The sequence below is a fragment of the Rousettus aegyptiacus genome, unplaced genomic scaffold (genome assembly GCF_014176215.1).
Source record: "Rousettus aegyptiacus isolate mRouAeg1 unplaced genomic scaffold, mRouAeg1.p scaffold_m13_p_3, whole genome shotgun sequence".
In the NCBI taxonomy this organism is placed as follows: Eukaryota; Metazoa; Chordata; class Mammalia; order Chiroptera; family Pteropodidae; genus Rousettus; species Rousettus aegyptiacus.
Genome location: NW_023416306.1, coordinates 93,648,513 through 93,703,939, shown reverse-complemented (window position 1 = coordinate 93,703,939; position 55,427 = coordinate 93,648,513). Strand labels below are relative to the sequence as shown.

At 35.5% G+C, this 55,427-nt stretch overlaps 1 protein-coding gene and 1 pseudogene across 1 annotated transcript; both read right to left on the bottom strand.

Annotated features, from left to right (window-relative positions):
* Nucleotides 1–1,780: 1,780 nt before the first annotated feature.
* On the bottom strand, nt 1,781–2,492 carry LOC118615025 (annotated as a pseudogene).
* A 9,264-nt stretch (nt 2,493–11,756) lies between these two features.
* FBXO33 (F-box protein 33) lies at nt 11,757–35,228 on the bottom strand. The gene is made up of 4 exons (XM_016138584.2): nt 34,296–35,228; nt 16,505–16,615; nt 15,246–15,931; nt 11,757–13,860 (listed from the first exon to the last, which is right to left on the bottom strand). Exons 1-4 carry the CDS (start codon nt 34,892–34,894, stop codon nt 13,589–13,591), a joined length of 1,668 nt encoding a protein of 555 aa, XP_015994070.2. The 5' UTR covers nt 34,895–35,228; the 3' UTR covers nt 11,757–13,588.
* Between the last annotated feature and the right edge of the window lie 20,199 nt (nt 35,229–55,427).

The window sequence follows — 55,427 nt, the reverse complement described above, 5'->3', positions numbered from 1 at the left end:
TTTCAGAAAAAATGAACATATTTAGTTTTAAATATTTTTATTAAGGTAATGCAACCAAGTGGGAATATGTCAGATAATAGTATTTTAGGATGAATAGCAAATTTTCTTCATTTTCTCCTTAACCTCAGTTACACTTCCTAGTTAGTTTCTTTTTCTTTTTTTTAACTTTTTTCCCTATTGTGTGATTTTTGAATTTTGGAAGATATGCTATACCACTAATCTCTGATTTATCAACTTGCTTTATTAAATTTATCAGTTCATGTGTTGATTCCTTAAGATGAAAAATTAGGACTTAACATACTTATACTATTCCCATCCCCATTTCCTTTCCTCTTCATGTTTGATATTTATCCACATCAAAGTTTTCTAGTGTTACCTTTGTAAATTTAATATATAAACCTCTATTAGTACTCCTTCCTTTATTCCACTTCCCCTCTTGCCCTACCTTGGCCAAAATCCGATTTTCTTTTAGCTATACGTTTATATTTTCAAAGTTGTTAATGGTATTATGCCTATAGACGTAACCTATCTTCTATACTTGGTCCATAGTTGATCTAAAATTTGAGAATCAAATAGCATTTATAGCATTATCATTATTTGAATATTATTCATTATCAGACCAAATCATGTATTCTAGTTTATACCTTTATGTAAGAAGGACATTGTTCTTGTCAGATCTCTTTCCTGAGTGAGGATTCGGAAACTTTGTGTGCAAGGTGGGCGGGTGTGGGCGGAGACAGGGAATCTGTGACAGACAGGTTTTGGCTTAGGATGAGCAGATCCCAAATTGGCCGACAGGCTGTAAAGCCCTCTAGATACCAGAGGGAGAAGGGCTTCATCTAGGATACCACCATTCACAGTGGAAGTTTTTGGTTGTTCCAAACAGTTTAATTTCTTTAGAGAATATCTAATATTTTAGCTGGAGGCAAATTCTGGCTCACTGCTTTGTGCTTGAAGTTGTGGCAGGGGAATGGTGGTACCAGCTACTAGTCATTTTGTAATGCAGACCTTCAAGCAAGCTCCCTCTTTTCACCTCATACATCACTCCTGTACACAGTATACCAACTGGCCGTGAGCCCAGCTCTAGGTTCTATCGTGCAGGCTGATTCCCAGCCCCTAATAACAGTTTCTGGGCTGTAGCTTTTCCTGCCTATTTTATCCTCCAACCTAATCTCATCTGTTCCTTCTATCCCTTATAAACTTTTGAAACTTCACCTGTTGGTGACCTCTTTTATTCTTGTCAGTGTTACAGAGTCTATTCGTCTGGGCTTTTCTTTGTCTTTGTTTTAATGGGTCTTGGAGGGGCAGGTTGTAAATACATGTTTAGTCTATCTCGAAGCTTAAGTTTTCTATCGTCACTGTTACCATCATCTGAAGGGACAGGTCAAAGTTCAAGATATTGAACTGAGTGTTATTTTGGATTGATATGCAAGAGGCTTGAACATTTCAAGGAAGAATACTTTTTGGTCTTGTTTGGACAATTTCCCCTCAATTGATCTTATAATTTTTAAAACAGAAAAATAATATATGATCCTATAAGAAAAGTTAGAAAATGGCCAAAAGTAGGAGAAAAAATTCATCCAGAGTCATCTACCAAAATGAAATCACTTTTTCTGTTTTATGTTGTACTTCCTTCAAGCCTTTTATCCTTCGAATATCTTTTGTATTGTGATTATGTGTCTATAATTTTTTTCTTAATCTAATTTTCATGTGTCTTTGTAAACTTCATTTTTAATGGTTGTCTAACTTTCCATTTTGTGAATATGGTTTATGTGACTATTCTTGCTGAACACTTACTCTGTTTTCATTTATTTTGTAGAATTTATAAAGAATTACACATGATAGTATAATATCTCTGTGCATGTATACTTCCCTCCACCCCCCTGGATTTAGGATGATTTTTTAGGAGTATATTTCTAAAACAGTCTAGGGTCAGAATTTGAGGTTGTTAAGAGGAAAGATCACATTCTTTGGAACAAGGATGGTAGGAAAAAAATAGACTTTTTTTTTTTTTTTTTTTACTTTTATTAGCATTTATTTGATGCTGAATTTACTCTCAGGCCATAAGTTTTTGTTTCTTCAGTTTCTTCTGGGATATCCTTTTCTTCTGTGAAACCTCTTCTGATTTAGGAACAGCTTGCTCCTTTGCAGTAAGGATCACCTCACTGTGGCAGGGGCAGCTCAGGTAGGGTTAATCTACCCATGAGCTCTGTGAGTTCTGCTCCGTGTCTTGAGAACTTTGTTCACCTGAATGTGCTCAATGACCAGAGAATTTACATCTAAACCCTTAAGTTCAGCATTACTCTCTGCATTTTTAAGTGTGTGCAGCAAAAATTCAGCACTCTTTTTGGGCCACCAACCCTGCATTCAGCCCCACTGTTTGGCTTAAGCACACCTACCAACTTCCGATGGAATGGCACACATTGCTTCTGTAAAGTGACATCCTTTAGATATTTGGTGGCTTTCTGGATATGCATACCCTTGATGACCTGGGTAGTTTCATGGGTGTTCTTAAAGTAAGCATAAAGATTTAAACCTTGATTTGCAGGATTTTTTTTGGTGGTTTTCTGGGTCAAGTGAATAGCAAACCATTTTCAGAGGTCACCTCAGGCTGCTTATGGCAAGAGTGACTTTTTTTAAAAAAAAGCCAGTCAATTTGTAGACATGCTTAGATGCTATGAAATTATTTTGTGAGTACAGTTAGTGATTTTTAGTCTGCTTCTGTAAGTGTGATTCAGGTTTCACCATGAGTCTATTTAGAAAAACAGCTAGCCTTCTAACTTCTGCAAGCTAAACCTGTTTCTTTCAAAATAGCTACTTTGACAATTTGATATTAGTGCTATAAAAGAGATGGTGGGTTTTTTGATGCTACATAAGAACTCTGTGATAACTGTCTATAAAGAGCAGTTAAGCTTATTATCTTATAATAGGTTTCTTGCTTGTAAGACAGAAATGCAATTCAAACCAATTTGGAAAAATAAATGGAATAATATTGGTTTCTGTAACTAAGTATTTAAGGGTTTCACAGTTATATCTAATGGCTTAAATTATCAAAACATGGTCTTTTCTAATCTCTACTCTCTACTTTTCTTTCTAAGTTTCATTTTCAGGTATATTATCTCTCCTTGTAGTGGCAGCGTTTCCAGACTTACATGGTATTTAGTGTTTACAATCTCGAGAGGGGAGAGAAACCATTATTTAGAAAATTCCGGCAAAATTCCTGGGACGGCTCTTATTCCAAACCAGTCCCCTGTGGGACTGTTATCTTTTTCGGTTTCTTTTCATTGATTTTTTTTTTTTTAACTTTTACTTTTCAATTACAGCTAACATACAATATTAAATTAGTTTCAGGGATACAACATAGTGATTAGACAATTATATAACTTAAGAAGTGATCCCTCAATAAATCTAGTATGCATCTGACACCATACATAGTTATTACAATATTATTGACTGTATTCCCTATGCTGTACTTTACATCCCCATGATTATTTTATAACTACCAATTTGTACCTCTTAATTCCTCCTTTTTTTTTACCCAACCTCTCAATCTCCTTCCCGTCTGGCAACCATCAAAATATTCTCTGTACCTATGGGTTTGGTTTTATTCATTAATTTTTTTTTAAAATTCCACATATAAGGGAAATCATATGGTATTTGTCTTTCTCTGACATATTTGACTTGGCATAATACCCTCTACATCTATCTATCGTTGCAGATGGCAAGATTTCATTCTTTTTTTATAACTAATATTCCATTGTATATATATATATATATACGTACCACCTGTTCTTTATTCATTCATCTATTGATGGACTTCGGTTGCTGCTGTATCTTGGCTATTGTAAATGATGCTACAATGAACACATAGATGCATATGTCTTTTCAATCAATGTTTTGGGTTTCTTTGGATAAACACCTAAAGTTGGAATTATTGGATCCTTCTTTGTTTCTTGTCGTAGGATTTACTTTAAAGTCTATTTTGTCTTGTATCAGTGTTTCTGCCGCAGCTTTTTTTTGTTTGTTTTATTTGCATGGAATATCTTTTTTCCATCTCTTTCAGTCTGCGTATGTCTTTTGGTCTGAAGTGAGTCTCTTATAGGCAGCATATGTAAGGGTCTTATTTTCTTATCAGTTAAGCCACATTATGTCTTTTGATTGGAGCATTTAATGCATATACAGTTAAAGTAATTATTGATAGGTATGTAGTTTTTCATTTTCTTATTCATATTTTTGATCTTTTTTTCTTCTTAAGAAGTCTGTTTAACATTTATTGTAGTACTGATTTGTTGATGACGAACTCCTTTAGCTTTTTCTTGTTTGGGATTTCATTGATTTAACCTCCTTGGTTAAATTTATTTCTAAGTATTTTATTTTTGATGCTATTGTAAATGAGATTGCTTTCTTAATTTCTCTTTTGGATAGATTGTTGTTAGTGTTTAGAAATGCAACTGATTATTGTATATTAATTTTGTATCCTGAATTCTGCTGAATTTATTTCTTAGTTTTAACAGATTTTTTTTTTTTTTTTTTTTTTTGGTACAGTCAACGATAATATAGTCATGTGCCACATAACGATGTTTTGGTAAATGCTGGACCATGTATATGTTGGTTGTCCTATACGACTATAATGGAGCTGAAAACTTCCTATCACCTAGTGATTTCATCACTGCCCTAACATCTTAGTGATGCATTACTCATGTGTTCGTGGTGATGCTGGTATAAATAAACCAACTGCACTGCCAGTCGTATAAAAGTGCCATCTAAGTTTGTGTAACTTTACTCTGATACTGACACAATGACTAAATTGCCTAACTGCATTTTTCAGAATGTATTCCTGTTGTTAAGTGACACATGGCTGTATACATAGTCCCCAACTTATGAATTTTCGAATTTACAATAGTGCAAAAGCAATAAACATTTAGTAGACACTGTACTTCGAATTTTTATATTTTCCTGGGCAATGTGTGGTACCATACTCTCTGTGCCAGTGACCACAGCTCCCAGCCAGCCACATGATCACAAGGGTAAACAAGCAATACTCTACCGTGTACAGTGTTGCCGGTGGTTTTTGGATATGTTTTTTGTTTGCATCCTATCATGTCTGCAAAATGCCTGACTGTGTCTCTTACTTCTGGTTAGAGGAAGAGGAAAGCAATTACTCTTGAGGTGAAACTCAAAATGATTGTCCAACTGTAGGTTAAATAACGTTGGTGTTCTGAGCATGTTTAAGGTAGGGTAGGCTTAGATATGACGCTTGGTGTAGGATAGGTGTATTACATGTGTTTTTGGCTCAAAATATTTTCAACTTAGGATGGGGGTTATCAGGATATAATCTATCATAAGTTGAGGAACGTCTGTATGTCATGTCATATGCAAACACAGTATTCTTCCTTACTGATTTGGATGCCTTTTGTTGATTGATTGATTGATTGATTGACTAATTCCCCTGGCTAGGCCTTCAAATATGATGTTGAATAGAAATCGTTAGAGTGGGCATCATTGTCATGTTCCTGATCCTAGAGGAAAAGCTTTCAGTTTTCCCACCATTGAGTATGATGTTAGCTGTGGGCTTGTCATATATGGTCTTTATTATATTAAGATAAATTCCCTCTGTTTTCACTTTATTCCAATTATTGGGATGTTATTTTATTAAACCATAATTATGGTGACTCTCCTTTATAAAGGAGAGTGATATAGATAGTACTTTAAAATTATTATTACCATTTCTATTTTGGAACTTATCATTTTGAATTATGTTTATTTTAGCCACAGATAATTAATTTTCTGTGAACTTATGTTCAAGTCCTTTTTGAAATTAGTAAATGTTTATGTTAACTATATTTTGAAAGATTGCCTTCAGAGTATCTGTTTTATTTTATCTTTAAATCTATGTAAAGAAATCTTAGTCTTATCTACTTGATATTTTAATGAAATTATACTTATTTGTGTAATAGGAAGTATTATCAAAGAATCCACTATGATCAAAAGAGAATTTAATTTCCTTATATTGGTGAATGAAGTCAGATAACTACCTAGGTCTGGAAAATTTAGATTTGTTAATTTGATGGCCTCTTGTATCATAAAATGCCAGACTAGTCTATTGATTTTATTAATTTAGTGGAAAATGTGATCAGGTCAGTCAACTAAAAATAGGTTAACAGAACTGCATCTTGATCAACTAGCCTTTTAAAGCTTTTTGTGAGGTCTATTAGCATAGTTAAGGTAATGTTTATAAAGGACAAAAATTATATATATTCCAGTCACTTGAAAATCTCTAACAGCATACCATCCTGGGTAAGTAGAGTTCTTAGCTTTCAGAAATAATTATAATGACAAGGTAGTGACTATTCTGATTTTACAATTATTTTGCCTGTCTCTTGCCATTAAGTAGGTTAACCATATACCAACTATTTAATTGTTTTATTAAAAATTAGAATGAAATTATACATACATTAGATTATATAGCACATTTATATTTTCAATGTTTCCACATACACAGTTTTATGTATTACACAAATTCATATACCTATACGATCATTCTGTTGCTTTGTGATTCAATAAAATTAGTCACATACACACACACACATGCACACACTGAATTATATCAAGGGCAGTTAACACAATTCAAGAAATACAGCAAGAATACTGGTACATAGAAATTATGGGACTTTAAATTTTAATATATATTTGAAAAACTAAGTTGAAAAATGGTATTGTCTGCTTAATACTACAACTGTATAGTTATAGTATTTAAGAGTGGCAGGATAAAGGGTTGTTTATATAGGGGTTCATTTCTATCTGGGTTTAAATTTTGCTCTACTACTTACTAATTTTATGACCTTGGACAAGATTCTTAATCTTTCATGTCTCACTTTCCTCATATATAAAATACAGATAGATATGTCCTGAAGAGTTGCTGTGAGAATTAAATAACTATTGCAAAGTAGTTAAAATTGTGCTCGGCACACAGTAAATATTCAGTGTGTGTCGGTCATGTTTCTTAGCTGATTTTTCCAGTGTGACTATTCCCTGATTAACTAAAGTCTATTCTTTTAAACACCAACTTTTCTTTTAACCATCTTGTGTGAAAATATTTCTAAAATGTATTAAATGTTCCATTAACTTATTACACAGGTATACTAAAGATAATGTATTTTCCCACTGATACAGGGTCATTACAAATATTTATCATTTCCATATATTTCAGTCTTGTTATAGGGGTGTTTAAAAGTCTGTTTCAAGTTACAACACAAATGGTTTAAGATTAGGCAAGTTCTCTTTTCAGGTGTGTAAACTTCTAGGCCTTTCACAGTCACTCCTTCCCTCTACTGCCCATCTACTATAGACTGAGAAATCAGACAAACGGGCTTATTGGTATTATACTGAAAATAAGAAGAGTAAGTGAGCTAAAAGGAAGTGGTTGGCTCTTCTGAATGTGACAACTTTAAGTATTAACTGCAGGGAATAATCTGGCCCCACAAGTCTTATATACTTACTTCTGGATCCTTGGCTACACTCCAGATAGCTGAGGTGGTTTTATATGATGTTCATATTAAATTATTACTCTAATGACAATAATGCCTTAAATTGAAATAATAGCGTCAACTGCAATGATATATTAAAAACTAGAACTTTCGTATCTACAATTGAACTAGTCTTCAAACTCTCAGTAGATGTTCGAGCCTTTTTTAGTTTACTATGATGCATTCCTCCGTGACTGGGTGAAAGGCACTATTCTGTCCTAGTTTGGTCACATTTTAGACTCTGCCAGGTTATGAACCAAGTCAATCCATAAACATGCATTTATTGGTCACTTGGATCATACTGACATTTTAAATTCCAAATATTTAAAAACATAAGAAAGAACCAAATATTGTGAATTCCTTTTTACTTACTTCCTAGATAGAGCAAATTTAATATTTGTCTGTTTTTTCCAAGGAAAAATGTTACAGAGTTGCCCTCCTGCTCATACCAATTCTTGCTCTCATGCACAAGAGATAAGCACACTTGTGAAGATGTGAATGTTTTTTGTTTTTCTAGTTAAATGTTTATGTACAATATGTAGGTTTATTTTATCAGCCTTTAAAAAGTATACATCAATAGTATCATTCTATTTATCCTTTAAAAGTTGACTTTTTTTATTCAACATTGTTTGAGATTCATCCATGTTAATAAATGCAGGTCTAGTTAGTCCTTTTTGACTGCTGTATAGTATTCCACTATATGGATATTCCACAATAATTCATTTTGCTGTTAATGGACATTAGGTTGCTGCTACTTTTTCATTATAATGTGGAAATAAGCATCTTAGTATTTGTCTGTCACATAAACAATAGTTCTCTGGAGCTATACTTAGAAACTGAGGTACATCCCTTGTGAGTATGCAAAGAATTTCCAAGTAGTATGCAGGTATGCGTTTGGGGAAATTCACAGAATTTCATCTTCCATGTGTACTTTTCCACAGCTGTTCTGCCTAAGGATGAACCTAAGGTGGTGCAAATTCTCCTTTCCTACCCTCTTTTTGCAGTTACCCTTTCTCATGTTACAAAATGAACACATACCTTTCACCCAGTCCTGATTTTACTATACTACATCGTATTAAGGTGTACTACCCTCTGAACCCTCAAACACACAATTTGAGATACTGATGTCTTTGTGTTGAGAAAGTGAATAACTCTGATTGCTTTCAGCCAAATTACTTATCTAAAATGATTTTTGATGATAAACCAACGTGTGTTTTTTTAGTCCTATAAGCTCAAGATTTCCAAGAACAAGTGACATCGTTATAATATCAAAACCCTTTCTCTGCTCTTCTACTTTTGTGAAAAAGATTTTTTTTTAGCACTTATGTTTATAGAAGCAAAAATTAGGAATAGAATTGATGTTGGAAAAGACTCACTTCAGGTAGGGAACAGGCTAACAGCAACCAGTGGCATGGGTGTACAGTGGGAATCCAGGTGCTGGAGATGCAGAGGCCTTCAGAGCCAGGCGGTGGCAAGCCCGATGTGTGACCTTTGGGAACACAAGGGCAGCCCACAGCTGCTCAGAGAGGCAGTGAAGTCCACATGCCAGTGCAGACAGGGGCCCTTCAAAGCATATAGGCCATGCAGCAGCTCGTTTCCATGTCAGGAGGGCTGAAGGAAGGTCAGGCCGAGGTTGCAAGGCCATGGACAGACAGTGTCTGGGCCCATGGCTGGGGCAGGCTCCACTGCAAGTCCTCATACCTAGGCTGCCTACCTTGGGAACTACAGGAGAGCCTCTTCCTTCTACCATGTCCTCCATGCTCCTTAATGTTGAGAAAAAACATTGTGCTAACTTTAAAGGTGCACTACTTAAAGGATATCTATTATTGGGGAGCATATATTGAAGGGTGCATTCAGAGGTGAGGCAATAAATTGACAACTGACACTAACTATATGAATTTAAGGAGGAAAATGGTGTAAAATTTCCAAATGATCAAAAGCTTATTGCATATTTTAAGTGGATGATGGCAGTAAGACCTACTTACTATGTCATTTAGATCCCGTTGTATTTTTAAAAGTGATGTATACAGGTTATTTTAAACGTTGTTTATTATATATGTTAAGATTATGACCAGTGTTACATGTCTAACTTAAAACAGCAAAAAAGTACATGGCTTTCCAAAATTCCTTTCGGATTTTGAGAGACTACAAGAATAAAAAGATCGAAGACATAATTTTAAGAGAATATTTCCTAATGCGAAACTGCTGGGTCACAGGGCAAAGGCAACTTCAACTTTACAAGATATTGTAAATTTGCTCTCTAAAGTGGTTATACCAATTCAAATTGCAACTCAGGTTTCCCTGTATCTTGCCAAAGTGTGGTATTATCTTGCCCTCATTTATTTATCTTTCAGAAAGGATGATTCAAGTGTTTTGAAAATTTATTCACAATGTACCTTCCATTTTCTTTCCACAACCAGCAAGCTAAGTTAGGAGATTGTACCAGAGAGATGACTCTCCAGGCTACCTGATTTCTGGGGTGGCAGGGTGCTGGTGGTGGTGGTCTATGAAGCTGTGGGAGAAATATGTTCCAGGTGTCCAAAGAAAAGATATGAAAGTCCAGGTGTGAAGCCTCAGATGTACCTGGTTGGGAGCTGGAGGTGGGAGGAGGGGTCCCTGCAGACCTAATTGCTTTCATGTAAATCAGATACTGCTGTTGGTGGCTGACCTGTGCTCTTGGTGGTGGCTATTCTAGGGTTACATATGGAAGACTACAAATTAGAGCTGCATAATTAGTTTGAAATGCTTGTAATGCAAAAATTACTTGAATTTGAAATTAATTCACATTATAAGAAATCTACATTTACATGTAGAGCAGTTAGATTTCTTAATTATAATTTCAGCTGCATGTTTTTGAATGGTTGTGGGGAAAAAAGTTAAAAATCATCTCTTATTTGTGAGATGTTTCTCACTGGTGGCAATATTAGATTTTAAGAGGTTATCATTTGAAACATTTGACAAGATTTTATTTGAAAGTTCTATGCAAATTTAATATTTTCCCCAATCTGCATTTTTCTCAATTATGAGATTTTTTTTGGCTCCACTTCCTTCCAGTTTATACCAGTTTGCTGTACAATATTTTCTATTTGTGTCAGGATATGAAAAATGTTGGGATGTTAGGAAGCAGCGATATAGACAATGTGGTATGTTCACTGGGTTTTCATTAGCACCATTGTACTGACTTCATAATCAAGTCTGATTCATGCTATAAGCCCCAAGCAATTTAGTTTGATTCTGCATGTTCAACCATAACCATATTGTCCTTCCCGCCCCCTGCTCCACCAAATACCTAACTTTTTAATTCCTAGACTGGTAGGAGAAATGGGAAAGTAATTTTTAGATATATATATATTTCATATAGTTTAGTAACCTATGTTTTAAAAATATTTAATACATTTGTTTAACGATGATCTTGTACATATCTATAAGCTGTTAGGCTAACAAAGGTTAAAATTTTCAATGAAGAATCAGTTTTAGATAATCAAGTCCAATCTCTCATTTCGCAGGACACTGAAGCTCAAGGAAGAGTGTGATCATGTAGCATTAGAGTCAGAGTGTATAGTAGAAAACAGATGTCGAGACTCTCAGTTTAGTGCCTTACTATACCAACCTTCCCTGGAATGCTTCTCATATATATAAATGGATTTCTTTTTCATACAATTTTGGTATTTTAAATGCATAAACATGTTTATTTTTTCAAAATTAGATGTGTCTAATGAGGAAGCAGTAGGTAGGATGACAGTTCTTTGTGAACACCAGATTATTCCAAGATGAGGCAGTGCCTAGAAGAGTCAGTGTCTAGAATGATTAAGGGAAGATGAAAGAAGGAAAAGAAGCCATTTTTCTTTCTCATAAATGAGAGTTATTTGTCTCAACAACCGAGAATGGAGACGGCAAAGCCAAACTAAAGCAATGTAGGGGTTTATGAACTATTTAGTACTGGCACACTTCAGTATTTTTGTATCCATCATAGGAATTTTAAACAATAATAAGTTCTTAGAGTCTATAAATTAAGTTTTACTTTATCAATAAAGTATTCTAAATGATTAATACACTTGGATTTTGTGCTAACCAGTCTATTGTTTGCTTTTAAGCTTGTATTTTGCCAAAGCGAGTTAAAAAAAATTAAAGCTCTTCAAACTATTTAGCCTGACTTTTTATGATACATTCTCAAATTTAAGCTTTGCTGCCTAGATGACAATAAGAGCTAACATATGATTATACACAACATAAGGATTATTGCAGTTTATTTAACACTAAAAGTTTTCATGCTTCATATACAATAAAATATATTTCAATGATCACTTTTTAATGCTTTATTCATTGATTAAAAGAATATACATTTAACATAAACCATATAACATCAGTCATCAGGTCAAACATTCAGCTGGTTTCCTTACAGTTTCTGTCAGGAGTTATTTTATCTGATCACATCTATAAGATAAAATCTCACCACATCTGGCATTTACACACACTGTGCCAGTGGATTCACACTACTGATGTACATATAAAATCCGCATGGTATGTGCTCACTGGAGACAAAACAGTGCACACCTGTCAAAAGGTCATTTTAATATAAGATGGTAAAACCATTTGTAAAACACATATAAACTTTTTCCATAAATAGAATCATATCTGGACATCTGTTGCATAAATTGTGTTTCCAAAGCTTACAATAGAGCAGCCAGGTCTCAGCACTGCTGGGCACCCACGTTGGCTACTTACTTTATTATTGCAGACTGTCCTTTAACATTAAATGCACAACATTCGTACCACTTAAAACTGGGGTCAGGTGGAAGTCTCACAGAGACCACGTCTGTACCGCGGTTGCCCTGAAACAGTTAAATCGGCTTTTAAAGCCTCTCAGATATAACAAGGTTTTAAAACATACTTCATGGAATGTTCTTCATGTATCATAGCAGCTCATACCTGTGATAGAACAAGCTTTCAGTTTTTCCTTTCTTCCTTTACATTCACTATTCACAGTGAAACAGGTGCATGGTTTTTTTTTTCTTTTTTTTTTTTTTCAGAGTTCTGAGGTTGCTGACTGAGCCACAGCACAGCTGTGTACCACAGGTCGAAATTCGACCTTAAATATTACAATCTAGCAGTATCTGGCTGGCCAGAGTGGGCCGGCCCCTGCCAGCATGTGGGCACTTCTTCAGTAAAGTCTATTCTTTGGCAGCTGACACGCGCGCTGACAGAGAAAAATCCAGTGACTTGTTGCTAGGGATTTCACGACTAATGTTTGTTTGCAAGTATATGTGTTTATGACTCTGTTTTTCGATTTTCTTTTAGGAGGTTTTACCCTGGAATATAGTTTTCTTCCTCCACTATTTGAAATCTGGGCTAAAAAGCTAACTTGAATGTATAATGTAACTGATGAATAAAATTATGTCAGATATAGTATTAAAAAATCCAACAATCTGAGTATTTATGTTTATGTAAATGCATTAAAAAAAAAGGGTTAAGCAATGTTCTAACTAACCTAGTACTATACAAAATTCAGAATAGGAATTGGTGATATCAATTTTATATATGTAATGAAAGTTAAAGTCTTGGCTTTTCTGTTCAAGATAACTCATTTAAGATATTATCCTCGCTTCCATTTCAAATGAAAATTAATGAAATGCTATTAGAAAGTGTGAATGCAGTGCATTGCATACAAATCCACCAGGCTATGGATATATATCTATATATGTATAAAAATATTTTGGCTCCTGAGTTCTGAACTCTGACACACAAAGAATAAAAACATCAAAAAGGCAGAGTAACTCAGTGAAAAATAAAGTTAGCCAGCAACCTCAGACATCCTTCGGGTGTATATTCTTAAGGTTTGGTAACAAGTCCATTAACCGTGAAAACCCTATACATTGTCACTCTGAACTTCTAAACCAATACCAGACTACGTTCTTTGATCAAGAAGTAGAATATACATATATAATTCTATGAAGCTAATACTGATTACACACAGCACAATGGGATTAATTCACACTACTGAAAAAAACATAATAGGACCCTACTTGCATATGTAACCACAGGAATTGTACATTTAAAAAAAGCTAAATGTCTTCGCTGAAGCTTTGCATCTCTCTGTAAAAATGACGATTTGGTTCAGTGAAGACACTGAGTGATTCGATGTCCATGACTGCGTGCCAAGGTTGACCCAGGCCCAGGGATACCTGCTCAATAAGGTTATGCACTGGATCCACATCCTGGTCAGCCAGTTCACCTTGGTCAAAATCAATGCTTTCTTCAGTGACTTCAAGTACTTTTAAATCAGAGCCACGAAGACGAGCAATGGCAATGAGGTTGTGTGCCCACACTGTGTAACCTTAAAAATAAGCAAAAGATAAGCACTGTCATTCTCTTGTATTTTTATTTTGTCTATTTGTTAAACTAGTTTTTCCACAAATTTGTATCTCAATTACAGCTTCAGTCCTTTTCCTTGCCAGAAAAAAAAAAAAACCCAGAAGTTTGATATTGTCTCCAAGAACATCACTATGGTTAGTGAACTGGAAAGTTCTGTAACCCCTTTCTGATATTACAGCATTTAGTGAAACCAAAGACATTTAAAGTATACTTTTATAGCTTTGGATAGTAATGTATCATAAAGAACAAATTGAAAATTTCATATATGTGTATCCAATAACAATCCATAGTAAATTGGTATTTTTCATTAGTGAAAAATAATTCATGATCCAAAGTTATAAAGTGACACCTTAAACTTTAAAGATAAATTGTTAATTCTCAGTAGCAAATACATAAAATATGGAACAGTCATGAGAATGATATATACTAACTTCAGAATAATAACTACCTCTGGGAAGGAATAAAGGAATGGAGAGGGTTTAGCTGTATGTAACATCTTATTTCTTAAAAGAAAAAAAAACTTTAAAAAGACTAGGTTAAATTAATTTTTGAATAACATGACATTTCTTTATCCTACACAAAATCCTCATTGTATTATTAACTTGATAATTGGTCTATTCTTTGCTACTACCAGTGCTGGCTGACCAAATTATAAAGCAAAACTTGAAAAGCAAGACACGAATGTGAGCTAAAAAGTAATTTCAAAAACAATGTAACAGAGCTAATAGAGTTTCAGATGTTCATAGAGACTTTCTGTTTTATATCTTGTAAATGTCTTATAAGTACCAAAAAAGGAAGTAAAATGTTCTTTTAATTTGTCAAAATTGCAACTCTCTCCAAATGAGCATAGTTCACATTAAGGTGAAAGGCCCTAGTATGAAATAAGCATATGCCCAATCTATGGAGCCAGCATTTAAAAAAAAAGTCATATAAATTAATACAATGAAACCTAAAATTTAGGATATGAGACGGCGAACATGAAAGAAATCATATTTTCTCTTCCTTCTGTGTTAAGAGATCTGTGATTAGAGGAAATATGTCTACTGTAGGTAAATACATATGTTTCTTTAGATAAATTCATGTCAAATGTCATTTTTTGGGAAATGCCATCAATCACGTGGTGGAAGAAAAAAGTAACAGAGAACTCCAAGAACTCTTGGGGTAGAAATACGACTTTCCATTTTTAAGTGGTATATCTTATAAACATTATATTCAAGCATAAACATTTGCATATAAATTTGTAATAAGATTTCTTGAAACTATAAGTGCCAGTGCTATCTTTTTATTAGCATAAAATGTTTTAGGTTTCATATTAATATCAGATTACAGTGAATAAAAATCACCTACCGTGAATTGCCAGGAGAGAGAGCTTTGTGCACCTCCATGCTAATAAAACCAACGGATCTTCGTTTCGGTTGTCACTAAGATCTGGAAAACCAGACGTGTCAATCACATCATTCATTAATATAAAATGAGTGAGGAACTTGTCATACTGCCTGGATATAAGATCAACAATAGCCCCTGAAACACAAGTGATGTAGCTATCAAAATGAATCCTCTCTAGTGGTATACTGGGTTTCAGAATCTTTAACATATCTTCACTCTTGATATCAAAAGCCATTATATAGACCCGAAGGCTGGTGCTTTTCCGTGACAAGGCTTTCCAATGCTCATCATTTGGCATGTTGTCCAGAGACTTGTGCATCACGGAAACATTGTGGACCAGGAGAGACAGTCGCTGCAAAGGCACATGGTTGTTATCGGTTAAGACTCTTGCCATCTCAGCTGTAAAATCACAGAAATCCAGGGCAAGTGAGCGCAGATTCACAAATCGCTCCAGTTCCACTGCAGTGATAAGGGTGCTGTTACCAGGAATATTGTTGTCCAGTAAACTCAGGTGCTCCATGGTGTTGGCAATAGAGTTTGAGAGAGATGACAGTGATGTTGGGGTTACTATTTCCAGCATAAACCCACAGGATAGCCATTTCAGTTGCCTACTATTACTCAGTATTTCTTCAAACAGCTGCTGAATTCTGTAAGGAAAGCACATGCCACAACAATCCTGTTAACAATTTAGCTTTAATCTTTTAACATTGACTTTTGAAAATAGGCAATGAAATGGCATGCATGCAATGCTGAGATCCATTTTTTCTCAGCTAATTTCTATCCAATGCACATTATTATCATAAATATGATTAAAATTCACATTAAAATACAATAAGATATGAAACATATATATTCAACAGATAGCTGTACCATAAACATAATAGAAACATGTTCTCCATCCAAAGAAAGCAGCATTTTACACCAGGATGGTAGAAAAGACTGATGATATACCATTTGTGTTCTAACAAAGGCAAGTACGGACATAATAGTTTTAAAAAGCAATTAATTACCCAGAAAATTCTTTGATTTATCTTAAAGATTTGTGACACAGAATGGCATAGACTGATCACTGTACTTCATGGTTAAGACATTTCAAGGACATGTTCTTTTTAGAAAAAAAAAAAATTATTCTTCTGATTGTATCTTACAATTTCTCAGGAAAAAAAAAAACGTAAAATTATTACTAACATAAGCCCTTTTCCATATACTATATAACTTACTGCTTAATTTTTTTGCCATCAGGGTCCACCTTGCTGAGGTATGTATTTGACAAATTTCCTTGCTGTTGTAGAATGCTTATGTCTCCAAAAAGGCTAAATTTCTGAAGGTTCCTATTAAAAAATAATTTAAAATGATTATCTAAATAATACATGAAAATATAAATATTAAAAATAAAAATACTCAGAAGGAATATTTGAGAAAAGTTTTTACCTTATAACTCAGTTAGAATTAAGTACTTTCAGATTGCTTTTCACATACAATGACAAGTAACATGATGCAGAAGAAACAGCATAAACTTTAAAGAATGAGGACTGAATGAGGACTGGGGGAAATAATTATTGCAGAAACTCGGTATTTTAATGATCACGGATAAGTCTGTTCATATCTCTGAGGACTAAATTCTTTATCAGTAATAATATCTACCTTAAAGGGTTTAGAGATGAACAGATAACAAGTGACATATGAAAGAGCTGTGTAAGCTAAGCTTTACATAGATGTTAATTATAATATAAAAATTTCCCAAAGCAGTTAACTTTGTCCTATGTGTTAAATGCTTAAGGGCGGGGTATCTTCTCATTGAGAAATTTTATTTGACTAAAATCTAGAGAACCTTCCGCAGTTTTATGATCAAGTGTATAGTTTATAATCAAGAGAAGTAAAAAGCAATATAAAAATCAGTTTGAGATAACTTTTGTTACAAAACACATACTTTTCTAATATTAAAATTCTAAAGTAGGAGAAAACTAAAAATTGGATAGATAAAAAAGGTTAAATGCCAATAATAACCTATTAGAGATACCACTTATAAAAGATCAAGTGCATATTATAATGGGGTATTTGACACTGTGTAAGTCAGAAAATGTTTCTCTAAATAAAGATTAAAAGGGGACCTTAAAGATACAGGGGAGTTAACCAGGAGGAGGAGGGTAAGGAGAGAGCTTTACAGGAAAAAGGAAAAGCATGTGTAGGGCCCCTGAAGTTGCAGGGAGCTTCAAGAGTGAGCTTGAGACACTGAAAGGAATCCAGAGTAGAAAGAATGAATATAAAATAAAATGAGAATGTAGAGCTAAAGTTCTATGATAAATAAAAAATTTTGGTTTTTGCCTTCAAAACAAGAGCCCCAAAATGGTTTTAAGCAGAGAATAACATTAAATTTGTGTCTGGAAACTGCTGTAGCATTACAGCTACCTGGAAGGAGTCAAAGTGAGGAGACCAGTTAAGAGGGTATTTTAGTAACAGAGATGAGAGATAACGGTAGCTTGAACTGGGTTTTTGGTGGTAGAGGTGAAGAAAATGAACAGTTTAAAAGCTGTATTTAGGAGTTAAAATGGACAGGAAGGGTTGCTGGATTAGCTACAGGGAATGAGGGAGACAATAGTTAAGAACAAGTCCTAAATTTTCTGAGTTGTGGAACTGCATAGAAGGTAGGGCTTTTCATTGAGACAGGGAGTCTTAGAAATGGGTTAGAAATTAATTAGGGCTTTTTGGGGGGATGGGAGTGGTGGTGAAGTAAAAGAATATTTAGATTATGAACTCTACTTTGCATATATTAAACTTGAGGTGACTTTAAGACAGTCAAGTTAATATGTTAAGTAGGCAATTCCAGGTCTGGAGCTGAGCAGTCATCTGGATGGATGACAACTGAAGTCTTGAATGGGGGCAATGGGGCTTTGGGTAAGAGTATAAATGAGAAGAAAAGCAGGCAAAAAGTTGTGAGAAACTTCAATACTTAATTTAGGTAAGCATGAAGCTGCAAAGAAGAGGTCAGGAGTTTGAGAAAAATCAGCAGTTTGGAAATCAAAGAAACCAAGGGATAACTTTCACAAAGAATAAAGCGATCAATGGCAGCATCAAATACTACTGTGAGGCCCTTTGGCTTAGCAGTATGGTGAACAGAACAGAAGTCGTTTTGTGGTGTGATAAGAGGTAAGAATGGATGTGAGGAAGAACAGTGGATACAGACAAATCTTAAAAAAAATTTTGCTGTGAAAAGGAGAGATGGAAGGACTTGAGAATATATAAAAGCCTCCAGTTGAGAGGCAGAGAAAAATGAGTGCAAATAGCTCCTAATTAGGAGGACAGGGGAAGGATGAAGGACCTTCCATACCAGATAGTAAAGCATACTATACAGCCACAGCATCAAAATCAGTAACGATATCAGTAAAACAGGAAGATAAATCAATGGGCTAGAACAAACAGCCAAAAAATATTGTTACGTGAGTTTAGTAAATGATAAAGAAGGTATTACAAATCAACAGAGAAGGTAAAGGAATATTTAATGAGACAAGTGATTAGCAGTTTCAGATGAAAATTAAATTAGAGCCAATTTTGACTCAACAGACCAAAACAATTTGCAGATATTATTACATATTAAAAAAAAATCAAATCAAGGTAGAACTGGTATGAAAGTGCAATAAATTTTTATCTAATTTCTGAGGGATAAGACTTTCTAAGCTTAGAAATAACAGAATAAATCAGAAATAAAATTTTGACTATACAAAAATGAAAAATTTGATATTCAATAGCACACTTCATTAAAAAGAACAAAATAACATAGTGAGAAAAACATTTGTAACAAATCTTAGTTATCTTTTATATATAAAAGAACTCCACGTAAATCAAAAGCTAAAACATTAAGAATCCAACTGGCAAATGGGAAAAGGTTTACATAAAACAGCCAGTGTAGATCATGTCAAAGAAAACATTAGAATTACGAATAGAAATAATCTAAGGTTTTTTTTTTTCCTTGTAAATCTAGTTAATTTCCATGTGGCTACCAGAAAAACTGTATTCTTAAAAATATTTCAAGGGATGATATCAACTTAAAAGAAGCATTTTTCTCCATTTTAATAAAAGGATATAAAATTGTTCTTGAGAGGATGGCTGCCATATCAAACTCTAAAGGAAATATTACTCTATGTAACTATGATTGCTTTTGAAGTATTTTCCCTTTTCTTTTTTCTAAAGTTGCCACTATATTTATGAATTATAGAGAGATTATGTGCTTCTAATAATCTCTTCTAGAAAGAATGATAAATTTAAAGACTTCTAAATGAATGAATATTTATATTTGGAGAATGAGTTTTCACATAAAGTAGAAAAAAGGTATCACATTCAATTTCTAATAATATTCAAAGGAGGGTCCTATATAAGTCATACAATCTCAATATTTTTTCCCTTTCAATCCAGCTTCCATTAGTTACTAGTCCATGTTCTTACAGTATTAAAAGATATATGAGAAATTTTTACTTCTTCCACAAAGGATTGAACAGCCATGAGAACTACCCTCCCACTGTAAACAACTAGAAAACTGGACAAAACCTATGAAACAACTGTTTTCAGATACTGGACAATAAACAATATAGGACTGTGATTTGCTGAAAGATGGAAAAAAAATGAGATGAGCACCATCATTGTCTCAGATAATGGCCTAGAGTTTCCATTCTACATCACAGGATGGGGATACCCAAACAAGGTCCAGTGGTCTAAGTTGAGGAGAAGAGATTTTGGGGAATCCAAAATGGTTAGAATTTGCAGGGCAGAGTATCAGAGACAAGGGAGCTGCACAGAGAGCTCTACCAATTTGCAGAAGGGTTTGTCAGGACATTATTCCAGTCATTCGCTGAGTAATGATGTGCACATGTGTGAGGTGAAACTGTACAAGGCTGGATAAAGAACTACTAGGAAGTAGTAGAGCACACACAGTGCTGGGAAGAGTTTATGTTCCCACCAGCCAGAGTTAGATCTTGTAATAGAGGGACATCGGGTAGAGTTCTCAGAAAAACCATGCCTTATTAGAGATTAGTTAGCCCTAGACAAAGGGTATTCTGGATCTATCTTCCTAACAAAGCCTAAAGGCAAAGTTCAAAGACTCAAATTAATTATACATAAATTAACTATGTGTCAGATCAAAGCCCAATACTCTTTAAGGAATAATGATAATTAAAAAATACAGGACTCAATAATGTAAAAATAACAATGTCTGGCATCCAAAATGACCAGACATAAGAAGGAAAAATGACTCTGAACTAATTCTAAGGAATCTAAAAAAAGCTACTAGAATGAATAAGTTAGTTTTTTGTAAGGTCACAGGATACAAGGTCAATATGTAAATATCAACTATTCTATACACTAACAATTAATATTTAGAAATTGAAATTTAAAAACAGTACTATTTATAATAACATCAAAAATATGAAATTCTGAGGAATAAATCTAACAAAAGCACAGGTCCTACAAAACATTGTTAAGAGAAATCAAAAAAGACCTAGAGAAATGGATAAATATACTGTTTATTGGAAGACTGAATATTGTTGTCATGTCAAATTATCAATAGATTCAACATAATCCAGCATGCCTTTTCTAAAATTTATAAGAAAAAGCAAATGAGTTAGAAGAGCCAAAACAATTTTGAAAAGCACAAAGTTAGATTATGTACACTGACTTCAAGACTTGAACGAACAGATTATAAACAGGTGGTACTGGCTTGAACAGACACAGAGCAGTGGAACAGAGCAGAGAATCCAGACTAGACCCATGCATGTATCGTCACTGTATCCACATGTTTCATTTTGTATAAGATAAAGACATATAAAATGAAAATCAGCACATTTGACAAATTTGGAACATCAATCCAATGTAAAAAGGATAGTCTTTAAAATGGTGGGAGGACAACTGGATACCTAGCTCACACAATCCAGAAAAATTAATTTGAAATGGATCATAAACCTAAACTTAACAGCTAAAACTACAATACTGCTTAAGAAAACATAGGAGAAAAATATTGCGATTTTGGGTTAGGCACATACTTTATTTATGCCTACAGCACCTGGTCTTCCAAGGTTGTCTCCTATCCAAGTACTAACCAGGGCCAGCACTGCTTAGCTTCCGAGATCAGACATCGTGCTTGTTCAGGGTGGCATGCCCATAGACCATGGACCGTGGCTCCACTGTGGCGCAAACCCAGGACCATCTGCATGTAAAGCAGAAGTGCTAACCGCTACAGTATGGAACCATGTCCGGCAAATACTTTTTAGATAGGACACAAAAAGCATGTCATTAAAAAAATTGATAAACTGGTTTTCATTAAAATTAACGCCTTATGATTTTGAAAAAATAGTTAAGAAAATGAAAAGGCAAGCAACATACTAAAGAAAATATTTGTAGAACATAAATCTAATTTAGCAAAATCTGTATTCAAAATATATAATGAAAGTCTCACAACTTAAGACAAAGCAGCCAGTGAAAATATGGGCAAAAGATTTGGGCGCTGTATCATGGAAGATATACAAAAGGCAAATAACACATGGAAAAAACTTCACTCTGATTATTCATTAGGAAAATGCAAATTAAAACCTCAATGAGATATCACTCTCACACAATAGAATGTCTAAAATTAAAATTAAAGTCTGATAATATTGTGTTGTCAAGGATGTAGAGCAACTAGAACTTTTATACTCCTTGCTGGGAATGTAGCCTTTTCAACTGACTTTTTTCACTTAGTAATATGCATGTTTCCTCCATGTCTTTTCATGGCTTGATAGCTCACTTTTTTTCTAGTGCTAACTCTTGGCAATCACTGAACTTTTTATTGTTTCCATAGTTTTGCCTTTTCCAGATGTCATGTAGTTGGAATGGTACAGTATTTAGCCTTTTCAGATTGGCTTCTTTCACTCAGTGATATGCTTTCAAGGTTCTTCCTTGTCTTTACCTGGCTTGATAACTCATTTCTTAACACTGAATAGTATTGCATTGTTTGGATGTACCACAAATTATTTATCCATTCAAAATGTGAAGAACATTTTGGTTGTTTTTAATTTTGGCAATTAAGAATAAAGCTGCTATAAACATCTGTGTGCAGGGTTTTGTGTGGGCAAAAAAGTTTTCAACTCCTTTGGGTAAACATCGAGGAGCATTTTTGGATCATATGGAGTAGAGTTAGTTTTGTAAGAAACCGCCAAATTGTCTTTCAAAATGGCTGCACCATTTTGCATTCACACCAGCAATAAATTAGAATTCTGTTGGTCCACATCTTTGCTAGCACTTGGTGGTGTCTGTATTTTAGATTTTGGCCGTTCTAATAGGTGTATTGTGCTGTCTCACTGTTGTTTTATTTTGCATCTCTAATGACATATGATGTGGAGTATCTTCTCGAATGCTTACTTGCCATCTATATACCTTCTTTGATGAGAGGTCTGTTCATCTTTGGCCCACTTTTTAAAGAGGGTTTTTGAATATTTTATTTAATAGTCCTTTATCATATTTGTCCTTTGCAAATATTTTCTTCCAGTCTGTGGCTTCTCTTATTTCTTAACAGTGTCCTTCAGAACTGGAATTTTCAATTTTAATTAAGTCTAGCTGATCATTTCTTTTTTTCGTGGATTGTGCCTTTGGTGTTGTATCTAAAAAAGTCATCACCAAACTCTAGATTATCTAGATTTCCTTCTATGTTATTTATCTTCTAGGAGTTTTATAGTTCTGTGTTTTCATTTAGGTGATTCAATTTGAGTTAATTTTTGTGAAGGGTGTAAAGTCAGTGTCTAGATTAACTTTTCCCCACGTGGACCTCCTGTTGTCCCAAAACTATTTGCTGAAATGACTAACATTTCTCCATTGTATTGCCTTTGCTCCTTCGTCAAAAATCAGTTGACTATATTTATGTAGGTCTATTTCTAGGCTCTTTATTCTGTTCCACCTATTTGTCTATTCTTTAGCCAATACCACACTGTCTTAATTATTATGGCTTTACTGTAACTCTTGAAGTCAGGTGGTGTTTGTCTTCTGACTTTATTGCTCTCCTTCAATATTATGTTGGTTATTCTGAATCTTTTGCTTCTCTCTCCTTATGAACTTTAAAATCAGTTGTCATATATGCATGAATATACATACACATGCATATAGTATATACATACAACGATATATATATATATATATCATTCAAATTTCTTCCTTTACCATGTTTATATGTATAATACATTACTGTCAGTAACATTTCTCTACAAATGATTTACGACATAAGTTGGGGGGAAAGGGGAAGACATGCCTTCTAAGTGAGATTTATTGCCTTATAGGGATCACAGAAATGAAACACTGGGTGTAAGATGGGGAGAGGGAATTAACTGGATTAGTGTGATCATTTTGCAACATATTCAAGTATTGAATCATTATGTTATACACCTGAAATATGTTATCTGTCAATTATATACCTCAACTTAGAAAATCCCACAAAATTACAACAAAAATAAACAAAAAGATGAAGGGGAGGGGAAATTGATAGATTATTTATGCAAATTCTGTTTAGTTTTCCTTGATGACCAGGATATTAAAAACATATGAGCAGATTACAGATACTTTGGGTCTGTAGGGGCCTTAAAGTGCTCAAAGTAACTGAAAGTCTAAAAAGTGCTCAAAGTAACTGAAAGTCTAAAAATGGTGTAAAAAATTAACGTTTACTTTAAATACTGTATAATCAATATACATATTACCATGATACAATTTTTAAATGACTTCATTTTTTTTAGAGCAGTTTTAGGTTTACAATAAAACTGAGAGGAAGGCACAGAGATTTCTTACTCCCTACCCACTTATGTACACCTCCTCTCCGCTATTATCAACATTACTAACCAGAATGATACATTTATTATCAAGTATAAACCTACAATGATACATCATAATCACCTGAAGTCCATGATTTACCTTATGGTACATTCTGTGGATCTGGACCAATGTATAATGACATATATCCATCATTACAATATCACACAGTTTTTCACTGCCCTAAAAATCCTCTATGCTCTGCCTATCATCTCTCTTGCCTCCCCATCTCTGGCAACCACTGATCTTTTTGTTGTCTCCATATTTTGTTTTTCATAGTATCTCATATAGTTGAAATAATACGGTATGTGTAGCCTTTTCAGATTTCCTTCTTTCATCTGGTAATATACATTTAAGGTTCTTCCATATCTTTTTATGGATTCATAGCTCTTTTCTTTTTAGTACTGAATAGTAATCCCACTGGCTGGATGTACCAAAGTTAACATACCCATTAACCTGCTTAAAGACATCTTGGTTGTTTCCAATTCTGGCAATTATGACTAACGCTGCTATAAAAGTCTGCAAGCAGGTTTTGGTGAGGATATACATTTTCATCTTCTTTGGATAAATACCAAGGGCCATGATTGATAGATTGTATTATAAGAATATGTTTAGTTTTATAAGAAACTGCCAAATTATTTTCCACAGTGACTGCACCATTTTGCTATTCCTTCTAGCAATGAATGAGAGTTCCTGTTGATCCATATCTTTGTCAGCAGTTGGTGGTGTCAGCGGTCTGGATTTTGACATTTCTAGCAGGTGAGTATGCATAATAGGATTTTTGATGATGTGAAAAAATGCACAAGATATAATATTAATGGAAAACCACACACAAATTATTACTCCTATTTTGCAAAAGAACACATCAAATTTTACCAGTGATTATCTCTGGTGAACTTTTTACTTTATTTTTTCTGTATTTTTAAGATACTGTATTTTTACAAACACATACTTCTTGGCAATTCAGAAAAGACATTTAAAGTAGCTTTAGATAACTTTTCACCTTTATAAGAACTTAATTCACATTAAAACTATTTAAAATTTAATGACCTGCATATTAGTAAAATTTAATAATTTAATATGAGAAGACTCTATAAAAAATTTATTTTACTTCTAGCTACACAATAGTTTTAAATACCACAGCAATGTTAGAAACAGGCCACTCAAGGGCAATTTAACAAAAATTCTATTTGCATGCATAGAATGGTAATAATCTTGTTACAGTAGAACCAATAATACACGCACAAACTCTCCTTACAAATATAGTCACAGACATATTTTAAACTGGAATGATTTGTGGCATCATCCAACTCAACAATTTCTCTTTATAGATGAGGAAACTGAAGTGACTTGTCTAAGACTGCAATACTAGTTAGAGCAGAGCTAGGCAGAAAATCTGGGTTCCAACTCCCACTTAGTTCATGTTGTTTCTTATAATTAAAACATGTCCTTGACTCTAGTGGTTTTATTAAGTGTTACTGGAAAAATTATAAATGCCATGTTTTAGAGTAGTATATGACAGACATTTGTGGGGAAAAAAATTTAGGTACTTATTTTTCTACTCAAAATGAAATTTTATTAAGTGATATAGAAAACAATTTGCTTTAAAGCTTAGGAAAAAACACTGGCAACTCAAGGGCAACTTTCAGATACATCATGTTGAAATGAGATTACAGGTCCTAGGGTAAAGCCAAAGAAACTGCATATAGCCCCCAGGTAGCTCATTATTATTTCAGATGATAAAAATGGGGCTGAAAAGAACATCTAGGCAACAACACTAGAACAGAACTAACTGAACCACGGCAATAAACAGATGTCTCATTTTGAGGCCAGGAGACTATACTAGTAACAAAGGAATTGTGCCACATAATCCCTTTTTTTCAAAAGATGAATTCTGTGACCTGAGTTTTATTTACTTTATTCATTCACTGTTGAATAAGCATGTGAACTAAGGAAGCAAACAGGGTTCTTTCCTGCATAATGTCCACAACAAGCAATTGCTCAAAAGACATGTAACATTACAGTTGGTTAGAAAGTTTTTCTTTCATCTTAATTCTTCAAATTAATTTAGCTCTGTTCCTATGGTAATAGTAATAGGATACAATCTTCTTACTAGTCCCTTTGTAAATCCTAAAATGTGTTGTGAAAGAACATAAAATCATAAAGTGTTTGATAATCAATCTTTCTAAAACATGCAAAAAGCCATACTATTGCCAGAAGAGAATGAATTTTAACTTAATTGAATTCTTTTTAAATCCTATTTTAAAAAGTCATGAGTTCCAGATCCAGAGCTAAATCTGATCATTAAGCAATTACAACTTAGAAACTTAGCCTACAGACTGCCCTCTTACTCTTTGCTCATTTATTAAAATATGCATTGTGCACCAACGATGCGAAGAGCTATGGCAGCTACATTTCAAGTGTACGTGAGTTTAGACTCTTGGAATGGAAATAAAGGTTTTAAAAAGACTCATTTAAAGAAAATCTGGTGAGACTAAGGAATTATTAATAACTTTGTTAAGTGTATTAATGGCACTGTGGTATAAATAAAAATGTCCATAATTTTCAGAGCTTTACACTGAAGTGTGGTAGTATAAAATAACATCAGGATCCTGGATTTGTTTTAAAACACTTCAGTAAATATAAAAAAAGCAAATGTGGAAAAATCCTTAAATTATTAAATCTGTTCATTGTGTCCAGTTTTGTGTTTGCAAATTTCATTAACAAGGTAGCAAACAAGGTGGTCATTTCTCTAATTGTGTAACTGGCAAGTTTATTCAACTACTCTGTGACTCAAGTTTCACCATCTGTAAAACGGGTAATAATGGTGCCTACATCATACAGTTGTTGAATACTCTGTTTCTCTGGGAAAACTAGCATAGGATTTTAAGGGCTGTCAGGAACACACCTACTCAGCTCTGTCATACTGGCAATATGACTAGGATTTACAGAGCCTGTGATCCTAGTGGTGATTCTAATATGACTTTTGTTTGGAGAGGGTGTGTAGCTTGAGAAGGTGGGTCTAAAACTACAGAAGATCAAAGTCTTTTGCCTCAATTCAGTACCTTTCTTCTTTGCCTTGGATCGAAATTTCCTTTTGAGGTTTCTATGAGTGAGATTCATTTTTGAAGTTATTAGCAACATATGAATAACAAACCAGGTTAAAATGTAGCTCAACTGTGGCCTCCTCCTTTTTCCTTGCCCACTTGAAAAGATGTAATAGAAGAAGAGTACACATGATGAGCGTCTGGGAAGAAAACAGATTTACCTGGGCCTAGTGGTATGGTATAGCTAATGAGACCAATGATTTGGGGGCAAAAAAAAGGACGAGTCCTTGTGCAGAGTACCACCTGCTTCTTTCTTTCCACTTAGTCCTACCATCTTGAACCCATAGTTCATATGAGGGCAATGCTTAGGCAAATTCCAAGCAGTAACAGACATGCCCGAAGTAGGAAAGTGAAAGAGGAGAAAAGTGGGAAAGGAAAATTCCAATTGATTGCAGGAAGTTTCTGGGGGCAATTCAATAAACTGATTCAAATTTATGTAAAACCTATACGAACAGAGCAGTGCTTCAAGTACTTGGTGGTAAAGGAGCTAAATACCAAAGATCTGCTGTTTTCAGAAAATAAAACTGTGGCCAAATCCTTTCTTTCTTTCTTTTTTTTTTTTAAAGAGCACAAATCACTAACACCAAAAGAAAACAAAATGAACAAAAACAGCCAAAGGAAAAATAGTTTTAGATATATTTAGATATATTTACAATTAAAAGGACATTGTAATTTTAGCTGAACAATTTTATCTAATCTTTTATACTTATGTTGTACTTCTAAAAGGCCTCCAGATAAAAATATAATCATACTAGTCATTACTTCTACTGCGCCCACCCTGTTCCATGCCATCATCATCTCTTGCCTGGATTAATACAACAGTCTCCTTACCCAGCTCACTGCTTCTACCCTTGTGTCTTGCTGCAAATTATTCTCAACACAATGGCTAGAATGTTCTTTCGAAATATTAGATCATGTCACTTCTCAACTCAGAATCCTTTCATGGCTCCTCACTACACTTAGAGTAAAAGTTAAAAAGTCCTTACAAGAGCCTAGTAAGTGCCTATGGATTTCCACATCACCTTCCTCCTTACCTGGCTGACCTCTTCTACATCTTGTTTTTGGAGATGTATTAAGATTTCTCTGTGAATTACGCAATCACCACTATTTTTTATAGCCTTTTATAAAAATCTACATGTATAGATTCTTGGAAAACAATCTTAACTACCTATGAATCTAAGACATACTACTCAAGGACTAATGTGGAGGGCTGAAAACCTTTCATCTTTTTATGGCATTTCTGTTGGACTGTTTAGCACAACTGAGGACCCAAAGGCTTCTGATGTTTTGGTTATGATGACCTTTTTCTCCCTTCTGTGGTTCAGAATTGGGGAACTTTATCTGTGGCAGTAACTTTAGTGTTTCCTTTCATTTCGAAAGGTCCAAAATTATTTCTTTGATCTAACAGTATCATCACTGGCAAAACACAGCCTGAAATTAGAGTCAATACAGCTAAGTCTAATTACCTATGAAAAGGGAATACATAAAAACTTGCTTAAAAAGATGCTCTTAAAATAAAAAGATGCTCTTAAAAAAATTAAAGCCTTTCATAATGCTGTAAAGTAGCTTATAAAACACATTTAATTTTTCCTTTTTCTAAACCGATAAAAGCTAAAATAATCTACCTCACTGCATAAAATGCTTTCAGGTTAATTCTATTTTTGTTTAGTTCATGTTCAATATTAAGTGTGTTTATATCCACATAACACTTTTTGATAACATATTTCCTCTTCTCGCAAATGCTAATGAATGACCACAGCTAAATCAAACAAACAAAAAAAAAACAAACTCTTTAGAGAAATGTTCTCCAACAGAACTTCCTGCTATGATGGGAATGCTCTATTCTATGCTGTCCAATATGGTAGTTACTAGCAACATATGGCTATGGAGCACTTGAAATGTGGCTAGTGTGACTAACTAAAGCTTTAATCTTACTTACTTAAAACTGAAATAGTTATATGTGGCTAGTGGTTACCATACTGGACAGCACAGTTTTAGAGACCAGAAATGTCATTAGCTTATTGTAGTTTTTATTCCTTCGATTTTGATTAGGATTCTTGAACTATAAGCTATTTCCCTGAATTTGCTTTACAAATTCACTTACTCAATTACCATCACAGAATTATTATCCTTCTCAAATCCCAGAGATTACATAAAAAAGATTATTTAAAATAAGGTTGACATCTGAAGCTATTAAACATGCTATTAAAAGATAATTTTAACAGTACTAAGAACAAAAAAACTGAGTCTTACAGAGAAATGATGAAAAATATTTGATTATTCCTTTTATCTGCATTCAAGCGGTAAGTCCTCTTGGCTCTACTTCCAAAACACATTAAAAATCCATCCACTCTTCTTCATCTCCATCGTCTCCATCATCTCTTGCCTAGATTATTGCAAGAGCTTCCCAGCCGGCCTCCCTGCTTTCTCTTTTGCTCCCTCCTGTAATTCACTCATTACACAGAACCAGAGTAATTGTCTTAAAATGCAAATTAGTTCCTATTACTCTTGCCCTTAAAAGTTTTTCAATGACTTCTATTCTTAGAATATAGTCTAAATTTCATTCCCAAATCCACATAACCTACCCCATTCCTTCCTCCCTCTACATCTTAGAGCTCATCATTGTACTACTCTTACCCTCAATCGCATGGTCCTGGCATACTTTCTTACTGCTCCAACAATCAAAATTTGTCTGTCCTAAGACCTTAGTGCTTACTGTTTTTTATGCTTGTAATGCTATTTGCTCAGATCTTAAGATGTGTAATTCTTCATCATTAATTGCTGCAGCTCAAAAGTCTTTTCCCCAGGTTTTCCCTCACCACTCTATTTAATATTGCCACCTAGTCACTATTACATAGTCCTCTTTTATTTTCACAACCTAAATAAATTTTCTTTCATTTGTTTACTTGTTTCTGTCTGTCTCTTCCTTTAGAATGTTGACTCCATGGGAATGGGGAGGCTGTCTTCACTGTTTCGCATAGTAGGATCTCAATATTTAGAGGGGAAAAAAAACCATTTTTTTTTTTTTTTAACTATCATCTTAGGTCCTATATACATCGGTCAAGTTGGGTGAACTAACACATTAAAATGGAAATAATTTAATCACACTGCTCAAAAGCTGCTGGGCAGCTTCATTTAACACGGGAAAAAAATTTTACTCTGACAATCTTTAGTTGAGTTTTACTTCCCATCCTCCATCTATCAGTTCCAGATCATTGTTAAGAATGTATGTATGGACTAGAAAGTGCCCTAATTCCTCTCAGCAACACTCCCAGGCTAGAGTCTCCATCCTTCTCAATGAACTTGAAGTAGTTCTGTGGAACCACTTTAATTTGTCAATTTTAAGGAGTCTGTTGTGTCTGTATCATCTCATCTCTCTTCTGTACAGGTGGTTGCCTATACAGAGTAGACTGGTCAGAGTCCCTATATATTTTAAGCAAATAAAATATAATAGCAAATAAAAGTAAGCTTTACAAATTGAACTATTATTATATATATTTATTACACTATGATGGGGAAAAAATATTTCAAGAAAAACAAGGCCTAGGGGTTTTGGTGATAATACCTTCAAGGCATTTCCTATCATTTTAGATAGTAATGTGAAATGTCCAAAAACACTTAAATCGATTTTAAGATGCATTTTTAAATGGCCTTATCAGTTACTGAGTCTTGGTAGACTGATGTTGAGAAAATAATACAAAGGTAAGACTACCCTTTACCAGACATGTCAAATCACCTAGACCAAATCTAAGAATTATTAATAGACCTTCTACCACTAAGAGTATATAAGCTGGCATGAAATGGTTACATCTCAGAGATGTAACCCAGAATTTTAGAAGGAAAGTCAACTTATATAAAACCTCTCTTTATCTACTATAGTATCCATCTTAAAAAAAAAAAATTACTATCCCAACCTAGGATTTCACCTAAAAAAAAACTTATGTAAAAGCATAAACCAGATGATGACAATGTACTTTTGCCTACTGTTTAAGAATAAGCGTTTTTAAGAACTGAGTCTATTAGCTATTATCAAAAATCTTATAGCCCATGACCTCTCATTTTTCCTAAGGAGTTTGAAATACAGTATTTAAATACACAGTACTTGACTTGACGAGCAAATTAAATTCTAAAAATGCATATCTGAATTTCTTGTTTTGAACTTCTAAGTACAATTTCTTATAGGGCAACTGCAGAATAAATTCACCCTACTTAACTTATAATACAGTTGAATGAGTACATACTGTATTTCTGTTCTTGCTGTTCGTCAAGAAGGCAGGTATCCTAGTCACCTGTAAAGAAGGGAGCTCTGAAAACTGGGAGACTGTGTTTTACCCTCTGAGAGGCATTTTTGTATTTCTCTGATTCTCATCAGTTGTTCCTAACATCTAAGATATCAGTAAGATGGCTATACTACATGCGCATATGAAGCCTGGATATCAAGCAAAACAAAATGCCAAGTATCCTCTCAGAACAGTACCCTTGAAAAGTTCCCATAATTCCAGGTTATAGTTTCAGTTCTTTTCCTAAGGTACATGAAAATAACTGGAACACAGCAAAATAAGAGGCTGAATTATAGGAACTATATAAAGAATTCAGCAGAAGGCCGAGAAGCATAAAGCTTGTGACCTGGTAGGTTTCATACTCCCCTTTTCTAATTATAAAAATTGCAGAAATTATAAAACTACTGTAAATTTAAAATGGAAATGTAAAATAAAAGTCAAATGTTCATTCTTCTCATTAGTAATTAAATTGTTTTTCGAAAACCAAAAAACACTAAATGAAGTTGTTTTGGATCTTCACTGAATCTCACTCTGCAGTGAAAGTGATTATGGAAGGAAATAATAGAATTTACCCAAGTTACCAAATGAACAACTTGGTTTAAAACATTTTCAGACTTGTTGAAATTTCATGAAAACTTGTTCCATTTATGTTTTTAACATTCATATTAATACTTCCAATATTACTAGAGTATCTCAGGACATTCCCAAACTAAAGATGAAATTAACTTATTTCCAAACCCATAAAGATAATTTCAAAAAATGCTTTGAAATATCATTAGTAGAAATAATACATGTAAACACACTACACTTTAATTTTAGACAATGAATATGCTATCAAAGCAGCATAATAAGCAGCACCATCCTTACAGTAAATGACAAAAAAACCTTAAAAGCAGAATGATAGTGTATTGTATCTCTATAGAAGTGATAGCTGACTCAGAAGGACAGGCATGAGGTGGCCTTAAAAACAGGTAGACTGGATGCTAATAAAAATGTAAGGTATACTTTTATTATACCTCAATTATACCTTAATAAAGTTGAAAAAAAGTGGTAGGGGAGTGAGGGAAAGAAAAATTAAACAAAGAGAAAATATGGTATACCACTATTTTGCCTACATAAAGTTATCCATCCATTCAACCAACCAATCAGTTATTGAAACACTTAAAAGTTACTGTGCAAGACTTGTCTAAGACCAAAGGCATGCATTTTTTTGGGTGATTGTTTAGAGTGCAATCGGATCTCAGAACAGAAAAATCTATTTGGAACTTGCTGAATTCACCCCTACTCTTGGCCTCATCTGTCTAAGTGCTTACTGACTGAATCATTTCAACTTCTGGGTCAGGTGGTCCTCTAGCCATACATAAAACTCTGACAGAGTCTCCAACTTGATCAAGACAACTTATAGCTTCAAAATACCTCTCTTGCTACATAAAATTGAAGTAAGGAAATGGAATGGTTTGGTGTGCAAAACTAGGGAAATACACAGGCCACTGGAATATTGAAACCATGCTCCAGATACAACTTGGAGCTTTATGCTTATCTCCAGCCCTTTTGATTTAGACACAGAATTTAAGGGGAAACACATACACACACACAGCTTAGCACTGAACCAGGACTTTCTCTTGACCCTGAACATAATGCATGATGTTCAACATGCTGTATTCATTGCAAAAGGAAGGACACTGCTCTTGGAGAAAAACAATGCTGGATGACAATGTGCACATCATTTGACCCTATAAAGTGTCAGTTTCCTTTATATAATTCACAGGGTCATTGAAAAAATCAAGTAAAATAGCATATGTAAGAGTACTTGTAAATTGTTAAACTATTATTATTACTATATACGTTGTTCCTTTTCGACCCTTTGAACTTTCTTCCAACTCACGGTTAAATTCTAAGGTTTTAGAATCTCCAGATGCCGAATTCAAAATTAATACGCTTTTGGAGAGGGTAATTGAGAAATAAAGGGAAATATTGATTAGAATAATCTGTCAGAACATAGCAAGTTAGTTCCAGAATTACAGTAAAATCGTGTTGCAAAAACAGGACAGTTATGTGCTTCTCCTTTGCAGACCATCGGGCCAGTTCGCCCAATACAGGCAACCACCATGCTGTATTGTGCTACTTTTAGGTGAATCACTGAAGACAAACTGAGTCCCAAGGTGCCAGGGGCGGGACTTCCAACCCCGATGATCAGGCTCTTCCTTAATCCCTAGGTTTAACAATCACTCCTCCTACTCTTTGTGCCTGGCAGTTAATCAAAACTATTTCCGGAAAGAAAATGGCTGTCAAAGATTTCTTTTAGGCAGAGTCTTGTAACTATGAGACTCCAGTAGCATACCTACTCCTTCTCTCCCCGCCCTCCATGAACTATCTATTTTGAAAGAGCAGGTTCAAAGTCAGAAAAACCAAATCATGTTTTGCTTCTCCCAAGACTCACAGGCCTCACCGTCCAAGCTTCAGCTTTCCCATCTGTAAAATGAGGAACGACGGCGTCTGTCAGCTCCATAGCACCGCTACTAAAAGGATGAATGAGACATTGCCTGAAAGGCGCCAGGAGTGATGTCTAATAAACATCAAGTACATCACTGTTTATAAATTATGATGATTCCCGTTATGCCCTCCTGCCTCAAGGAAATCGTCGGGTTAGAAGTGACACCCCCGGTCACTGAAAAATGCAACGCTGAAGGAGGCCAGGCGTATCCGCTCTGAATCTATTTCGGGGTGAGAGGAAGGAGGCGACTCTGAGCCCTGAGAGAGAGGGGGGAGGGGGAAAAGAAGGGTGGATGGAGAGGCTAAGACGAGCCTACCTGTTGTTCCGGATGCTGACCAGCACGCACAGCACCAGCTCCAAGTAGGTGCGCAGCACTTCCAGCCAACGGGTTGAGAGCTGCACGGCCTCGACTTCTTCTCCGCCAGTCCCGGGATCCGCGCCGCCTCCGTCGCCCGGGCCGCCGCCTCCGCTCAGGTAATTCTCGGCGGCGAACTCAACGCGCAGCTCTCGCACGAACCAGCCGCACTTGCGCATGAGGAATTCGAGCCGAGGCTGCTCCGCGGGTGAAACCCGGAGGCAGATGCGGAGCTGGGGCCAGAGAGCCGGGTAGAAGAGGCACTCACGCCAGTGCGAGCAGGAGGCCGAAGCCCGCAGCCGGTCGGGCGCAGGCAGGAAGGAGAAGATGTGCACGATCAGCTCGCTGGGCAGCGACGCGGCGCCCGCCGCCTGCCCGCACAGAGCCATCCGGCCCCGCCGCCGGCTGCCGGCTCCCGGCCGCCCCTGCAGTCCCCGGAGCAGCCCCCGCAGCCGTCGCAGCCGCAGCCGCTGCCGCCGCCGCCGCGCCGCCCGGGCGGCCCCGGCTCGGGTTCGAGCTCCCGGCGGTCGGGGCTGCGGCACTGACAAGAACAACAACATCAATGACAAGGAAGAAGGGGGCGGAACCGTCGTGGGTCTCGGCGGAACCAAGTGCAGCACGAGTTGCGGATAGGGGGAAAGGCCTCTGCTGGGGCGGCCTCCGGATAGCCGGCCTCTGGCCTCTCAAACTCTACTCACGCGCATCCGAGGCCTGCCCACTAAGTAGCTTCAAAACCGTCGCCTGTACTGTTTTAAGGACCCGGAAGCGGCAGGATTTATTGTAAGAAAACGACGGCCCTCCCCGCGTCTGGAGGCGGAGGCAGAGCAGTGGTAGGAGCTCAGTTTGACGTCGCTGGTGGTGGGAGGAGTCCGGCGCGGATGGGAGCGACTTCCGGAAGAGGGAAGCGCCCGGTTGCCGGTAGGAAAAGGGAGGTGCGGCACGTGACCCCTGACGCATGCAGGCCGGCCTGGCGGGGCGGGAAGCCCCGGTGGTGCTCGCTCTGGGCGCCCCCTTGCGTTTCACAGCGGCTGCTGAGTCCAGTCAATTGTGTAAGTCGGTTAATTTAGGCGTTCAGGCGGTAGAAGTCGCAGAACTCGGGTTAGTGCTAGGTGTCGTGACGCTTCTCTTTCTTCATTTCTCAGTTGTTGGGCCGAAGACTCAGCCAAAGTACCAGCATTCAGGGACTTTCTCAGCCGTCCCACCTTTGTCCAGAGTTTCTGAGAGAGAGCCACTAAGGAGAGGAGCGGGCGCCCTCGAGTGCGAACCTGGGTGGGCTGTTGGGAGAGAAGCGCGGGGAGGCCAAGTCACCCATCGGAGGCCGCATGACCAGACAAATAGACCTCCACGCGCGTCTGGTGTGTGTAGGGGAGGAGAGGGGACAGCGCCACCCCTTGGATTTAGAGGCAGAGGAAAAAAGGCAAATGAGTTGGTAATCAGCCTCTTCTCCAGGGTTTGAAGGAGGCTCTCAGCTCCCCGTTCCGAGATTTCTACGCCCTAGTTGAAATGAAGCTGGTGGTTATGGTAACAAAGGTTTTCTTTAGCTTGAGAGAGGGAAGTAGTTAACTGGTTGTAAGGGGCGGTGAAGTCAGAAAGGAATATGATTTTATGTAATAATAGAGAATTGCTTTAGTGAGGGTGCCGCTTCAAAGCCTTAACTGCGATCTTGGAACAGCCTTGTACTGTTGTGATAAACTGTTCTACTAGATATTTTGGGTTCTTTGAGCCAAAGCTGTCTGTTCATGCTGCTTTGGTGCTTTTTGGTGCCTTACACGTACTACCGTGGCCAATAAAATTGTGTTGTTACCTCAGTTCTCTTCAGCTCAGTACCTGTTAAAAAAAAAAAAAAAAAACGAACTATCATTCATGGTAGGTCACTCATCCGAACCTCTATCTGCAGGGATTCCATCTATGTAAATATACCTTATGAATAAATAATGAGCATTTATAGAAACATTGAATTAGAAAGTTAAGACTTGGATTTAAATTTTTTATATCTTAAACTCTTTGAAATATTTTGAAGTGCACCATGGACATCTAGGTCTTCCACTTTTACGTACTTAAACATGCATCTCTAAAAGCATATTACTGAATAACAAAAATACACATTTAAAATAATGATGTTATTTTTAATGTTTTCTAATAATCCATTTTCAGATCCTGGTTTGGACAAAAGATCCAATTCAGGACCACACTTGTTTTTGGTTATGTATTTCAAGTCTCTTCGAATCTAAAATAGTAACACCTGACCCCCCCCCAACCCCCTTTTCATTGTCTGGTCAGCTAAAGAGACCAGGCTTACTGTCCTGTAGAACAGCGGTCCGCAACCTTTTTGGCAAGCAACCTTTTTGGCACGAGGGACCAGTGCTCTTATGAAAATCTAATACCTGATGATCTGAGGTGAAACTGAAGCGGTGGTGATACTATTGCTGAGGATCGGCTGCATATCCAGGTGAAGCTTTGCTCATTCACCTGCTGCTCACCTTCTGTTGTGCGTCCTGGTTCCTAAAACACCTTGGACTGGCACTGGTACACGGCTGGCCTGGCCCAGGGGTTGGGGACCCCTGCTGCAGAATATCTCACTGTCTATATTGTTTGACTACTTTCTCTTGGTGTTTAGCTTACTCCTAAGTCCTTGCCTTTCTAATAAACTTGGGCATAATGCTAAAGGCTTGAACAGGTCCGTCACATCTTGATCTCCCTTGTGTAAAGTTTTGTGTTTTGTTTTTCTCCTTAAGACACAATAATTTGTGAGGTGCTATTTTGGTTTCCTACAAATGTCCAACTCCCCTCCCCCATTGACCATTCCCGTAATGGCCTTAACAATAATTGTTAATTGACAATTGATCATTCTTGCTTCTGTCATAATTTTGTTAGGGATTGCAAAATGATAATTTCTAATTCATTCTGTCTACATTTAATAATTTGTAATCTTCTAAAGAGCTTTCTTTATAAACTAGCAACACTTAGTTGCTCTGACATACAGCTACAGAGAAAAATGCTTAGTTCCTTTTCTTACCAACTTTGAAAGTAATATGGCTTCAGAGTGACATGAATTTTTCTAGCTTTTATTTTTTCTGAATATCCATTATCTACTTATAGATTTTGGTATGATTTATCCTTTTTATTTCTCAAATTTTGATACTTCTAGAACACTTCTCAAAAAAGTCTATGTAATTATGATTTTTAAAAAATCTTTGAGCACTTTTTAGTAGATATAACAGTAACATTGGACTGGATGGGAGGGTGAGTCTGGATTTTTAATCCTTTGGCTTTTTTGCTTTTGCCATGATCTAACTGGGTGACCTTTAAACAAATTGCTTAACCTTTTTGGGCCTTTCTTTTTTCATCTGTACAAATAGAGAGTTTTGGCAAGGTTTCCTGCAGGTCTCATGGTCTCTGACTTAAAAAAAAAAACAAACCCAACAATTTTATTGAGATATATTTTGCATATCATAAAATTCCCCCATTTCAAGTATACAAATCAGTGGCTTTTAGTAATTTAACAAATGGTGCAACCTTCACTGTAAATCAGTTTTAGAACATTTTTATCCCTTTAATAAGATTCTACATGTCCACTTCTACCCTCAGGCAACTGCTAATGAACTTTCTGTCTCTATAAATTTGCCTTTTCTGAACATTTCATATAAATGGAATCATACAAAATATGTATGATCTCTTGTGTCTGACTTTCGTCACTTAGCATAATGTTTTTGAGGTTCATCCATGATGTAGCATATCTCAATAATACATTTTTAATTGCTGAATAGTATTCCACTGTTTTTTACTTATTTTATTGGTCTACCCATTCACTAGTTAATGCATATTTAGGTTTCCAGTTTTTAGCTATTAAAATAACACGTCTGTGAACTTTCATATACAAGTCTTTTGTGAACATGTATTTTCATTTCTCTTGGGTACATACTTAGGAGTGAAAGGGATAAGTTGTATGGTGGTTCTATGTATTACTTTTTGAGAAACTGTCAGACTCTTTTCCAAAGTGGCTGTGCCATTTTCTATTCTCATGAGCAATGTATGAGAGTTCTCAGTCTCCGAATTTTTGATGATATGGGAATATTCTCTGATTGACTTGAGATTATTATTTTTTTATTCTTAGTATTTTACTAGCAACAAACTACCTTTTTGGCTATCATTAATAGTTAGTCTTTAATTATTAGGAATAGTTCTTAAAGAAAATAAAAATATATCAATCTGCTATCAAATAAAATTTAGCTTCTTAATGTTGTTTTTGAATTTTTTACTTTCCCTTTTAAGTGAAGGATGGTAGGAATCCTATAATGATAGTGAGCTAAGACATGAATTAATAAGATATCGTCTTACCCAGTTACAATAATAAAACAGTAAATTCCAGTGATGTCATACAATTTATTAAAACAACATCTTTAATGTTAATTAAATATTTGTGAGTCTGTATATCCTTAGTATGTTAGGTGAGTTAGATTATTTCTCATGACACTTATGTATACCCTACTTGTAAAGTATAAACTATTTTGGATAAAGTAACAAGATTAACTTCTAAAGTACAGACTAAAATCACATTTTATGAAATTATAATGTCTGAGCTATGACTCAGTGTAAGAGGAAGCACTGATGTTATGAAGCTCATAAGTACTCAGTAGTACTAAGTTCCTGGTTCAAAAGTGGCATATATCACTATAACAACTGTCTGTGCTTATTTGGATTTAAAACCCAGGCAACAAATGGTGGATAAGACTATAACATCAAGATGGATATGTGCTCTGGTGGTTTGATATACGTGCCTGTTGATAGTAAAAGTGTTTTCTTTCTTTCTTTCTTTTTTTTTTTACTTTTATTATGATTGATTCCTTTTGTAGGGCTCTCTTAATTCTTGTTAATGTATTTTTCCCAAGATATATTCTTCCTTTTAAAACATGTTAAACTTAGCGCTTTTCCCAGTTAGGTTGTTAAATTTTATTGTAGCTTTCTCTCTTTTATTGTTTGGCAGCTTGCCAAAAAATAGTTATACATATATAACTTTTACTATGCTGGATTACTTGTAATTTTTTAACAGAAAAAAAATGATACAGATTTTATTTAGCTATATCAAACAGAGATAGATGTCCAAGGCTACCAATAAACATGTGAATTGTCTAAATTCAAACATTTATTGAAAAAGTGTTTTTCGGAGCGAGGTCTGGGTTTCAGACACTGTAGGCAGGTAGAGATGACACAACTTCCTTCCAGTTATCTATTAGCAAGTGTCCATAAATTTACTTTGAGGTACAGGAAACTTCTTGGAGAATAGAACTGGGAAACTGATTCCTTTCTTTTCTCCCTTGTCTGATGTATTGGATTGATTCCTAGTGAGGTCATATTACAGGAAAAAGAAATAAGAGACTGAAGGAAACTTTGTTTTTGTGGTAGAGTAAGTCTGCTCAGGTAAGCTGACTGCAAGACAAAGGACTAAGTCATTGATTTTTTTGCTAGGTGTACTATGTTGCTGATATAAGAACTCTTCCTAACTAAGCCACTCACAAGTTAATTGTGCAAGTTTCTGAATTGGAAAATCTATATCAATAAATCAGGGATCAATAGATCATATCCTAAAGGAGACAGGAGCAACAAGAGAAGAAGAGCAATGTGATAGGGAGAGGAAAGGATTTTGGCTTATCAGAGGATGCTTCCCCCAGTGGGAAAGTAAACTGTGTTTCCAGATTTCCTAGTTTTTCAAGAGAAACGAAAATGCTATTTTTTTTTAAAGATGAAATACTTTGATTATCAACTCATTCATATTAAAAGTAGTCTGTCAAAACAAAACCAGATTTAGTCTGTAGGATGTCAGGTTATCAAAGAACTCTCATACATGTGGGCTGAGTCCACTTTGTGTTCCAATAGCTAGGCCTGCTAGCTAATTCCTGTGTTTTAAATTCACTCCCAGAGCTATTTTTTTTTTCATCTATCCCTTTCAGCGTTTAAAGAAAAAAGAAAGAAAGAAGAAGTTTAACTTGAATGCCTATTTAATAGCATTACTTGATGTCTTGCCTTTTATTCAAGAGGATGGGTGTTTTTAGAGGTTCCTTTTAGTGCTAAAAATATATTAAAAACTGAGTGTTGCTATCTTGAATGCAGTTGATTCAACCAATAGAGTTCTTTAACTTCTAGTTAAGATCACTAATTGGCTGATTTTAATTATCTTAGAGTTGTACAGCTTACATTACAGGCAATATCCCACCAAGGACTATTTTGAAGGTGCACAGTCTCTAAGTAATCGTTTTAATTTTGTTTCTTAACTAGCTAAGTAATGAGGGGATTTTTTTTTCTTTTTTTCGTAGATACTACAGGGAGTTTTGAGGACATCTGTATATATCCATCACAGCATACCTGAGCCTCACAGGGGCTACAGCTGGAAACTAAAAACAGGAACTGAGGTTACTCTCTTCGTCTCTCAGAGTTCCCTAGTCTGTCTTTCCTTTTCTCAGCAGCCTTCTTTTGCTTTTTCATGTTATGTAAGGTCTCAAACTGCTGGCCCTTACTCGTCTGCATGATCTAGCACCAGTATTTACTTTCATTTGCAGATTTGTTTTTTGTTTCCATTTGAAATTTTTGGGAGAATCTGATTGGGTTATCTTTGAGCTCAGCATGCTCCTACTCTGCCACTCTGCTAGCTCGATTGGGTTGTCTTTGGAAGATGGGCCACAGAAAATTTGATGACATTCCTATTGATTGACTGCTTCAAGGCCAAGTATTCCTGCCTTAGTCCAATTAGCTGAATTTAGGAGGATGGACTAATGTGCTGAATGCTTAAACAGATGGATGTGGAGATTAGGGTGAAGAAAGAAAGGAGCTTTCTTAAGAACAGGTTCTGGGCCAGCAACCACTGAGACCTATCTAGTACAGTAGATACTATTGCTCAGTGACTTTTTATCCAGAGATGCCTTGAACTCTGTATTGAACAGATAGCGTAGGCTGACAACTGGTCTTTTAGATAGATGTCAAATAGTTTTCAGATAGTCTCTTTGACTTCCCTTACTCCTGGACTACCCATAAAATCTTTCCAGGTCATGCTAGTTGAATAACCATAATACTGCATCATGAGGAGATATAGCCTTCATCGTCAACTACTAAAGTATTCTTATTGCATAATTTAATATTCAATTTAATCCTTTGGAAAAATCTCCTCAGCCCATTAGGTGCTGAAAAGGAGAGATGAAGTATATATTGTCATATAATAAACATTAATCAGAGTGTTGGTTTGTTTTAGGGCAAAGAGATTTCACTTGATATGCCAACTCTAGTCAGTTTTGGAGACTGAGGAGTATTGTGTTGAGAAGGATTTTGCAATTGCTCCCTTGTTCTACTGGGAAGAGTGCCATGTTTGATTTGTGATGTCCACTGTGGTCTAAAGTGATTGTTGACCTGAATGACCTGTATTTTCAATCACTAGTCTGGATTAATTATTGTCTAAATGATATATTAGTGTTTATTTTCTGCTTTCCTTTTGTCGTACCTGTATACTCTTCAATGGATTATATTCACATCAATTCCTTAATTTGTGATCACTTAAGTATTAAATTTTATATGTAATTTTGTTCAAATAAAGAATTTTTAAAGGCACAATGATATTAAGTAAACTTCTAAATTTAAGAATTTATCATATCTTAATTAGATTCTGTATAAATGTGAACTGTTTCATTTATATTGACAATTAAGGGGGAACTCATGCTTTTACACTACATTGAAAATATAACAAATTTCCATTCACTTGAAGGGTAGATACAGAGTTTCTCCCATAGTATTAAGTTTACATACATAAAGATTGTCACATCTCTAAAACCTAGCCTTTAAGCAAGAAGTTTCTAGTAGGAATTCATTTTTTACTTTTTACTTAATTAGAGAAATACATGAATGTGGTTAACAAAAAATGTAGTACAAAAATATTTTTGATTAAAAGTAACAGTTTCTTATTCCTCGCCTCTCATTGTGAGGTCTACCCCCAGAAACATACATTTTGAACTATTTTGGTGTTTTGTTCTTTAAATGCTTTTACCTACACTCCTTGACCGATTAACTTTAAACTTCACCTGTTTACTCCCTTTTAAAGAAGATGAAGATTTAGTTCAATTAGGTTATTCCCCATCCTTCTCTCATCTTTGTACCAATATTTAATAGTTAATTGTAATTTTAACTCTTGCTCTTGATTCTTATATTAATAGGCTTTTGCTGCATAGCAGGCAGTCTTTTGGGTACAAGAGGATGGATTACAGCAGATTAGGTTTAGCAAATATTCATTTCTCCCCTCCCCAACCTGTTCACTGAGCTTGGTCTTGGGACTTTGGCTAAAAGAACGTGGGCAGAAGTGAAACTTACTCTATAGCTAGTTTTGAGTCTAGGCTATAGAGGCATTAAATGTTTTCATTTGCCCCTCTGACAATTTCTAACTTTTGCATAATAAAACATGTTTTAGGAATCTGCTGCTCACCATCAAGCCCCAGATGGAGAAACATGGAGAAGATGTCAGCTTGATTTACAGCTGGAATCAAGGCTGCCCCAATTGATCTAAAGAATTTATTTCTAAGTGAGAAATATATGCTTATGTTTTGTATGCCACTGTGATTTTGCAGTTGCATATGTTGAAGAAAGAAGTCGATTATAAAAATGGGTACCAAGAAGTGGGGTGCTGCTATAATAAAACCTGAAAGTACTTGTCATTGACTTTGGTACTGGGTGGTGGTCAGCAAGAAAACTGATAGAGGTGGCTGAAAAAAATGAACAGTGTTATGTAGTAGCAAAATATTTCATTAAACTGTTGCGGGAGGCAACATGGAAGACAGGAAGTAACTAACGAAGCTGTAGTATTGGGCAAGGAAATTTCAAGGCACGATGTTGAAAGAATGAGCTGATTTCTACTAGCTGCACAGGATAAGGTACTATGAGAATAATTCAGTCCTCCATATCTGACCTTTTGGTCATAATTCATGTTTCTCCCATTCCAACTACCTAGTTCTTCATCTTAATATGTATATGTGATGGAACACGTCAGATGGCAGACTTTCCTTTGGTGTGGGTGGACAGAAAGCTGACTATCAGGGTCCTGATCTTCCAGATGCCACAAAGAAAAAGGCCTGTCTCCGGGTCACTAAAACTATAGTATAAAATTAATTTTTTTCTGGTGATATTTCCCCCTCCCTTTCTTCTTTCCTTTAAAGGGCCCTAATTAAAAAGGGTGGTGGTTGCTGGAAGAAGTAAACCTGAAAATTTCAATGGCTTAACAAAATAGCAATTTATTTTTTCATTTGTTTAATAGTCTAGTTAGGGTTTTCCTCTCAGTAGGCAGTTTTCCTTCATGTGATAATTTAATGCCTCCAGTTCCTTGTCTTATGGTTCTGCCATCCTTAAAATGCCTTGTGATTCTCTGTCTCCCGCTAGTGGAAGGGGAAGAGAAAATGGAGAGGGCACTCCTTAACCTCCTTGGCAAGGAAATGACACATTACTTCTATTTACATTCTATTGGCTAAAACTAGTTATATGCAAGATGCAAGAGGATCTGAGAAATGATGTTTTTTGGCCAAGCATTTACTTCTTGGGGGACAACTCTATAATACAGAAGGAGGTATATGAATTTTGGTCAATAGTTGGCCATCTTTGCCACAACGGAGAATTACCCTCATTATTTTTGGCTGGGGATAAATATTATATTAGGCTCTTTGTATGCTATGTGAGTGGAAGTAGATTATTTGATTAGTACAGTTTTTCTATATTCAGATCTTCAATTAGTCTCTGTTCTTAGCCATTCTTCTCATTCCTTTTCTAATGTCCCTTGGAGACAGTTCCTCGAGTGTTTCTGAGCCTAGAGTCCCCAGGGTTCCAGTGTTCAGGTCAGCTTTCATCTCAGTTGCAGCTTCCTCCTAGTGCATTATGTTCTACTTAAGTTGTCAATACATTCCTCTTTACTTTCTGTCTTTCAGAAATTTGTTGAAATCTTGATAGCCAGTGACCAGCTCTTCTTAAGCTGAGTTCTTGTTGCTGTTATACAGACCTAAATACCTATGCATTGATTTTTAAGTTTCAGGAGTCAGGTGAAGTAAATATAGAATATCTTTAATTAGTATCTCTAACAAATATGTGCCACTTAAAGAAAATGCATTTACTCTCCACTGTGGTTGGAGCATTTCTCTAAACCTCTCTTGGCTTTCAATTCCCTGCCTAACAATACTTGCTTTTCTAGTGAGAGCTGCTTAGTTCTTTGTATCATCAATATACTATGTACATTCTCACTGCTGAGGCTTTGTACATGTAGTCTCTACTTTTCAGAGTTACTATCCCTTTCATATTTGAGTATTCTTTAAATATAAATGCCGAATTCAAATTTCACTTTTTTTTCAAGTAGCCTATCCTCATTACTCCAGGCTTCAGTGATCCTCTAAACAGCCGTAAAAACTTATGGACCAAGTTCTTCATTCCTCCTGGAAGGAAGGAAGGAGGAAGGAGGAAGGGGAAGAGGAGGGGGAGAGAGAGGGGAGGGAGGAGGGAGAGAGGGAGAGAAAGAAAGAAAGAAGAGGGGAGAGAGAAGGGGGGGAAGGAAGGGAGGAGGGAGGGGGGAGGGAGGGAGGGAGGGAGGGAGGGAGGGAGGGAGGGAGGGAGGGAGGAAGGAAGAAGAAGGAAGGAGGAAGGAAGGAAGGAAGGAAAAGGAAGAAGGACTAAGGGGGGGGGGAGGGGAGGCGGAGGGCGGGGCGGGGAGGGGAGGGGCGGGCGACGGGGCAGGGGGAGGGAAGAGGGGGAAAAGGAAAGCAAACAGCAAAAGAAGCGAAACCACAGGAAACATCACAGACTAGCTGACACATCAACGGTCAATGACGACTGCGCGTCACGGTACAGGTAACTTCACTTCCCTTTTCCACTGTCAGCCTCCCTTTCCACTTCCCTTCCTTCCCTTTACCTTCTTCACTTTCCCTCTTCCCTTCCCTTCTCTTTTCTCTTTTTTCTTTCTTAGGGTTCTTTCAAAATATAGACTCCTTAAAGGAAAAGCCTATGTTGTGTACCTCTTTGATTACCCTACAGTGTCCAACGTAGTGGAGAGTTCATGCTAAATACATAGTAAATATCATTTGACTGAAGTCCTGAATCGTTGCAGCTAGTTCTACTCAAAATGTAGTCTGCAGACTGATGCCAGTGCATAAACTGTTAGCATTGTGCTGGAATATAAGTACAGAAATTGAGAACAAACTAGAAATATGACAGAGTTATTTTGTGTCTATTGAATTTATAATAAAAGTTTGGCTTCTGTTTTGTGTATTTAGAAACATTTTTTTAAAGTTTTTGCATTTCATTTTATAAAAGTATCAGTCCACAGTGGATTAGGAAACTTAAAGAATAGCATCTCACAGATATTTCAAGAAGCACTAATTTAGACTACAAAGAAATGAGAAGGCAGCAAGAGATCAGTATATTTTGAGACTAGTAGATTTCATGAAGGAAGTGGAGATCTCTTTTTGAAGGATGGTTGTAAAGCCCTGGGTCACTTCTAGCAAGGATAACAAGGTTTTGGACTACAAATGGAGGAGAGATGTGCTAATATATTCTGTGGGGACCAGGGAGAAAAGAGGCCTGGCAGAGTTAAAAATCTAGTACATGGAGAGCTGACCAGATGCCAGATAACATGAGCATTTCCTATTTATTTGATTACTGCTCATTTTATAGCATGATGAAGATCTTTCATTCTCATATATGTCTATTGCCAATTTTCCACGAATCTGTAGTATAGTACACCTGTCCCTTGATTTATGTGGTATGTTTTTCATGTGAGTTTTTTAATACATGGTAAATATTCCTCTTGTTTACACAGACCTTTTATACATGGTTTCTATTTATGCGGTCTCATTTTACACAGTTCTTTCTTTTTCATTTCCTTTATTGGTGACTACTCTTTCTAAAAAATAATAGCTTAACTCAGCAACATACAAAGAACTGATACTTACACATAATTATGAATAATCTGTTCATCGAATGGCAAATAAAAAAGCATAGGTGACTACTGATGTTTTTTGATATTGGTTTTAAAAATGTTTTGCTATAGAAGCTGAAAATTCTATGAAGAAAAAATTCCTTCATTTAAAATTCTTTTACTTTTAGATAATACACCTAGTTATCCATACAATTGAGAACATCTGAATATAAAAGTTGTATATTTGCCACCAAATACAACTTCCTTGATCCAACCTTTAGATCAAGGCATTATTTCTACTTTTAAAATTAATTAAATAGAATTTTAATGATATATATATATTATTTATTGTGGTGACATTAACAAAATCAAATGTTTCGAGTGTACAATTCAACGGTAAGTCATTAATGATATTTTTAATAAATGAAGATAATGAATCATTTACAGTTACAGAAACCTGGAATAAATACACAATTTTAAGTTGTGTCCAGAATATTGCTTTAACTTTGAGAGGTATAAAGCCGTTAACTTTAAATGCTTGCTAGAAAGCATTATGGCCAGAAGTGGTTGTGCCAGGGAATATGGTTCCAGCAACTTCAGAGGGATTAACTGGAATTATTAATTCATTAAATTTCAAGAAAGCTCCAACAATTTGAATATAGATGTATTAATGAATTACTGTACTGGCTGATCATAATTTAACTGATAATAAATTAATTCTCCTAATAACTGAAGCCTAACCGGCCAATGAATATAGTAATGACCTTGAACCAGTTTCATTTATTACAGAAAATATTTACAAAGCTCTTTAATTGTCTACAAAACTGGAAACTGCAATTCTGAATATCGATCCAAACATCCAAAGAGCCTTAAAATTTCAAAAATATTTTTTAAAATGTTGCAGTGAATATCAAAGAATTTGTGAAAACTTAACAAAGAAGGGGTTGGAAAAAGATCATCCAAAACATGAACATAAATAATGAAACCGAAGTAGGACCTTCAAATATTTTGAGTGAAGATAGTGACTTTGTGCCAATTAAAAAGAGGTTGATTGCTTTAGATTACAGTACAGACATTGACAGCAAATAAAATTTATTTTGCTTTTTCTGAATTTTCATTAGCATTTATTAATGAAATATTTGAAATAAATATTTTTGTGACTTATATTGGCCTGTTTCTGCAGTTTTTTCCCTTATACTGTAATTTTCCCTATAAATTACATTTATAAAATGGCTGAGACATTTGCCATGATATTAGTTGGCTTCCTGGGTGCCAGAGTCTTGTTGCATGAGATTCTTTATCTTACAAGGTTTTCTTCTGCATAAAAAAGACGTATGGACTGGATAATCCATGTGAATCTAGGAACAGGTGTACATTTAAAATTTTGCCTGTTCGAAAACAGATTCATGGACATGGACAATAGACTAGTGGTTACCAGAGGGCAGCAGGGAGTGTGGAGGTAGATGGGGTAAAGGGGGTCAAATATGTGATGACAGAAATCTAACTATGGGAAGTGAAAACACAGTGTGAATACATATATATATATATATATATATATATATATATGCCTTACTGTTAAAAGTGTACAGCTGAAACTGGATTTCGTTAATCAATGTCACTATAAAAAAATAAGTAAATTTAAAATAAAATAACATTTTGCCTGTTCGAAACATTTCTTTTTAATTTAGCTTTTAAAAAATTAGATGATCGGCTTATTGATACATTGCTAAATTTATTCTAGCTTTAATATGAAGCTAAATAAATAAAATATAATAAAGGAAAAATAATTCATGAAAATTAGTTCAAATGAAAAAACCTGTTTTCATCTTGTTCTGTTTTTTCTTTTGTCATTTTCGTCTTAGGTCAAAGCTTATCCTACTTGTTACCGAATTACATTCATATGAATTTAGAGACCTGGGACTGAAATGAGTATTGACATAATCATTCATTGCTCCTGGAGAATTAACATTTTATAGCATAAGATGTTAGTTGAACTAATTAACTTTTTTATTGTGGTAAAATATACATAACATAAAATTTACCATTTTAAGTGTATAGTTCAATGACATTAAGAGCATTCACATTGTTGTACAACTGTCACCACCATCCATTTCCAGAACTTTTCATCTTTCTAAATGAAAAACTCAGTACCCATTAAATAACTCCTCATTTACCCTCTGCCCTCTGGACTAATTATTTTAAATTTATTTATTTCTGTGTTTTCTTGTTCTATTTGCTATCATTATAAATGAATTATATATTGAATATTCTTTTTATATATGGAACCAAGCCAGATACTGAACAGAGTTGAATTTATAAAATGGCTGAGACATTTACCATGATATTAGTTGGCTTCCTGGGTGCCAGAGTTTTGTCGCATGAGATTCTTCATCTACACCCACATTCCAATCCATTAAATGTGCAAAAGTACTCAAGCTGTATTTTTGTTTCAGAGGTTAACTGGAAAATATCTAATTACACTAGTCTTGCTATTCTAAGTAAAGACTAAAGTGAAATATTGCTTTGATTTTATCTGAGATTTTGAATACCTAAATGTACATTATTTGCAAAATTACTGAAAATGAAAGCGGACAGTTTTTTTGGTCATTTTTAAAAGCCTGGGTGAATTTTTATAGCCATATATTTATATTTTGAGGTGTCCTGATTTTATTTCTTCTAATTCTTTTTCTCTGTCATGTTCCCTCGCACCTCATCTTTCCTCTGTCCTGTAAATTTACCTGTTTCCCATAGCTTTTGCCTTTAGTCTTTTGCTTAGAAATTTCACCTTTTTTAGTTCAATTATCTCTCTTTGGGAAAATAACTTCTAAGTCTATATTTCTTAACCTTCAGTCACAATTCTGAATCTAGAATTGTCATGAAATTTTCTCTTATATGGTCTGCTTTTACCTCAAACAAAACATATTTAATGTTGAGCTTATCATTTTTTCATCTACTTTAAACCTCATTTAAAGAAATTTTTCAATTATAGTTGATAATACAGGATTATATTAGTTTCAGGTGTACAACAGTGGTAAGACATTATATAGCTTACAAAGTGATCATCTAATAATCTAGTACCTATTTTATACTATACTTAGTTACAATAATATTATTGACTATGTTTTCTATGCTATACTTTATATCCATCCCCATGACTATTTTGTAACTACCAATTTGTACTTCTTAATCCCCTCCTCCTTTTCACCCATCTGGCAACCATCAAAATGTTCTCTGTATCTATGAGTTTGTTTCTGTTTTGTTTATTTTGTTTTTCAGATTCCACATATAAGTGAAATTGTGTGGTATGTCTCTCTTTGTCTGACATTTCACTCAGCATAATATCCTTTAGGTCCATCTATGTTGCCTATGGTAAAATTTCATTCTTTTTCATGGCTGAGTAATACTCCATTATATATGTACCATTTCTTCTTTATTCATCTATTGATGGAACTTAGATTGCTTCTCTGTCTTGGCTCTTCTTCGTTCACTGAAATAATGCTTCAGTGAACATATGGATGCAACTGTCTTCACAAATTAGTATTTTGGGTTTCTTTGGATAAATACCCAGAAGTGGAATTACTGGGTCCTTTTTTGTCTTTGTTATAGCCTTTGTTTTAAAGTCTGTTTTGTCTGGTATAACTATTGCTGCTACAGCTTCCCCCCCACCCCCCTGATATTCATGAAATATCTTTTTTCATTCTTTTACTTTCAGTTTGTGTTTCTTTTGATCTGAAGTCACTCTCTTATAGGCAGTATATGTAAGGGTCTTGTTTTCTTATCTATTCAGCTATCCTATGTCTTTTAATTGGAAATTTAATCCATTTACATTGACAGTAATTGTTGGTAGATATGAAGTTATTGTCATTTTATTCATATTTTTGATCATTATTGTCTTCTTAAAGAAGTCCCTTTAACATTTTTTGTAATACTGGTTTGGTGGGGATGTACTCTTTTAACTTAACCTTGTGTGGGAAGCTCTTTATTTATCCATTAATTCTACATGATAGCTTTGCTGGTTAGAATAATCTTGGTTGTAGGTCCTTGCTTTTCATCATATAATATTTCATGCCAATCCTTTTTGGTCTGCAAAGTTTCTGTTGAGAAATTGGCTGACAGTCTTCATTGTAGGTAACCAACTACTTTATTCTTGCTGCTTTTAAGATTCTCTCCTTGTCTTTAACCTTAGGCATTTTAATTATGATGTGTTTTGGTGCGGGCCTCTTTGAGTTCAAATTGTTAGGGGCTCTGTGCTTCCTGGGCTTATTTGTCTATTTCCTTTGCCAGGTTAGGGAAGTTTTCTGTCGTTATGTCTTCAAATTGGTTTTAATTCCTTGCTTGCTTTCTGTTCTCCTTCTAGTACCATATAATGTGAATGTTGATATGCTTGGTGTTGTCCCAGGGGCCCCTTAAACTATCCTCATTTTTTTGGATTTTAAAAATTTTTTGCTGTTCTAAAAGGGTGTTTTTTGCTACCTTGTCTTCCGGGTTGCTGATTCAATACTCTGCTTCATCTAATTTGTTGATTCCTGCTAATATAGTCTTTATTTCAGTCATTGTATTCTTTATTTCTGACTGGTTATTTTTTGTTTTCTATCTCCATTTTTGTTTTCTATCTTTTTGTTTAAGTTATTACTGAGTTTATCTATTCTTCCTCTAAGTTCATTGAGCATCCTTATAATCATCTTTATAACATTTTATAATGTTTTGAATTCTGCTTCTGATAGATTGCTTGTCTTCATTTTGTTTAGTTCTTATTTTTTTTTTTTTTGACTTTTGTTCTTTTCTTTCATTTGGGACATGTTTCATTTTGGCTGCCTCTGTGTTTTTGTTTCTATGTATTAGGTAGAGCTGCTACATCTCCTGGTCTTGGTAGAGTGTCCTGTGGGACCCAATGGTGCAGCCTCTCTGGTCACCTGAGCCAGGTGCTTCAGGTGTGTCCCTTTGTTGGATTGTGTGTGCCCTTATGTTGTAGTTGGGCTTCAGTTGTTGTTGGTACATTAGTTGGAGGGATTGATGCTTAGGCTGACTGTCTGTAAGGAATGGTGTGACTGCAACAGTGGAGTTGTTGTGCAGAGGCTGACCCCACAGAGCAAGATTCACTTTAGCAGGGCTCTGGTGCCTGCCCATTCTGCTCTTTGGGTGTGTCTTTTGTAGAGGTGGTTGTGTGGTGCTCTGGCATGGTTTGAAGTTGGTTTGGGGGCCTTTTTGGGAGGGTTTCTGGTACAGGCCATGGTCATCCACTACCTGCGTCTATTCCAGGGCCACCTGGTATGAGCTACAAAGTGATCTTCAGATGGTTACTGCTTGTGATGGGCTTGGAGGTGCCTGAGAGAGGCTAAGCAGTGAGCTAAGGATGGCTGCCACTAGTGCTGGGCTTGGGGCCTTTTAGCAAAACATATAGAGCTTCCTAAGGTCATATGCTACGTGCTTGTGGTTTAAGAACCTTTAAGAGTTTTTGAGAAAGTCCGTAGCATGAATCAAGACAGACCATTCGTATTGAAAAACCGCTAGAAGTGGCTCAGTTGGGCCTGCACCAGGGCAGGGTGACCAGTGTTAGCTAGATTGATGGAGACTCAGGTATGGTGCCTACCTGTGTCTGCATGCCAGGCCAGGAAAGGCTCAAGAAAGGAACAATTGCTCCTGTCAGTCCTTCTATCTTTTTTTCTTGTTATGAGAACTTTTAATGTACCTGTAGCAACTTTCAAATATGCAATGCCATATTATTAACTGTGGTCTCCTGCTGTCCTTGTCCTGAAGCCAGACAATTTAGTTTCTCCATGTATGTTCTTCCGGCACTTTTTAAGTTGCTGCCCCAGTGCTAGAGCTCAGAACAAGTGAGTCTGTGCACAGGCCCTTTAGCGGGAATGTTTGGGACTTCAGCCATCCTTCGTCTCACTCAGCCACAATCCCTGATGGTTTCACAGCCAGAGGTTGTGGAGGCTTCTCTTCCTAAAACTAGAACCCAGGGCTGGAAAGCCTAGTTTGGGGCTGGGACCCCTTGCTGAATAGGGGGACCTCTGCCACATGTGGGTGTGGGACTAGTCCTTTCCATAGTTCCACTCCTCCTACCAGTCTCAAGGTGACTTCTTCTGTATATCCTTAGTTATAGGACTTATGTTCAGCAAGACTTCAAGCTGTTATTAATGCTGTTTGTTCTGTAGTTTGTTTGTTCATTATAAAACCTGATACCTGATACATTTTAGAAATCTGATGCTTTAAGTTAGGATAAAGGGCACTAAATGTGCTGCATTTCTTATTTCATCTACTCAACCACTGGAAGGTACTATTATTATCTTTATTTTATAGATGAAGAAATTGAGGGCTAAAAAGTTTACCTAGCACAAGTTGCAGAGCAGCAGAAATAAGATTAAATTTGGTCTGAATCATTTTAGAAACTCTTACCTACCATTTAGTATTGTTTTAGGCAGGGTTTTGTGGTAAAATGATCTGGCTTTTTAAGAAATGATGTGATAATATTTTTTTCCCAGAGAAGGCCCAATAGAACTATCAAAAAGGATTCAGATGGCGTTCTACATCTGGTCATGATGAAAGAAAAAAAATTGATAAATTAGATTTTATCTAAATTAAAGACTTTTACTCTTCAAAAGATTCTGTTAAGATGTGAAAAGATAGGTTATACCAGGGGAAAAATATTTGCAAATCACATCTCTAATGAAGAATGTATATCTAGAATATATAATAATTTTTATATCAAGGTATAATTGACACACATATTAGTTTCAAGTGTACAACATAATGATTCGATATTTGTATATATTATAAGACAATCACAACAATAAGTCTAGTTAACATCCATTGCCATACATGGTTATAGAATTTTTTTTTCTTGTTATGAGAACTTTTAAGATGTACCCTTAGCAACTTTTAAATATGCAATGCAGTATTATTAACTGTGGTCTCCTGGTGTATATCACATCCCCAGGGCTTATTTATTTTATAACTGGAAGTTAGTACCATTTGAATCCCTTCACTCATATCACCCACCTGTCATCTCCTGCCTCTGGCAACCACCAGTTTGTTTTCTGTATCTGTAAGCCTGGATTTTTTTTGTTTTGTTTTTTGTTTTTTGTTTTTTTTTAGATTCCACATGTAAGTGAGGTCATATGGCATTTGTTTTCCTCTATCTTATTTCACTTAGCATAATGCTCTCAGGGTTAATTAATTATGCCACAAATGGCAAGATTTTATTCTTTTTGTGGCTGAATGCTATTCCATTTATACATATGTCTCACATTTTCTTTATCCACTTATTTGTCAGTGGATAGATTGTTTCTATATATTGGCTTTTGTAAATAATGCTGTAATGAACATGCAGATGCATATATCTTTTTGAGTTAGTATTTTTATTTTCTTCAGATAAATACCCAGAAGCAGAATTGCTGGGTTATATGGTAGTTCTATTTTTAATTTTTTGAGGAGCTTTTGTATTGTCTTCCACAGTGGCTGCACCGGTATGTATTCCCACCAACAGTGTATAAAGCTTCCCTTTTCTTTACATTCTCACCAAAACTTTTTATTTCTTGTCTTTTTAATAATAGCCATTCTAACAGGAGTGAAGTATAATCTCTTTGTGGTTTTGATTTGCATTTATCTGACGATTAATGATGTTGAACATCTTTTCGTGTACTTGTTGGCCTGTATGTCTTCTTTAGAAGAATTGTCTATTCAGGTCTTCTGCCCATTTTTTTAATTGGACTATTTTTTGCTGTTGAGTTCTATGAGTTCTTTATATATTTTGGATATTAGCCCCTTATCAGATATATGACTTGCAGATTGAACTTTTAAAGTTCAACAATAAGAAAACAACCAACTAATTATAAAAATGGACAAAAGATCTGAATAGACACTTCAAAGAAGGTTTATGCATGGCAAATAAACACCTGAAAATATACTCAACATTATTTGTTATTAGACAAATGAAAATTAAAACAGTAAGAAGCTACTACATACCTATTAGAATAGATCCAGAAAACTGACATTACGAAATGCTGGTGATTCTCACTTACTGGTGAGAATGCATAATGGTGTAGCAGCCACTTTGGAAGACAATTTAGCAGTTTCTTACAAAATTAAACACAGACTTAACCATATGATCCACCAATTGCATTTCTAGGTATTTACCAAATTGATTTGAAAATGTACATTCACACAAAAAATGTACGTGTGTTTTATTCACCTTGACAGCTTTATTTTTAATTATCAAAAACTAGAAGCAACCAATAAGTCTTTCAGTAGATGAATAGATAAACTAGGGTACAGCCATGCAATGGGTTATTATTCAGTGATAAGCAGGAATGAACTATTAATGCTATAACATGGATACACATTAAATGAATTTTGCTAAATTAAAGAAGCCAGACCGAAAGGGCTATTTACTGAATGATTCCATTTATATGATATTCTACAAAGGGCAAAACTATATAGGAATGGAAAGCAGATCACTGATTGCCAGGGGTTTAAGGAAGGGAGTATTTTACTAGGGGAAGCACATGGGAGTTAGGGTGATGACATAAACTGGTGCAGTGAACATATGACACTCTGCATTTGTCAAAATCCGTAGAAGTTTGCAGTGTAAAAAGCTTAATATATATGCAAATTAAAAAAAATCAACTAGGAGTTTGAATGATCCTAGAATAGAATGCGGACTGTAACAGAAGAACCTAACACATGTTAGAAATATATAACCTCACAGAAGGAATGGGGAGAAAAGTGCTTGACCTAAATAACTTTGAAAATGTTTGGAAACTATAAGACTAAAGACAAAAGTGTACATAAACGTTGTGCTCTAGTTGAAAAAGTTTCTCACGGGAATATAGGTTAACAATTCTGAAACTGATCTATGTGTGTTCTGGGAATGAACAAATACTGTTACCTAAGCAAGTCTAGATTAGCCTGCTGCAGGATGAGAGAGACACAAGGCCTCGTCACTCCCAGTGCCTCAGCCAAGTAAGAGCTCATCACCCTCATAAACACAGCCATCTAGTTAATTTCCATTAAAAAAGATATTATATAGAGCTACTAAAATAATTTAAAAATATAATGTATATTTCAAGGTGGGCTAATTTAACAAGTGGGACTTGATAAGTCGGACTTTTCTTGTTTCCTCTGATTTTGGGGTAAACTGCTAGAACTGAGAACAGAGCATATTAGTG

What these genes read in the sequence shown, in the direction of transcription:
- FBXO33 (XM_016138584.2), bottom strand. Translation starts at nt 34,894, where the DNA reads ATGTTGTTGTTCTTGTCAGTGCCGCAGCCCCGACCGCCGGGAGCTCGA. An exon ending in GTCAGCATCCGGAACAACAG is followed by an intron (nt 16,616 to 34,295) that starts GTAGGCTCGTCT and finishes ATTTTTTAATAG; the next exon opens with GAACCTTCAGAAATTTAGCC. An exon ending in CTCTCTCCTGGCAATTCACG is followed by an intron (nt 13,861 to 15,245) that starts GTAGGTGATTTT and finishes CTTATTTTTAAG; the next exon opens with GTTACACAGTGTGGGCACAC.